Source organism: Rhododendron vialii, chromosome 12a (genome assembly GCF_030253575.1).
Source record: "Rhododendron vialii isolate Sample 1 chromosome 12a, ASM3025357v1".
In the NCBI taxonomy this organism is placed as follows: Eukaryota; Viridiplantae; Streptophyta; class Magnoliopsida; order Ericales; family Ericaceae; genus Rhododendron; species Rhododendron vialii.
The window spans coordinates 16480984-16553072 of NC_080568.1; the positions used below are offsets into that span (position 1 = coordinate 16480984).

Below are 72089 nucleotides of genomic sequence, written 5' to 3' on the forward strand. Positions count from 1 at the left end.
ACACTCCTCAAAGATTTCCTCAAGGTCGGCAGAAGAGGAGCTACTGGTACTGTCAGAGGAGACTTCAACAACCATTCGCCCCTACTTAGCAATAGAAAAGAAGTGCAAAAACCCGTTAGCTATATGCTCAGGGAGAAGCAACATGACCTAGCAAACAGGGACGAAATGGAAGCCGCTCCTCAGTATGTTTCTTGGGCCCTCTCCCCGAGAAGGGTCTCCGAAGCCAGTGGTTTTTGTCTATGGTCTCGGGTTGAAGATTGGCCCCGGGAAGAATATGGGCCTCGGTTTGAGTTTAGACCTCGGTAAGAGCGTGAGCAGCGCTGGAGAAGCCCAGCGCCGCCTTAAACCAGACGGCGGCGAGCGTTTGCTCAGCCAGAACAAACGCAGAAAACGGCGAAAAACTCAAAAACAATGGTCAAAACGTGAAGATTAAAGCAAGGAGATCGACATACCTCAAGTTCGTGCAAGATCTCCCGGCCAAAACGATCGAAATCTCGATTGAAAGCTGGAAGTAGACGGCGGCGGCGGTTCGACTTCGGAAGCGGAGGAAAAGGTGACAATCTCACCTCTGTCTCTCCTATTTATAATGGGAGAGATGGAAAGCTGCGCGGGAAACGAGGCGTCGTGCACCGAGCCGTTAGATCATCGACGCGTGTCATCATCGGACGGCTAGTATCAAGGACTCTGCACCGAGGACAGGCGCTGGATATTCAGACCTTAGGCGTGTTGACGCGTGTCACCGAAGCGACGTTTCGTACCAATCAGCTGACATGGCACGTGCCGAGACAGCCTTTCTATTCTGAAAACCTCGGCAACTGCTGACACGTGGCTCTCGTCTCTGACACATGCAGGATGGGATCTACCGAGGCAGGTTTACTCTCCGGTGGTTCTTAAAGAAAGGGTCCAAGGTCTGATATTTCGCATGGTGAGGTCAAGACCCTGAAGCAGGCGTATAAGACTCCAGGGCCTTGAGGGGCTATTGTGGGGGCTTCGGTGATGGCCTCGGTTTATTAAACCAGACTACCATTAACCGAAGTCTCATATCAGGTGTGACCATGTATACTCCTCTGTACTCGCTCGGTGTCAAGTCTCCTGTTGGCGCTTAGGGTATTACCGAAGAACAAGCATTCCGTTAAGATCTCTTGAATAGTAGCGCACCAAGAGGGGACCAAGAACGACATGTGTCGGAAAGAATCATCTAGGCCAAGTCTGGCCATGTGCTTCGTAACCGTCTTATCCGGTGCGTCATCTATGACGTCACCTGAGGCGGTTACCTAAGCGTGATCTCCACGCGTTAGCTTGGAGCCCAAGTTAACCTAAGTCTATAAATACAAAGGGATACTCATCTTTGAGAGGTATGCCATCTTTCCCTAACCCTAGACCTAAAAGCAACTCTCCTTACATCTAACTTGATCGTCGGAGGGTCACTAAGCTATTCCAAGCCTTAGTGACTTATTGTAGGTTCAGTGGTGGAGGAACAGAGCAGCGGAAGAGAAGTACTAGTTCAGGCCAAGGTCCCTCCTCCTAAATCGAACCCCTACACTCAGCTTAATTTGGACTCCAACGCTGCTTTTATGCCTCATCATATTGCTGAGCCTTGCTTTCCCCTATTGCTCTAGCCTTTCCGTCTATTTTCCCTCCTCCAACCTATAACCCCCTGTGGAATCAAAATGTCCGCCCTCTCCAGCTGCACCTTCTACTGAAGCTCCCCTTGCTCTTCCTGCTAGTGATGCTCCATCGGGTAGTTTGTTTGAATATCTTCACGCTCAATTTGGTGTTTTGAATGCCTGCTTGGATGCGTTTGACGCTCGTTTTGAGGAGATTGACACACGTTCTGAGGAGCTTGATGCCCCACATTGTCAGCTTGATAGTGCCATCTCTTCCTTATCTGGTTACTTGAGTGCGATGGAGCATTGGATTAAGATGAAGCTTCCTTCTGATGATGAGAACAGCATGGACGAAGATACTACGGATGATGATGCTTGATGGTTGGTGGCGGCTCTCCTACAATTTTTGTGGACTCTCTTTGTCTTTCCGGACCCAAAAAGGGGGAGACATGGTGTTGGTTGTTTGTGAGGAGAGTATTTTTCTTTCTTGTTGTTTTTAATGGTGAGATGCTAGAAACTTGGTGGTTTGTTCTTAACTTTATTCAACTCTTTTGACCGTTACTTTGGGGCTTTGCATGCTTGATACACTTTGATATACTACAACAAATATCACTTTTAATAGCATAATGTCATAGCGCTCTTTCAGGAATGCTATAAAAGGAAAGTAATAATAGCGTTTTCTAAGTTAACACAAAGGAAACACATGGAAGACTGAAAAAACAGCGTTTCATTAAATCCATCTAGAGGGTTCTGCCCAAATAAGAGGCACAAAAATGGCTTAATGCCCCAAATCACATACCTCTTCAAAATTTTCACACGATTTCACATTGGTGCCCGAATCCTGATCCCTCAATCGATCTCTACGAACTCGCGTGAGTGTTCTCCAGTCGTGCAAACTGCGAACTGGTGTTGGCTGCTATTCTAGGGTTTTGATAGTGAGTTGAAGGTTAATTCTTGTTCTTCAGTTCTCCTAGTTTCTGATGATTAACCTTGGATTCCATACTAATCACTCGACTTCATCGTATTTCTGCTCTTTCGTTCTATAGTTGGAGAAGAATCAAAGATCTATTCAGAACTTTTGCACCTATTGAAGCAAAGAGGTCATTGTTCGGAGAGTCTTCACCAGGTTTGATTTGATTTTTTTCTTAATTCTTGCCCAAATATGAAGGTAGGATTTTAATCTTCGATTATTAGCATTTGATAATCAGTCTAAGATTTCCACAGTTTTTGCACTTAGAGGGTTTGGATTTACTTTCATCGAGGTATTGATTTTCATTCGGATAACATATTGGGGCTTTTGGGTTGATTCATTCACGTTCAATAAGTGTGCTTGTGCCACTTCTATACCCTTGGTTTAGGAGAAGTCCAAATGTGGACCCCTTGGCTAGCAATTTTTTCTTTTGATCCTCTATGGCTAGCAATTCACTACTTTACATTCTTGTGTTTTTGAAAAGGACAACAACTATGGATACCAAAAATTGGATACACTGAGTAGAGTCGTAAGGGATATGCCCGGTTGAAACTGTAATATACTTGACTGATGCAAGGAAGCAAAACATAGAGATAGAAAATTCCAAGAACCAGAAAAGATGCTACAATTTTTAGAGTTGTTTTTTGACCTCAAATTTGCTTCTTCTTTTTTTCTTTTTTTGTGAGGAAACACAAATACATACCGATAAACTAAACAATTACAAAGGACATTTATCTTGACATACTTTTTTTTTGGTGTTAGAAATAGAAGTGCAGTGTGTTTTGCAAGGTTACATTGAAAAATTGGAATTATGCCAGTGACTGAGTTGTATAGGAAGGACAGACTTTGTTCTTTTATCCCTTGTTTATCTGATAAGCAGTTCATTGATTCCACAGTCTCTTCTTTAGTGTGGATTTCTTGTTCTCAAAAGCAAAGTATACATGTGTATTTTACTTGGGTCAGACTGTTGAATATGGAATAATTTGTGAAATCCTATGTAGACATCATTTTGGGACTCCTGTATCTCTCTTCATGGTTGCAGTTGCAGGCTTGCTGAGGTACTTGAGACTTTTGGTTTATTTACCTATTTCTCTTCAAAAGGTAATCAAGCGTATGTGATAAATCACTCTGTTGCATAAGAATATAAGAATATAAGAATATAGCGTTTTTCTGCCATCGTTATAATAAGTTGAGGAATCAGTAGCGTTTTTTTTTTACCTTTTCCATAGCGTGTAAATTAAAGAAGGAAAAAGAGCGCTGAAATTTTTTGCACTCCCACTCGATTGAAATTTTGTTCCCCGAAATATCTGCGATTTTGTTTCAAGATCCAACTTTTTTCATCCACGGGATTGGTGGTTCCTCAAAAGATTTTGCCGAAACAGCTCTTGTCATACGCTGCATTGCGCCGATGGAAAGGTTTCATCGGAAAGAGCTTGCTACTTTTGTCTTCTTTCTTTGAACTTGGAATTGTTGAGCATACTTGTTGGAGGTATTTGGAAACTGGTAGAATACAAGTCTGCATCTTACTGTTTTGGCACATTTTAGCCAAAATGTTGAACTTTAAAAGGCCTTGTTCAACTGTTTGCACTGGTAATTATGATGTGAATTGTGGAGCTTTTTTCCGGTATGGTTTGATAGTTTTAGCCTTAGGAGCATGGGTCCTTTGTCATCTTTTAAACTTTTTGTGTTTGATTTTGATACTACAAATTGTTTAAATGTGCAGCCCTAATATCTAAGTAGGACTGCACAGTCTTTATCTAATTTAACAGAATGTCTAGGAATCAGCCAACACTAGCTTTATGGTATTTGTGACTTGTATTGTGTTGACAATCAACAATGTTAGAGAAGAATGGGCCTGAAGTAGTAAGCATATTTATTGGTGAAACTTAGAAGAATGTTAGAGATTTATTTGCTGATGCTTAACAAGACCAGAGAACTCAAGGTAAAGGCTTATGCAAAAGTTACTCCAAGCATTCCCTCTGGTGTCTAGTGTAGGGATGGCAATTTGCCCCACCCCGCCCTGTCTTGATTAGGACTGATTTTTATCAAATTTTCGAGTTCTAAGGCATGTTCGAGTTGAAATTAGAAAAATTTGGCCAGAATCGGGTTGATATTACCCCACCTCATACCCCATCCCGATCCCGAACCCCCCCCCCCCCCCCCCACCCTCCAATTTTTTTTTATACTTTTTACCCTAATTTATTATCATTATATAGGAGTACTAAAAATAGTTACATATTCTTACCTTTATATTTTCACCATTATACTAAAATATCACTTTATTTATAACTATTTCCTTTTGTTTTGTTTTAAGGTTAACAAATTCTTTTTAATTTCTTACAGACTGAGTTGCTAGTCTTCTTTGCTCTCTACTAGTAGCTAGTGCTCTCTCTCTCTCTCTCTCTCTCTCTCTCTCAGTATATATTACTCTCTTGGAATCAAAACATGTCCTGAGCCGTCATTTTCCCTATTAAAACTTGGGTTTGGTTAAGTACAATAATCAACCGGGCTAAGTAGAGATCGTCATGAAGATGCTGTAAAGCCCCCTAGCTAACCCCGACTAACCTGCAAAGTGCATACCCAATCCAATACACTCACTCTCTCTCTCTCTCTCTCTCTCTCTCTCTCTCTCTCTCTCTCTCTCTCTCTCTCTCTCTCTCTCTCTCTCTCTCTCTCTCTCTCTCTGGTCACCCTAGAGTCATGAAAGTGAAATATACAGACAAAGAGTGACGTGAAGAACTCCTTCAATTTCTGATGCAAAAAAAAACTCCTGCAGTCTCATATGATGTTAAAAAAACACCGTCACAAGAAACACTGGTCAGCGATATTTATCTTACGATTCCCCTTCACCATTTGTAGTCAATACCCTTCTTATGATGTCATGACATTTGATTGAATAGTTTATACGAAACCAAACACTTAAGTAACATTTACCATATGCCGTCCTTCACCGGTCCAGCGTCCATTTGGCACTTGAATTGAGTCTTTCTGACCCACCCTTTTCAACTCTTGTCTCCAACATTTGCAAATCTCACCCAAGCGTGCCATGATATATTGACATCGAAGAATTTTCTAATGTGTACTTGTAGACCCGCAAAATATATGCGTGAGTGTGTGTAAATGTGTAAATTGTGTGTGGAAATAGAATTTTCCCGACCTCTAAACTACTCCGACGAGACTGATTAGATGGAAAGTGCTTGCTGATTGTGATCTCTAATTATCCCCTGTTTTTAGCTAAATATATTTTATGGGTTGTTATGAACATATGATTATCATCACTCTTTGTGGGGGCGTGATTTCTTCGTGCTCCTTCTGGTGTGGCCGGTCTTGATGTACCTGCAAAACCGGAGGGGGTTGTTCCTCCGGGAAGAAACTCCGATGATCAAGTCAGTAGATGGGAAGAAGAAGTTTAGTGAGAACAATATGTAGGAGAGAGAAGTGTTCTTTTTACTAGATTTTTTCTATATCTTTCTCAGTGGTCATGCTTCTCTATTTATAGGCAAAGAGGTGAAGTGCTGAGCAAGTTGGCCACACTTTCCACGTGTCACGTTCTGCTCGGTTGGCGCCTTTCTAGCAGGGCCAGTTAGTGAACACCACTTCCCTAGTCTTTCAGAGCCACATGGGCTGATGTCAGGAGGGTCACATCGTTCAGAGATGTCACTTCGAATGTAAGAAAGGACAGCCTAAATATCAGTAGATATTTATAGAAGGTTCCACAATCGTCTAGGTTCGGCGGGACCCACGTCCAGCATACGAATTATCCGAGCGTATGATATCCCGGCCGAGGCACACCCTGGCCGAACAAACGGAAGTTCGTATCCGTGCGCTTGATAAAGCCCCGAGCGAACTTATGTGTCGTACGTTCGGATGTTGCTTATAATTGTTCGGTGAAGTACTCGTGGTTCTGTCTATCTTTCGGCCCAGCCGACGTCCAGACTTATTTGAAGGCGAACCGTGATAGCTTGGATGATGGGTCAAACAACGTGTGAACCCTCATCGCCCCTTTTTGACCTGGTGAACCTTCGGATATTTCGGCCCCCTACACTCTTGTACGTACAGTAGTAGTTTAAGTAATTTACTAAACCCGGGTGGTGACCTTCCGCATGTTGGGTTGAGCTAGCTCCCCTTCATACACCCACTCTCCAAATCTCTGATCTCTCCCTTCTTATGGGCCCTTTTTCCCATTCCATAATTTTTTATCCGAAATATTCATCTCATAAATTTGCAGTCTAAAATATTCTTTCAAAAAATGAGCTTTGCTATATATGGGTATTGATAAGCACATGACCAAATCATAATTTGGTTACTAAAATAGGTAGCGTACGTAAGTTTATTTATTTATTTATTTATTTTTGCTGTCCATTCAATAAACAAATTACGATTTGTTCACGTATTTCAGATTTTCAACCAAATTACTTTTTTGCATAGGTGTTGTATCTTTGGTATCTATGAAATGAATAGTTCATATCATTGTTTTGAATTCTGGTTGGGATCTGAAATTTGGAGGTATTAAGGAGTACTGTTGAAAGATAGATACTGGTAATATGGTATGGACAGGAGCTGACTCGATGTTGGCCGCGTGTACGGCACATGCCATGGTAGGTCAATTAATTAACAACTGGTATTAAGAGTATCAAACACTAGATTAGTACTCCATATTCCTGGGGAATTACTTTAGGCAGAAGTTACAGAGTAGTTGAATTGTTGGAACGTAGTGGAAGAATCTCTATGTTGGGATGAGGATTCTGTGAAACCATATATAGACTTCTTCTGGGACAGTATGGGCTACCCAATAAGGTATTGGCCTAACTTGCAAGAAAAAATTATGGTAAAGAATATTATGGGACAGCTCGTTTTGAAAATGTTTTCATCCTTATTCAAGAAAGCATGTATTCTCAGTGTCTCTACTCCTACCAACTAGTCATGCAAATTCAAACTTTAGTTAACCATGTTCCCCTCTGAAGATGACTACTGTAAGTACATTTCCGAAAGAAAAAAAAAAAAAAGACAGACTATTGTGACAGATGTTGGTGAGACTATATATGTTTGGAATGTCTGTGAGCGGGTGCAATGGTCATTTCTTTCGGTTTCTACATTGTGAAGTCTAATGATATTGTCTTTTCTTATTTTGATATTCGGGAATTTTTAGACCAGCTTATGTGAACTTAAGAACTTAAGTAGTTTACAAAGGATCAGTGATCGCACTATATATTGAAGTTCAATTAAAGTGAGGACAAGTATGGATTGATTCTGTAAGAGTCGTAGTATTTAAGAAGTTTCAAACGTTAGGCCTAATAATATTGTTTACTAAGGCATATGTATATATGTAGGAACAGATCCAAGAATATAGTCTAGCAGGACACCTATTAATCATAATAGCGAAAGTTCATTTTTTTTAGTCAACCACAATTAGATCGTACAAAATTAAGGCATCCATTACCAACTACAAAAGTTTATAACACAAACTTTAAGTTAAATTAGGTAAAAATGAGCACAAAATCTCAAACAAAATTTTTTACGTATGTTTTAAAATGAACCTTAGACAAATTTTAGAATGATTGAGCTAATTTTCTTAATGACTTTATTTTAAAATATTTCTCACAGACAGTTAAAAATAAAGAGAATCAAGAAAGAATTATCTCTAAATGGACAAACAGCTTGTAAAGGAACAAGTATAAATACATCATATGCTGAAATTCAGGCATAAAACTAATTCTATATACATATATATATATATATATACACACACATGTATGTGTGTATTTTTGAGATATATGCAAATGTACACTTTATAATTAGCTCCACATGTGTATGTTTATATATTAACACATTTTCATAATTATGCTAATTTATACAAAAATATAAAAAATATATTTTAATTTCGAATGAGAACACGTGCCCCTATGTAAACCTGTCCTTGTATGTATGTATATATAAAATGTATGGATTTACAATGTTAACAAAGCGATAAGAGCAACTCTTACATATCTTCCCAATACTTCATCATAGCAGAAGAACTGCAGAGACCGTAGGTAGATATCACTCGTATTGTGTTACGCAAGTAAATTGTTCTTCTGGACTATGTGCATTCGATTTATTTATATTCAGCATTGGTTTTCCGTAAAGAATGCATCGGGGAATCCATTAATTCCTACAGCGGGTACAATCCAGTATTATGGAATTGGGTTCTGTTTGTGTAATTTCAACTTTTGCTTTGTTTTGACGAAGGGCCAAGAGAACCTCATGCGGAGGAGATCTTCTCAAGATTTTGTTCCTATTCCTCTACTGTTCGTCTAAAAAAGGACTCTCTCTCTCTCTCTCTCTCTCTCTCTCTCTCTCTCTCCCCTTTAAACAAAGTTTACAGTAGCAAAGAAATTGAGAATGTCAATATGCCTTCTCTTTCCCATCTTCATGACCCTTTTCCCCTTGTGTCCTTTCTCTGGTTTTATTCCCTCCAAAATCGATTGCCTTTTGATAAATCAAAAGCATTGCATGGTAAAGTACAACAACTTCCGAGAAAAACAAATTTAAATGCATAAAAGGAAGGAGAGAACTAAATTATGAATTTCGGGACTGCCTACACAGTAGTACTACCCACATGGATTGCCTTCTACTCTCCTAATTTCTGATAAGAAATTGATGCCGATTTTTGAGTTTCTTTTTCCTTCTTGATTTTCTTTTTTTTTTTTTTTAAATTTGCCCACCTCTTTCTGTAGAGCATATGAACAGATAAGAGATGTGAAACTAAGATGGAGTTATTCCGATGGGAATTTTGGAAGCTCAATTACTGATACAGCCATCCTGCGAAAAAAGTTCTAAGCCAAGGGTTTTCTTCTAATGGAGGAGAAGCTATAGCAACTACTGCTTTCCTCATGATCATGATCATGATCTGATGATTCATGAGAAGAGACTACTGTGACCCCACTCGAACCCGAAGAGGATGACACAGGGATCAGATTCAAATCAGTCCTCTCCTTACCCAAGAAATCATAGAAAACAGGCCCATTTTCCCCCACACTCCCAACTTTCTCACAGTTGTAGGATTTTGTCATCTCCTCCTCATGTTTAGTGCCCCTTTTCTTCAAAAATATGCGGCAAATTACCCAATCTTCCATTACAGTCTGCAAGGAATCGAAACACAATCATCATTAACCACTGAAAAACCTATAAACCGAGTTCGGACTCTGATTGATTAAAACCAGAACAAAAGGAACTCACCTGGGTTGAGTTCTTTTTCTGCCGGATTTCAGTAGCATCAACGAGGCGGTATTCGTGCATGATCCAATCAGTCCTAGAACCATGTGGAGGCTTCCCTCTGTAAAAAACCAGAGTTTTCTTCATCCCCACGACTTTGTTACCCCTAGATGTCAAGATTTGCTTGTCTATTCCGGTTGCCTTCCAGTAGCCGTTACCAGTTGCTCTATTGGACCGGTTCCCGTTCGGGTATTTCGCTTCCCTTGTGCTGAAAAAATACCTCTCTTGCCCAGAGTCCCCTGAACACACAAACATTACGGTTCCCGTTAGAACAAACACTTCCTCCGGTTACATCAAAATTGAGCTGAATGTCAGTCCCATCGACCCATTTCTAATGGAATTCAAATAAACGCAAAATACAGGTGATAAGGGGCACACCTAGAAGAATGGTTATGTCACGGATCAACTGTATTTTGATTTTTGTTCAATGAATTACCAGCTAAACCGAGACTTAAGTTCTATTTAGTTGGGTCGGCTACATTAGACAAATGAAAAGAGAAAAAAAAACAAAGGCAAGCTAACCTGGCAAGTCCCAGGGGTCGGATTTGCAAACATCCACCTCTGGAATAATGGAAGCCGGCAAAGGGCAAGAAAGTACTTTGCGCCTCAAGTATTGAACGACGAGCTCTTCATCAGTTGGGTGGAATCGGAAGCCAGGTGGCAATTTCATCACACCATCCCTAACGAAGTTGAGCTTCTCCATCTACCCTCAGACCCAAAAAGACTAAAACGTCAAATGGGAAGAAAGGAATTGGACTACGAAAAAAGGGTCCAACTTCAATTGAGCTTGGATTTACTTGACAAGCAAGAGACGAGAGAGAAAAAAACAGAACAGAAGAAGAAGAAGAAGAAGAAGAAGAAGAAAAAGAAGAAGAGAAGAAATCAAGAGAGCAGGAGGAGAAGGTGGGGATATGAGGAAGAAAGTGGGGCATCTTTATAGTAATTGGGGAAGTTGAGGAAGGGGTGAGGTGGGGTGTGGAGTGGAGGGCTTCAGAATAAGGACGAACCATTTTTTTGCGTAAAGTAGACTCAACCTCTTCGTACTCCTTCCTTTGATGCATTTTCTCAAACGTTTTAAGGGTATATCGTTTTGTTTCTCTGTGGGAGAGCTCAAAAGATTCTAATAACAAGTTGAGACGAAAACCCATTGACGCACAAAAATAAATACTTATTAGTTGTGCTGGATTTCGACCTTTCTCTGTAGGCTAACCGTAGCAGTTAAAATCACATCTCTTGAACGTTTCCTCACTTGCACATTGCACTTGTCCGATAGAGTAACCAAACGAACATAAGTATTATCTACTCTCTCTTTTTTCTTCTTAAATGATCAATCTATGAAACTTACCGTCAAGTTTCTTTCATGGACAGTTTCATAAATCCAGTTTGATGGATTGTTCCATGCCTTTTTTTTCATTTTTCTTTTTTAAGAGAAGTACTTTGCACTTTTAAATGAACAAGTTACATTTTTGGGAAGTTATAAATATTCCAAAAATTGTACAAACCACATTTTGGGACATTTATAACTGCCAAAAAAATGTGGTTCGTTCACTGAATTACAACGCGATATTCAATCAACTTGATTATTTGTAAGTTTGTTCTACGCGTCAAGCTCTAAATAGTGAACGGTTTTGGATCAGATTTTTGGGCTCGGAATGCTGCCCCGTATTTTGGGCACAAGTGACCCCAAGTCCATCCTGTCCAATCACATAATGAAACCGTGCAGTCCTGTTTATTCTTTGGTGGGTCGGAATCGTTCACCATTTAGAAATCGTCAACCAACCCTGTCAAAACCATCTTGATTGGATATTAGTTGATATGGTTCCAAGACATATGTATCTCATAAAAAGGTTACGCACTAGACCGGAAATATATCAAACAATATTTGATTAATAATGACTTTTGGCGCGACTAACATTCTCGACGAGTTTTGAGGAGTGAAAGATTCTAATCATCTAGATGGGCTCGAGAAGGACCCAGATAGGAACTTGAGCAAGATTGTTCTGTTTCTTTGAGGGATTTGGAGAGATCTCGTTTCTTGATAATATTACATGCCCATCAAATTAAGTGCACTACTCTTACCCTTTCTGCATTCCAAGGGCAACCAAGAAAATTAAGGGAAGGGGAAAAAGATTGAGGGAAGGGATTATTGGATGGTGAAGAGGGTATTTTTGTCTTTGTGTGAAGGAGTTGGTGTTGTGGACCATGAAATGCACACTTTTCTCACCGAATGGAATGCACAGATGGGCAGGGGAGTGGGGGACCTCGTGAGGGTGAAGTCACCTTATGTCATGCTTACAGCTGTAGGACACCAGAGAGTCCGTCCTTTAATGGGCAAAAAACTGAAAAGTACAAAGTACACCCCAATCCATGAAATACTGAAATACAGTTGGGGATGCTTGCAAGAGAGAGAGAGAGAGAGAGAGAGAGGGGCAGAAGATCGATCAGTAGTTGGCTTTTGGCACTGAGCGTCTGTTTCCCGGAAATGCTACCCATACATATATACCACCACAACCTCATACTCAAAACAAAACAAATGGGACGCGATTGAATGTGGAATCAAAATACCAAAAATGAGACAAAGCATGCTCTACTAAGATGCTTGTAGTCTCTAATGACCATTTAACTATGATGATGAAGTCACTATAAGTACTTAGAATGAAGCAACATCATTATTAAAGTCCTTGACTTCTGAGATTCTAATTAATTAATTTTACACCCGAATTTAAAATCAACTTTTAAAAATTAGAATCAACTTGAATAAATAAGCTATCCTACAAATAAATCACAAGGAGCTGGATGTTATAACTAGTAACTGACAAACAAGAATAAATCTTGAATGCAACGGTGCGCATTACCAAACGATTGAATACCCTATTTTTCACTAACAAAATTATGTAACTCACGCCTCCGTAAGTTTCAGGTGATGAAATTACTGTTATACTCGCTTATCGAAGAATTAAAGATGGAAAGGGAACGGAGTGGTCCTTTTAACTTTGACACATACATTAATTGAGTTGGAGATCCTTCAGAGCAAGGGAGCCGTTGGCATGGCATGCATTAATTAATAATCCTATCTACCCCTTATTAGTATTGGTTGGAGGCCAGAAAAAGTATTACTAGTGAACTTTTGTCTATTAGTATTGGTTGGAGGCAAGAAAAAGTGGAGTACTAGTGAACTTAATTTTGTGGGTATGCATGCTATACCGGAAAGGGGCAGTTTTGTCATAATGCTATATTATTTTTGTGGCCTTTGTGCCCTTGGGGAGAAGAGGGATGGGAGGCGGTGGCTGGGGGGTTAAGGGGAATAAAAATTTCCGGTCCTACTTGCTTCCGAAACGACGGGCAACCACGTCGGATTCGAGGGTAACTGACAAAAGAGCCACCTAGCCTTCTACTGTTGCCCCATTTCAAGATTTGCTGATATCTTCTTGGATCATGTCATGTATTGGAGATCGAATTAGTCCAAGTATAATGACGGTTCTACCCTTATTGTATGTACAACCGTCTAAATTTTGCTACAGCACTAGCATATGATTGTTCATCCATCCTTTTTACATACTTATTACATGTAGGTGCTATTGACACAGATTTTATGTGCACAGACTGTACACAAAATTCAATGTTGGGCCTATTATGGGTCTCATAAAAATAATTCGAGCTGTTTATTAAATTTAAAACATTTTTTCAAGGTTTCTTTAAAAAATCAACTCAATCCAGTACCTATAAGTGTTCGATCCAATTGTCTAATTTTTTCATTCAGGTTTTAGGATCCTATAAAAGTGAGGTAATTGGATCGAGCACTTATAAGTATCGGATTAAACTAATTTTTCGTGGAGTTTTCAAAAAACTGTTTTGAATTTAATGAACGGTTCAGATCATTGTTATGGAACCCGTAGTGGATCCCATGTCATGACTTGTGCACAATATGTCTATGGATTCCGTTTTACATAAGGAATGAGTGGTATCTCGTGCAATGCACAGAGGAGAGATATCCAATTTAGTTTTTTTTTAAACTTTTTAAATTTAGTTGATGGAGTAATAGAAAGTGAAGTTTTGATTTGCAAAGTCTTACAATTTTGTAATTTTTGGTAATTTTTCACGGCCATACGTACATAAACAAAAAGTCAATAGGAATGGTGATAGAGACTAACGAACACATAATACGAAATAAAACAATATAAAAGTAAGAAGTCCTACTATAATACTACCTTCGTGTTGCAAAGTAAGTCAACTACAAAAACATGTGCAATTTTTAAACAAAAATAAATTAACTATGTGCATATTTAAATTTTTTTTGAACCAAACTAAATATCTTAATAGTTTTTAAATTGGGGTAAAAACATTTTAAAAATCATGGACATGACTAATTTATTTTTGATAAAGGACTAACTTTGCGGGATGATGGTGTACAATAAGCGAGAGGAAGACTTTTAATTTGATATGCATGGTTAGAAATATTGAGAAGGGGTTTCTTTAGTTAAATCATAATAACTGATTGTTTTACGGGTAACGATAGTCTACCATTGGTTTGATTCTTTGTTTTGAAAATAAGATCTCAATATAAATTCTAGCTAGGGGTGCTATATAGAGCAGAGGTGCATTATACTAGTGTAGTGTAGCAAAATTAATGATGTCATTTTGATCATCTTATTTAAAGTTGTTTAGAGGTGGATTAGATTTTGATTTAATTTGTAAATAAAAAATTGTTTAGATACTAGAACTAAACGATTTTAAATATCATAAATAATTTTTAATCATCGATTTTGAATTCATAACATTTGTTTGTAATAAATTGTCTTAATGTGCATAGTATATGGCTAAAGAGGGCTTTGTGTAAGATGTATTTTTTTTTTCTTTATCGGCCCGTGTGTATCATTTCTCTGCTATCCTGCGCACCAACAGTTTTGCTCAAAACTTCCCACCTAACATTTAGGACATTAACAAACTACAAAATATGCTTTTCAAGAACACTATAAACCAACTTAATATGATATAGGCGCAGCAAGCACCCGCTTACACCGGCCAAAGAGATAGATGTAATTAGATGCATGTATGAAAATTCTCCCCAAGTCTTCTCAATAAAACAAAACAAATGGGAGTAAAACTGATCACATGGATTGGTCACTTCAATAAATATGACCGGATGCAAGGGTTATAAACGGGATAGCAAGATTTGAAGAGGGAGTAACGTGGGACGGTTGAGATTTTGGTTAAAACTGGAGCCTCAAACATTGACAATTGAAGTAAGCTTTGATTCCGTGGGGAGTAGGGAAACCCCTTTCTGATAATTTTATAAAAAAATCGGAGGGACTCACGGCAAATAATATACGTAACATTTGTATTATATATTAAGTTAATACATAGAAAAAGGACGTTTGAGATTCCCACAAGCAAATGTTCTCTCCCCGGCCACTTGTGTTATATATATAACTGGTGCTTACCCGTACCTATGGCACTATGCACTCCGGTAGTGCCGTAGACACGGACATTTTTGTAATATATTTTTGTTTTTTTTATGCCAACGCTAGAAGCCGAGCAGTTTGTAAAAAGAACCAATGAAATTTTTGTAATATATTTGTAAGAGTGTGCGTGTTTTCTTAAGAGAGTTGGAGAGCACACATCAACCCTTGGATCAAATGAATCTCAGTCATTCTTTCAACTTGTGTTTGTGTGGTCTTCATACCCTTGCGTTTTATTAGATAGATAATAATAATAATATATGAATATGATTATATATATGAAAAGAAAAGTTAAATCTTTCGTAAGCCTTATTCCGGCCATGATTTTTCTCCCTTTCTCTATTTATTTATTTTTTTAGAATTTTAGGTTGGGAGTCAAGGGGAGTTTGCGTGTAGGTGTTGAAGAGGGTTTTAAGGAGAAAAGAGAGATACGTCAAAGGCTGAAATTATTGTGTTTTTGAGTAAAATATGTTGTTCAGTGGAACATCTCTTTTGGCCCCTCCATAACATGTACACTCTCTCTCTCTCTCTCTCTCTCTCTCTCTCTCTCTCTCTCTCTCTCTCTCTCTCTCTCTCATGCGTCTAGAGTTTGGTTTTGGGGTTTTCTTTCTGTCTAACCATTTTTCTCATCTATGGGTTTTGTGCTTCGCTAAAATTGGATTAACCCCTTTTGAGGTTGCCCACCTTTGAAGCATTTCCACAGATTTGGATAACATATTAACCTTCTTGCATGTTGTCTACATGAGAAAGAGAAAGCTTTCCACGAGTGGGGTTTCATTAATTTGGAGTCCTGGACTTTCAAGAAACCCAATTTATTATTTAATTAATTTTGCACCAATGTAGAAAAAGCTGTCTTAATAATTAATACTAGTAGCTAGCTGAGTAGTAGAGGAAAAATAGGTATCCTCCACAGGGGAACCCAAAATTTATGAACATTAGGATCAAATACCTAAACCGCCCACATTATTGTTGCTCTCTTTGCCTAATGGAATTTTGGAACAATTCACTAGTATTTGTGATATCAAATACGTTAATGATATTCGTACCGACCGTTTGTAGGGAAACCGTACCGACCGGCCGTGCCGGGCCGTCTCCGGCTACCGGATGACCGATCCGAGCCATCCAAAAATTTTATAAAAAAAAACCTAGGGGCCTTCGCGAGAATTAACGGCATCCGATGTGTGTATGGTGCTTGATCTAAATACCTTTTTTTTATGTATATGTATTGTGCATACATATACATGAAAAAAGGGTATTTAGATCAAGCACCATACACATATCGGATGCCGTTGATTCTCGCAAAGGCCCCTCGGTTTTTTTTTTAAATTTTTTGGACGGATCGGATCAGCCGTCCGGTGGCCAAAGACGACCCGGCGCGGCTGGTCGGTACGGTTTCCCTACAAACCTGTCGGTACACATAGCATGACTCATATCAAATATGCTAAATACTAATAAAAACACACGTACTCCAAGCAAATTTTTAATTTAACGGAGTCGTGTGACTTCACATGCTATAACATCCCTGCTCATTGTATTCTCATCAACATTTCTTGAAGACCCTCAAACATGACTATTGGGACCCATTTTTCCAGGGTAAATCAAAATAGTTGCAATCAATCTAGGCTCGGCCCTAGGCATTGGCTTATAAAGCCGCTGCCTAAGGCCTCAATATTTGGCCTGCAGTAATAGGGCTCATATAGACATAGGAATATCATCTACTATTTATGTCAGTTTGTTTAAATCCAAGGATCGTTTAGTAAGCGTTTGTCCTTGTCTCGTCTCATTCCAAGTTTAAAACTTGCGAACTTTATTTTTGTCACTCCAAAATTTCTTGTGAAGCGTGATTCAAAGTTTTGTTATCGAATACTGAACTCAAATCTACAGAAAAATAAAGACGTATTCTAACAACTATACAACTATTTGTTATACTTCACAATTTTCATATAAGAGAAAAACACTTAAATAAAACTGATCCACACGTCTTAAAAACAAAATCTCGTATCTGTAGTTTTAGATTTTCTTAAGAGTTATACAAATGATTGGCTTAAGTTTTTTTTTTTTTTTTAAGGCAAAAGAAAGTTTAATTAATCTTTGAAATTGTTACAAAGGCTAAAGGGAAGAAGGACTTTAGACGGCATCATATCCCTAAACAAAGCTAACAATCCTGTGCTAATATTGAGACCCAATCCATCCGAGATTAGCAAAATACCAACCAAGAAAACACCAATAGGCCAAGCCCAAAACATTTATTGAGACAAGTCCAAACCTAGAAAAACCCTAAACCTATCAACAGCAACAGAACCACAGCTCCCACCTAGATCAGCCTCAGCCCAACCACCACGCCATAACCTCCTCCAACTGTAGCCACCATCGGACCAGCACTCCGCACCAGCATCTACACGAACGAGAAGCCTCAATGATTTGCTTAAGTTACTGTGTCTTATATGTTAATAATATAGATTTAGTCGTAATGGTTTTTTAAAAAAATGTGTTCAAAAAAGTTGAAAATAAATAGGTTACAATTTAGCTAGCCTAGGCCACCAAACCATGCATATAGGCAGTCCCTAAATCATTAATAACAAGCCACGTCATCAAGGCTTTGATTGTCAGCCCAAGTTAAACACGAAATCTTTGCATTTATTAATATATGGTTTGTTCCAGCGAAACCCTATAACGCATGGTTACCTTGTAGCTCATACACTGGTTTAATTGTAGAAAATTAAGGAGATGGTCTTTCTATTTCTACCTCTGTCCCAAAATGTTTGTCCGGTCCATAAAATGATGACTAAAAATAATGCATTTCTTTTAAGAAAAATCCAAACTTTTTTCATAAATTAAAAGAACTCATCAATATCTAGTGAATCGTTAAAAAAAAAATTAAATTGTTCTTGTAAAAATTGTATTATTTTGACGTTCTTATTTTGCGGACCGGACAAACGTTATGGGATGGAAGGAGTATTTAAATGGAAAAAGGTCTTAATCATTGTGATCAAACATTCTCCGTTTGTCTAAGACACCATAATAAATTGGATTAACTTAACCCCAATTCAAGTAAATATATTTCTTCCGGCAATAATTAACTAGAAAGAGTTGCACTAAGTGAAAGGTAAAATGATGAAGAAAGGGAAATGCAGCTCTTTTATATATGTGTGCCAATCATTCAACCATTATCTCTCTTTTTACCCTCTTCTTGACAAGGCATCATTTGATTTGGGAGAAGTTACAAATTTACCCTCCTCTTTTTTCGAAACAAAAATCCCTGGCGTGATTCAAGCTTCTCTTTTGTAGGGCCTCGATTGCCAAAAAAAAAAGAAAAGAGAGAGGTCTTTCAAGTATTAGCTAGTCTTCATTTGACCACCCCCACACCATCCCATGTGATGATTCGAGCTTCTCTTTTGTAGGGCCTCGATTGCCAAAAAAAAAAGGAGGCCTTTCAAGTATTAGTCTTCATTTGACCGGAACATATTAGTCACAAGAGAAATGAATGATCAAACTCTAACACTTTATTTCTCTATAGACACATATATACATGATTCGACCAACCTTTACATAGGGAAGTATCGAGTTGGGGGCCCGGGCCACTCCCAACCTTCCTATCACCTTATATATGGAGTAAAATACACAATAAATATTTATAATGAACTACATCGACAGTGGAGGCTCTAGAATTTTTATTAGGGTTGTCATTCGAAAACTTAACTTCAAAAGATTGATGAATGTGATGATACATGTATTTGTTTGAAGTTATCTCAATTCGAATTACTGATTAAATTTGATTTTTCTGCTAAATATATTGTCAACTGACATTTTCAGTCTTTATATGTTGAACATAAGCATATAAATTACGAGTGTGTGAGCTTGTCATGGGTGTTCACAAACTAAAATGCAAGTGCATGTGATGGTTGTTCAGCATATAATAATAGTAAAATGACTGATCAGGTTTGTACTTATTATGGGTACGTAGGATAGGATAACTATTAGACAATAAATGAATGATGGTGTTGATGTGCATACCCATGGGATAGGGTAGTAGAGCCGCTAGTGTATATATATCGACCCCTCCAAAACTTTAAAAAATAAAACAAAAGTGGCTATATATGTAGTGGAAAATATATATCAATCCCCCCAACCTTATGTGCATATGTATGTTTTGATTGAATAGACAACGATTGTGTTTTGCTTATAGAATATAGTATCGCTTCGATTTCAAAAAATGCTTGAAGATCAAATCATAACTCCATGTCAATATGTCGAATTGTGTAAATTCTAACTACATCCTTGACCATATGTGCCACAAGAGAAAGAAAGGCTAAACTATGATTGTTTGTTTTTCCAAAAATAAGTTTACTCAACCAAGCCATCGCCAGATTTTTTGCAAGATGATAAACATATGGTGATTTACAACATGAACGATTGAGAACTCAGATACAACCAGGGCCGGCTCTGAGATTTTGGAGGCCTAAGACGATCTTCGAAAGTGAGGCCCTTAATAATTGTAAACGAAAATCAAATAAAAAGTCAATCATACTAAATAATTTTGATTCGGATATAGTATTTGTTTGCAATGAGAAGTACCGAAGCAGTAGCGTTTAAGGGGGCAAAAAGATGAATCCATACACCCACCACACTGAATAATTTTGAAGGGCCCCAGAGATTTTTGGCGATCCCGTGACCTTTTACTCCTCCTTTTCGTTTGTTTTGCTTAAGTATAAAATGTCTTATTGGATTTAAAATTGGTCTCTAAAACAACACATTTATACTAGGTCTTAAAAATAAATGGGGACCCTATTTTTTTGACATTTTTGGGGGCTTAAGGCCCACGCCTCTTGGGCCTTAGCCCAAAGCCGGCAGTGGATACAACATGAACGGCTTAGAATACAGATCACCAAATACAAATGTGTGTGTGTGTGTGTGTGTGTGTATATATATATATAAGGGCTTCCCCTTTTCTTTCCTTTCTCGACCACATTTCGATGATCCGAGTTGTTCAATATGTTCAGAACGTGATTTTAAAGATACTTACAAGAAATCAGCAAAAAAAAAAAGACCGGAAAGGACTTAATTTGAGCAGTTTTTATTGAACCGTTCAAAAAAATACAAACAAAAACTGCTCTGATCAAGCCATTTTCAGTCTTTTTTTTTGCTGATTTCTAAAGGGTATCTTTAAAATCACGTTCTGAACACATTGAGCAGCTCGGATCATCGCAAATTGGTCGGGAAAGGGACATCCTTACCGTAATACGGTAACGGCGTCCTTATAAGAAGATTTGTGTGTATATATCACAAGTACATTTAAAATTACGTTCTGAACACATTGAGTGGCTCGGATCATCGCAAATTGGTCGGGAAAGGGGCGTCCTTACCGTAATACGATAAGTGCGCCCTTATAAGAAGATTTTTGTGTATATATAAGATTTTAAGGGTATCCGCGAGAAATCAGCAAAAAAAAAAAAGACCGAAAAAAGCTTAATCCAAGCAGTTTTTGTTTGGATTTTATCGAACGGTTCAAATAAAAACTGTTCAAATCAAGCCCTTCCCGGTCATTTTTTTTTTTTTGCTGATTTCTCGCAGTTACTTTGATTTCTCGCAGTTACTTTTAAAATCACGTCTTGAACACATTGAGTGGCTCTGATCGTCAAAATTTGATCGAAAAGAGGACGTCCGTATTTTATTTAAAATAAGGGCGCCCTTACCTAAAGGGGACTCTCTCTCTCTCTCTCTCTCTCTCTCTCTCTCTCTCTATATATATATATATATATATATATATATGTATATATATATATATGTATATATATATATATGTATATATATATATATGTATATATACAGAGCAGTTTCGGGGACCCCTAAAAAATTTTCTAAACCCCCCCAAATCTTAATCTCATAGTTCCCGATCAAATTTTGATGATCCAAGCCGCTTAATGTGGTTAGAGCGTGATTTTAAAGATGTCCGTGAGAAATTGGCAAAAAAAATAACTGGGAAGGGCTTGATTTGAGCAGTTTTTTATTGAACCGTTCAATAAAATTCAATAAAAAACTGTTCGGATGAAACCTTTCCTGGTCATTTTTTTTACTGATTTCTCGCGCGTACTCTTAAAATCACGTTCTGGTTATATTGAGTGGCCTCGGATCATCAAAATTCGATCAGGAACTTTGAGGGGTTTTTTTAGAGGTTTTTTTAGGGGTCCCTGGAACCGTCCCGATATAATCAGCAAAAAAAATGACCGGAAAATGTTTTATCTGAACAGTTTTTTATTGAACTTTTACTACCCTAATTTCTAGAACAATTAAGACAATGAAGAAACTGGAAATTAAGTATTACTCCCTCCGTCCCTTTTTAAGTGTCCTGTTTCGTAACTCCAACTTATTAAAAAGACATCATCATTATACCTTTCACATCAACTTTTTCCTCCATTTTTCCTATTTACCCATCATCATTACACTTTTACTCACTAACTTTTCAAAGTGGAATCTACTTTTAGGGGCAAAATGGAGAATTCACCAACTTTTACCCACTAACTTTACAAAACGGACACTTATTAAGGGACAGCCCAAAATGAAATACTGGACTATAAAATAGGGACGGAGGGAGTATAGTTTACAATGTTGACCATAGCATATCTAGCAAATTTTAATGATGGGAAATGATTTTAGGAGAATGTCAGCTGGTTCTTAATTAGGATATTTAAAGCTAGATCTTTTTCTTAAAGTTAAGGCAAGTTTTCTTGATTCCCCTGAAGCAAGAAAGTCACCAGTCTATTTATCTTATCTTTTGTAAAACAGTAAGTATATGTATAGTAATTAATTACGTGCATTATTTATGGTGCTCTCCTTTTTGGAAAAAAACAGTTTCAGAAAAATCTCTGTCAACAGCTTATATTCCTTTCACCTCTCTCAGACCTTTTTTCCCCACTTGGAGGAGAAATTAAAGAAATTAAACTTCAAATTAACTTTTCCTCAGATGCATTTTTCCACAAGAAAGTAACAGCAACTACAAGTGTACGTAGGTGGATAAATTAATACATGTACATAAAAGTAACAGCTAGAATGTCAGAATCTAAACATATTGTATGTGTAATCGGTTGGTACGTACGTTGCTTGTGTCCGCATAAACATACAATACAACTGCATGTACAGCAAATACATGTAAAGCAAATCAGCATAGCTACCTTTCTTCACTTATGGGTAACCTACGAATGGTAGACATTACCTCTGCATAAATTAATAAAATAATTACTTAAATAAAACGAAATGAGAACAATAAAAGTAGCATATTTATTATATATATAGATAGATAGATAGATAGATAGATAGTCGTATGGGTTAATTCTCTCTCGATCTCCAACATATCTATATATTACCCTAATTTTAAATTTGGTTGGAAGGTGATCGAGTTTTTGCTCCTTGGCGCAGGCTTTTTCAATGCCAATCCAATGCACTTTCTATCATAAACCACTCCAAAGTTTAACAATATCACTTTGTACATATATAGTCAGGTTAGAAATTAAGGAAAATCCAAGATTTCGAGAAAGTCCACTGTATATGGGTATATGCTTGCAAAATTTTACTATTATCCATTCAGGAAGTGCTATAATACACACCCCTTATTTTGTGGTGGGATTTCAAAGCGTAAATGAAAAGCAATTAAAAATATAATGGCAATTTATAAAGAGTTTATAGTAATATAGTAATTTTTTAGCGTGGAACCTCAAAGTTGAGAGGGTGAGTAATATGATGGCGAATTCCTCCGAGTAATGTACTCTAACTTATTGTTCCCATCGAATTAATAGTTCAAAGATTTATGCTTATACATATACGAAACGCCCGTGTTAACTCTGTACATGTACGTCACAAATTGTACCCTTTTTAGGAATCCGATGTCTCATTTGTCTAGTCGTAGCTGGTAATTAAGAGGAAAGGAAAGCGAAAAGCATGGTCAGCTCTGGGCTAAGGCCCAGGGCCGGCCCTAGGGTAAGCCCCGCAAGCCTTCGGGATTGGATAACCCCCAGGCTGGGGCAACCAAAAAAAAAAAATTGTAAGTTAGGTATAAATAAATATAAAAAAGTTTTCCATTACTAGCACAAAGAGTATGTTTGGTGCTTTGGCCGCTAGGATGTTGTCATTGTTTTGGACAACCCAAGTTCGGTTCCCACGAGCTGCAGCCGCCTCATCGTTTATTTGTTACCCCATTTTTGTTCTATTCTCACGCCTAAATTCAATTCCCACACCTCCCAACCTCATCTTCTCTATATTACTCCATTTTTTTTCTACCACTTTTTCTTTTCCTCCTAATCCACAATATTACAAAAATCAAATTACTAAATTATCTTGTTGAAAATTTGTGATTTAACAAACAAAATAGTGGAGTAATGTATAAGTGATATGTTGTTACATTTGATTAAAAGAAAAGTCATAGTTAAAATAAATCGAGCAAGCTAATTATATGGTTATTGTTTTTACCTCCGAACTACCATTTCACAAGTGAGATCAAATAGATTGACTATGAACTCAATTGAAAATGAGGCACCGTTCTACTAAGAGCATTTTTGGCCATTTAAGACTTTTTAAACTTTTTATGTTTTTCGAGGTAGATGTTTTCGTCACATATATCAACTAAAAAGCCCAAAAAAACAAATAATCAAAAGTTAGCAGCATGGACTCCAAACTCTTAGATAAGTGAAGTACAATGACTTAACTGACAAAAAAATGCAAGGAGAACTCATTTTCTTCGGATTTGATGGTGTTAATTATAAAGCACAATAACATTTTGATGTTGAAATTTTTTTTTTTAATGTTATTCAAGCTCAATGAACAATGTAACATTGATGGGTATTTTTTTTTTTGGTTACTCGTATTGTTTTTTTTTTAATTTTGCATCACATAATATTAAGTAGGCAACACAATATGAAGTTGGGTTTGGGCAACTCAAATGTTGGGGCCGGCACTGCTAAGGCCCATGAGGCGCAAGCCTTAAGCCTCCCCAAAATGTCCAAAAACTAGGGTCTCCACTTGTTGTTAGCACCTAGTATATAAGTGTTGCTATAGGCCCCATTTTTAACCCATGAATATGTTTCACATGAAGCCCAATGGCCCAGTAAAAATAGAACGAAGGAAAAAAAACAAAAAGCAAGAATAAAGTTGGATCACGGGACGTCGAGATCGAAGATCTGTGGAAAAATTATTCAATGTGGTGAGTGCATCATTAACATAAATGCATTTTTTTCTCTTAAACGATAATTTTCATTGCAAATAAACCCAACGAACTGATAAAGAAGGAATTATATGTTAAGTGATCGGATATTAAGAGCCTCATTTTCGAATATCGTCTTAGGCTTCGGAAATTTTAGAGCCAACCCTGGCGAAAAAGAAAGGGTTTTTTTTTTTTTTTTGTTGATTTTCAACGTCAGCCTCGTCACACACACACACGACACGAGTGAAGCTTCCTCTAAAGTAGGAGTCCAAAAGCAAGCCCTTCCCTAGAACGGAAAAGCAAAGATGATGATGATTCGGCCATGTGAAGAAGAAAAGAGCCCACCTCTCTCTTTTTTTTGTCTAAGGGAGGCTTTTGTGTTTTTGGTCTTGGAAGAAAAGCAATAGAGCCCTACTTACATATATATCCAGATCTTCAATACTGGGCCACTTTTTGGTATAAGTTGCTGGGCTTCAACTTTGCCCATCCGTAAGAGAGTCTGCCGTTTGTACTTTGCATATATAGGATAGGAGGATCATGCCCCAATACCACATTACATTGGGACATCATAGAAAAATTGCCAATTCGCCAGCTCAACTACAAAACCAGGTCTACTATAAAACCAGCTAACAACTGCCACGTCACCTGTGGTCAACCAACTCTAGGTCAGGTGCGTATCAAAACTAGAAACATATCCTAGATTCAACAACAAATATGGAGTATTCAAAAGATGAGAAGAAGAAAAAAGAACGGGATGACAGATACAATGAAAGCAGTCAGTCAGTAAGTCAAAACAATTGCTTGGATTTTACATAACTCAATGCCGTGACGTTGACATAAACAATTGCTCTCAAACCAATGGATGTTTTCTTTTTTATGACGGAAAATTTTTGTTTGGATTTTACACATCATCCATCAGATACCCAACAGAAGCACGCGCACCCATGCACTCAACCAAAAATTTTCCCTGGTTCGACTTGTCGCCAACATCCCCATACAAGTGAAATCAATATATAACCTAGAACATACTAAAATAAGACAATAAATAAATACAGAAACAAGCTCTAGTAAAAGAAATTAAAGTTCTGTTCAAAAACAGGGAAAAAAAAAACTAAACAAGAAGGGGTATTGAAGAATAGAAGTAAGCTACACTTAATAAAACAGAACATTAATTTGTCAATAACACGTCGCTAAAGAAGTTTACAGACAAACAGAAAGTCGTTTGTAGTCCAGAGTCCAGAGGCCAAACACACTACAGCATGAAAAATTACAACATCCGACTATTTTATTCTACAAAATTACTAACATGTCACAATCTTCTGCTAGCTTCTTCTAACTATAAATATACACACCATTTTGTTTTTCCTTTGTTTCAAAACCAAAAAATGGAAAAAGTAAAAATGTAGCAACTTCATTCCCCAAGTCCCTTTCTACGAGACTCAGCTCTCACTCAAGTTATGGGATGAAAAAAATATCACTCCCATTGTTCATATACACTGAGTCATGAACCGTGAGTGCCATCGAAACCCCCTTGACCATTTTGCCTTCTTTTTTCCCGCCAATTCTCTCCCCACATCTTGGCCTCTGCAACAGCTCTTTCCCTATCCAGGCCCCTGGTCGACATCTTTACAGCTTCTTTTGGGGAGTCATCTCTATCAGATCCTTCAAAGTCAAATTTGCGCCCAGACCCTCCTCTGTCTTCGTTCTTTGAAACCCTTCCTAGACCTCTCTCATCTTTATTTCTTTTCTCATCTTTATCCCCGGGCAACCTGGTGTTTGGGTCATAAGGCTGGTTCACCAAATAAGAGAGGGCAGTCACGACATCTCCGATTAGAGGGCGAGCAGGAGCCTGTTCTTGGATGCACATAGATGCAACAGCTAGAGCTTGGTAGAGCCCCCTCATTGGATACCGACCCTGCAGTCGTGGATCCGCCAATTTGGAAAATTTTCGGCGGTCATTGAACAATGGTCGAGCCTGCAATAATGGGAAACTCACCTCTGGTTAATTATTGCAAAAGTATTAACAGTGATATGCGTAGACACATGAGACATGATAAAAGAATCTCCAGGTACTTCAAAATTTATGATCATAAAGTGTTACTTTGCATTTTGAAGTAAGATTTTACAGTGCATTCCACTCTCCAGTGGACTATTTAAACTTCATTTTTATAATTGCATCTCGTGTTCTGCTACCTTGCTAGACTCTACAGATACCAAAATGATTTTTCGGAGTATGATTCTCGTGACTAAGAAGAATAGTTGATTAGGCAACTAAATTCTAGAATGATCGAGTAATTACCCATGCGATCAGGTTATGTTCTCCTTGGGGTCGGGAGCTGTCAATGGCTTTGCGTCCAGTAATAAGCTCTAAGAACACTACCCCAAAACTGTAAACATCAGATTTCACTGTCAGTTGTCCAGTCATGGCATACTCGGGAGCACAATAACCATAGGTGCCCATGACCCTGGTGGAAACATGTGACTTATCTCCTGTGGGACCAAGCTTTGCAAGTCCAAAGTCAGAAAGCTTTGGGTGATAACCTTCGTCCAATAATACATTTGATGACTTGAAGTCCCTATAAATTACTGGAGGGTTTGCTTTATCATGAAGATATTCCAAACCTTGGGCTGCACCGGCTGCTATCTTCATCCTCGTGTTCCAATCTAGTGGTTCTTTATCTGGTGGAAGATCTGCACAAAGGTCATTTTTAAGTATTAGCAATTTTTCTATGAGTACTACACCAACTTGCTTAAGAGAACATGTTCCAGATACTGGATAACAGAGAAAGCGTAAAAATGCCTAAAGTTAGTATAGTACTCTATGTCATAAGTCACAAGGTAATCAAAGTACCCAATCAAACTTTATCAAGTTCAGATACCTTGGGCACAGCTTGATCTTACAAATGCACCAAAAACATGCATTAGCCTATTTTTCAAAATGCTGCACTAGCCCATTTACCCCTTACAAGTTTTCATATTTCATGCAAGTGTTGGGAGATAAAAGGGTAATAAAGTAACCCCAAGCAGCTATTAACAGAATACACCAAGACAAGGATGATGATGATGATGATGATAATAATAATAATAATAATACAACCATCAGCTGAAATGGAGGACTTGATGCTCAACAAGCATCATTTCTAAGGCTCTTCCCAATAAATCTACATATATGGAGATCACGAAATACATAGAGACCAATTGATTAGAAACACATAACAAGGATTGCAAAGAAAAAGATGCATCAACTGGTCCATGTATCACGAAGTTCAGTATAAATGAAACCGTGCCGATGACACCAATTTGCTATCATAGAAAAGAAAAGGGAAAGCAGTCGTGCACTTCTGCACACATCCATAGCAATTTTGGTCTTATTAAAACCCATGTATGGAAGAACCCTTCTCTCAAAAAGTACGGTATTTTATCTGCAATATTTGGATAAAAATACTAAGCAACATACACTGGAAATTTGAGGAAATAGCCTTGCTTTAGAACAAGACTCTTAACTTTTTCTAGCAACTCTGTTTACACCTTTTTGCTCACCACAAGTGCAATAAACCACTCCTTCTCCAAAGACCATAGTGCCTGAACCATCTAAGCGGCTACCTAAGATTTTGTGATGGTTCACTCGTTTCTTGTTTCTAATTTCTTATTTTCAGTTATTTATTTATTTCTCATTTGAGACACTAATCAAACACTCTTCTTGCAGCTGTTCAAAAAAAAATTCCATTAAAAAAAACACTGCAGGGCTCTTAACCTAAAAGTATCCAAACCCCACCCCACCAAAATATCACATTAAGGCTCACTGGATTCTTGAAACTATTTCTTCAGATCTCATCTTTCCTGATCAGAATCACTTATCTATTGCCACTCAAGTTCCTCCTTTCCAGTTGTACAACATGGTCATCACTCCTAGCTAGTTTCATTACTTGACCATGTTGCTTTACAAATAGATATGTTCTTCAATTCTCGAAATCTAGCATTCAACTCTTGTTATATTGTTCCCAGCCAAAAAATGCTGACCTAGAGCATAAGTGACTTCAGAGGTTTCTATTATGATCATAACTTGCACTTGATGTAACAAATAACTGAAATGAAAAGAAAATCAGAATTTTATAAACCGACAGTGCACAGTGAACAGATACCATGAAGATGATCTTCTAACGATCCCAATGGCATGAATTCATAGACAAGAAGACGCTGGTCCCCATCAGCGCAGTACCCAATCAAATTCACAAGATTAGAATGGTGTAAAAGGCTAAGCATTAGAACCTCCACGAGAAATTCCCTGTTACCCTGAAGCCCGTTTCTGTCCAATTGTTTCACAGCAACAACCTGTAAAAGATAGGCACATTTATAAGGAAAAACACATCAGGAGCAACAGAAAAAGGCAAAGGAACGTTTACCTCTTAAAGACCAAGCAATCAAAACAAGTAGCTAGTAATACATTTCCAAGGGAAAGCTATAACGAAAAAATTATAGGCTATAAAGCGCAGAAGGGTGAATTTAGCGCTTTCATATATTCTCAAGAATTCACTTTTACAGTAGCCGACCCCAATTGATGGGGATGTACGGCTCAATTTGGTTTGATTTTGTTTGGTTTCACCCTTGCACAAAGCACGTGTGATATACTGCAGACAATGAAAACTTTTTAGCCTTATTTGATTGACTAGACTCTAAGTGAGAGTATACGTAGTCCCACAGGGTTAGTAATCTCCTAGGACTAATAGTGAAGGGCGACTACTATCGTATCCCAATGTTTTGGTCTATGTACATGAGTACATCTAATGCCTCTAATATCGAGAATGTGGTCCCCTCACATTTATGGTCCAATCCCACGTCTAGTCTGGTCAATCAACTGGGCCGTCCAAGAACTTGAACAGAATGCCTCACTCACAACACTTGCCTCACACATTTAAGGCTGCAGTTTGACTGTACTACTAGTGAAACAATATAATCCTACAGGATCTATATTCACGTTGGACTAATAGGGAGGGGACTACACACCATATCCCGACTGTTCTGTGGATTTCATACTTGACGGATGTAGATGTTCTAACCAAACATATTTGCTGTCTTCTTGGATTCATAATACTCCTTGTGCTCTAATTGAGGCAAACAAACAGGGCCTGACGATAACACCCCAGAGAGTCAGGCAACTCATACTCAGTGAGTCACCCCTCTTGGGGTCTTTCTTACCTTGACATGCACAAGGAATGCTCATACTGGTACACTAACAGCGGACACCAAGTCATTGTGCATCTAATATCTCCAATAGAGGAGTTGAAGAAATCTTATCAACCACAAATTCATTAAGCAATACCTACACAAAATCTAGAGAAATATCTAAGTGGGAAAATGTTCTAAGCAAACCCAAAGAGAGAAAGTCACCATTAATTTCACAACACAGAAGACATGATGCATTCGTAAGATCCTGACATTTTAATTTCCTTCAAATCGACAATTCAATACTCTGTTGAAGGAATCCAAAGATTCTCTGAAGATAAATGTTTATCATATTACAGTGGTGTAATTTCAGCTCAAGTACCAAGTGTTTGGATGATGCAATTTGCATAATTTGTAGCCACTTTATTTGAACCTTGAAGACCAAACCAAAACAAGCCTTCATTTCCAAAGTATTGGAGTCGATCAATCCCCCCGCCATACTTTTGGGGTTTGGGATATAACTTCACATGAAAAAATGGTGTACCTTTGCATGCCCATGCCAAGAATAAACCAAACCAAACCAAACCGAGCCTTATGTCCCAATCACTTGGGGTCGGCTACATGAATCATTTTCCTCCATTGCGCTTTGTCAAGGGCCACTTGTTCACACAAACCCATTATACCCATATCTTTGCACACCATCATATCTAATGTCAATTTAGGTTTACTCCTCCCCATAGCATTGCTACCCAAAACTATCTTATCCGCTCTCTTAACTACTGCATCTTTTGATCTACGGTAGACATGTCCAAACCACTATAGCCTATTTTCCCTCAACTTCTCCTCTATAGGTGTTACACCTACCATCTCACAAACCGTTTCATTTCTAATCATGTCTCATCTAGTCTTGCCACACATCCACCTCAACATACAGAGCGTTATCAAATAGAACAAAATGGAATCGAAAACTTCAAATTCTAACTATCAAGTTGGACAATATTTTATCTACTCCAGCTTAACAATGTACCAAATCTACCCTCCCACCCATTAATGAGTACTAACTGGATGTGGTTTATATAAAAGATGATGATGATTACTTGGCCTGTGCTTTCAAGGCGCCCTTTGTATACGCTTCCAAATCCTCCTTCCCCTATGAAACACTCTGGCCTAAAATTCTGTGTTGCTGTGGCAAGCTCACGGAATGTGAATGTTTGCGCAGCAATATTGACAGCAGGTGCATCCTTTAGAATTGGCAGCTCCTTCGCTGACCCCGTGTTGCTTCTTGATCTAAGTCTGTCCGCTCCTGCAATTCATCCAAGACAATCATGTGAGATCAAGTACTAGTAACAAGTAAGTCAAGCCACTTCCAATCAATAAACTCGAGATCAATACTTCAAAACTCAACATCTGGGTTACAAAGTAATCGTTTACTTTGTCTCATGGGTGCACAAGGAAGACCCATCAGACCTCTAGTTCGAATATGTTAAGGTCGCTCTTGGATCAAGGATTTAGGATGGGATATGCAAAGGAAAAAGGATATGCAAGGGATTTCTTTCCACAAATTCAAGGTGTGTTTCCCTAACCTTTCTTTTCCCGCAACAAATCCCTCCCCAAATCCTTGATCCAAACACAGCCTTACAAACAACTGACAAACAAAACAAATTGTTATTCCTCTTTGCTTGCAGGACCATATCTTTCGAAAGCCTAAAACCCCGGATTGAGTTTATAGTGTCACCAAGTGAAACAACTATGTACCATCCACATCATTGATTCCATCATTCTAACAAACACCTCCTTGATTCTCCAATTACGAATCAAAATAATGACCAACCAAAACCATGTTAAGGTATCCTATCATGCACGAGAAGAAAATGATAATTCTGATCAAATAAAACCAACCAAAATCATCCACAGATCCAAAACAAAAAAGCTGTTATTGGAACAGAGGTGTCCAGATCAGATCAAACACCTATATACATACGCAGATAAAGAGAAGGGACTAACCACAAGCCAATCTAGATATGTTGGAGGGGTGAATATCCCTGCGATGATCTTTTTGTTTATCGGGGATAAGCTTTCCCTCCTCCCTTGAATCAAAACAAGGAAAACAACCCATTCAATCTCCTCCCCCACCTTCCTAAAACCCAAATCCCTCTCTCAAATCCCTTTGCTTTGAAGATCTCAGATGTGCCCAAAAATGGATCAACTCTTCATATCCTCGATCTAGTCGAATCAAAGAGGCATCGAAGTCCGATGGGTCATTTCCTCTCTCTCTCTCTCTCTCTCTCTCTCTCTCTATATATATATATATATATATAGGTGGCTTTTATCTATGCGGATAATCTCAATCGATCAAGGCGACCCAAAATCAGGTGTGGAAAGTCGACTAACGCAAAGTCAATCAAAGATTGGCAAATGCTCTTGGAATTGGTTTCGCAGTTAAGAGAAAAACCTGGAACTAGATGATTGGCAGTAGCATTGTTGGGACAGAACTGTTGCCGGCTTCTTCTCTTTTTTTCTTATGAGATATGATATGAGACGAGGCCGTTTTGTTCTTACACACACACCCCTATATTTATGTACTGAATCTCTATTATAAATAATTATACCGTCTTTCTATTGTTTATTACTGGACTGACAATAAGTACATTAAAAAATAAGAAAAATACGTAGTTCTGTGTAGTTTTTGCATCCTTTAATATACATTCACATATTTATTATTGTCAACACATTGAGCTGATTTTAGAATTTTTTATAATTATATAAAACATTAAATACACTGGTATGGGGATAAATTGTTGAAATGGTTGAGATTGATTTGATCCTAGGGTTGAGAGGCATTCTATTCATTTGATTAAAGTGCCCACATCCCTCACATGTATTACAACATTACCATCAGATCCAACGATCTAACCCGCCTCATCCCTAGATTCCCTACCGTCCATTTAAAAATCAAACCTACTCTTTCTCTCTCCTCTAACCTATTGTCCGGCCAGAACGCAGAAGAAGAGTTGAAGAAGCAACGAAGACGGAGAGAGAGAGAGAGAGAGAGAGAGAGAGGAGGTTCAGTACAGCGATTGCAACGCTCATTAATTATGGCGGATCTTGTAGACACTCCAATCTGGGCTTCCAAATTAGTTTACTTATGGTATTTGATTCCCCAATGATAAAACGGATCAAGAACACCTCGGGAATATCGAGTGTTTGAGTTTTGAGTGTTTGCAAAACCCTTGAACCTAATATAGCCAGAGCCACTTCAAAAGCCAAAAACCGTACTGGCACGCATTGGTTGAGCGCTCGCGCGCGCGAATCAACTTGACAAGTGTTGGTCAATGGTCAAACCTTGACCGTTGACCAACGCGTGAGTAGGTGGTACACGTGCGCACTGCTCCCAAACCCGCGCGCGCAGGTCAACCGGACAGGTGGTGGTCAACAGTCAAAGTTTGACTGTTGAGCCACGCACGTAAGGGCGCAACCCGCATGCGCCAGACTGGCTCTTGCGCACGTCAGTCAAAACCTGTCCCCATCACCTTTATTGGTTGGTAAGCTTAACCACTAAACAACCTCAGCCAGACTCTTGGACTGGCTGAGCTCATCTCTTTGCATCTCCTTATCTCCCACCAATCTTTCCAAAGGAGGAAATTTGGCCACCAAGCCAAACCAACCCTTGTTTTGGTTGGTTGTATCTCCTTCATACACCATTTCTACCTCTCTCCCTATAAATACCCCCCCATTGTCTCTCTTTCAAAGGGTTCAAGAAAATCAATTTACAAAAGTTAGGGTTCAAAAAAAATAGAGAGATTCAAAAGGGTTCCAAGTCTTTTAACAAAAATGTTACAAATTTTCACACATCTAGGGTTAGAAAAATCTATACACCTTGGTTCCAAAGCCAAGCAACAAGCATCCAAGAACATAGCTTGTTCTTCCACCTCAACATTTTCCCAACACCTTAATCAAGCTTCAAACCTCAAAGCTCAACCTCTTTCAAACTCAATTTAGGTATAGCATACCTATTGTTTTCTGTTCTGATCCCTAAGGAGGGCTGGCAGGGTCAAGTCTGATAATCAATACCATGCCCTGACCCTAAGGCTAGCAAGATTTCAAAAATCGTAAAAGTAAGAACCAGCGCTCGTCGGTCCCATATTCGCGAGCGCCACTCTGTGGCTGCGCGTGTTGATCTGCGTGGAGATTGGTGTCTTGCTGTTTTGTGCATTTCTTTGTATATAGATCACTGTTAAGTGTGCTAAAATAAACTAGTTTGCTGCTTTCATTAGTTAAAACCGTTAGCTTTAGTTCAATATTCATACCTGCTGCTATGGAGTACCTCTGGGATCATTTTGGATATATTCCACAACCCAAAAACATGTAAACCAAACACTGATTAAATGGTTTAGACCAGCGCGCGCCGGAGCGCCATACGCGTAAGCCAGTCTGTTTCCGACCAGTGGTTGGCCTTACATGGGTAACTTGGCCTTAGGCCACTATTTTGTCCCCACTGTTTTATGGGGTGTTTTGTTAATTTGTAGGGCTTTTCAGCCATTTAAACTGTATATTATAACTACTTGAACTGCTTGGCTTGTCCTGGGTGTGTACTGGTCCTTCCAAAGCCTAGAAGAGGGTAAAAACAGAGACTGTGAGTAAAGCAAGTCACGCGCGCATGTTGTGAACTCGCACGCACAGGTGTGAACTTCGTGCAGTGGCTTTGGTCAGTACATGTGAAGTCTTTCTTGCACGCGTAAATTCCAGATGTGTATGCTGGGTTTGGTCCTATTCAACAGAACCTGGCCTTTACCGTATTTACTGTTTTTGCATCCATGCTATCGATCACATCTTGCAAATTGTTACAGTCTTAATCCCCATTAAACTGTTCCCCCGCCCTAAATGGCTAAAGAATTGATTAATCAAACAAAATCGCAAATATTTTCGCAAATGCCTAAGTAGTGACCGATCTCCGGATATGGAAAGAGGGGTGCCTTAAAACCATTCCCCTCTCGTAACCTGGCTCCCGAACCCAGATATGGTTATGACGGACTGGTGCCTTCACCTTTTTCAAAAAAAAATAGCGCAGCAAGCGTTACAAGTGCGGTTCCTTGGGTGTCGGACCTTCAAACCCAAGTGGCGACTCTGCATTGAGCGCTGCCAAAAGTGCGCTCATCGATCTGCCTTTTTCAGGGCATGTTGCCCACAGTGGCGACTTTGCTGAGGATATCGAATCAATATTGGTCTATACTTAGAACTTAATACACTTGAGAACAATCCCACAAAAGTCTGTCAAAATAGTGAGTTTCGCGCTGCTAAAGAAAAGATTGGTGATTTAACAGGACCTTGTGTCCGGCCATCCCGACTGGGGCTTTTCCGATTGTTCTCTCGTGTAGTTTCTTCTAAGTATTGATAAATAAAGAGAGCCAAATTTGAAACGGCATTTGCGAATTTGAGATTCAATTTCATTAATCAATTTTCTTTAGCATCTTCATGAGCATCGATGTTGGATAGCCGCGTTGGAGTGTTTTGGTAAGCTGGCATGGTTTACCGAAGCCCAGGGACCCCGAATACCCAACAACCTTCGACGATGATAAGTCATTCTACCATTTGACTGTTGCTCTGCGGTTATACGGGCAGCGGGAGGTATATCTTGGCTTTAGTCCGAGAACCCCCTCAAACCAAAACCGGCATTTGCGTATACAAAGCATTAGAACTCTTCAAACTAGGACAGGTACCTGCAGGATAAGATCTACTTGTATCTAACCCCCATATATTGTCTATGTGTTACTGTTTTCCCTATCGCATGTATTGTACATACATATCGTTTTGTGTAGGAGCATGTTTAGAGTGGCTTCTAGGTTTTCTCTATTTTGAGTCTGTCTTATGCTTATTAGGACGCTGTCATGACCCAATGAAGAGTCATGCATCTCGATGGTGCATGTTATCAATTTTCAAAGTCCTTAGATCAACGAGACTCTGGGAAATCAAGACTTTCTAAATCCTTGTCTAATACCCAATCGTGGTTTCAAACAGAAAATAAGGAACAACGGAGAGAATGTCGTGATGCTCATACCACCTTGGTTATCGTGCGCAGCACGTACATCATTTAGGCTATGGCGCTGTGTCACCTACGCCGCTCCTATTCTGGTATCATGTCATCAATACCGAGTTATTTCAAGTTCAAAGTTGAAACTTCGAGAACGGAGTAGTCAAAGCTTAGACTATTTTGACATCTCTTAGTATTAGTTGGTTCTAAATAAAGGATACACTCTTGAAAAGAATTTCGAGAATTCTAGCAGTGTCCAGATGTCATGAGACAAACTCGTCTTTAGTTATAGAGTCTAGGAGGACACCAACGATGACAACGTGTACATTGCATTATTCTTGTACATAGCTTGCTGCAGGAACGTCACTGAGCTTTCAATTGCTTTACTGTCTAGTTTGGAACCATTGCACCGAACAAGAAGGTACCGAAAGGAAGAACCAAACCTACTTGGGAACGTCTTCAGAATCTGTTTCAATGACTCGTCAGGCTAGAAACCCAGTTAGTTGCAACAGAGGCTTCTCCAGGTTCATTGTTGGTTGCTCTACAGTCGGGTTCGCCATTGATATTGCAAAAAGCCACGCCGTCGGCTTCCCCATCAGCAACTTCTTTTTCAGGCTCATCAGAAAAACCTGTCATGGCAGATCAGGCGCAACCGCTCACTCTGGAAACCATGCTCATGAACCTCCAGAATAGTATCACTGCTATGCAGCAGAGGACCACTCAAACTGATGCTAACATCACTCGCTTGAATGACCTTATCAACACTCATCTTCCACCAGCGCCAGTGCTTAAAGAGGAAGGCGAGGACGATGAGGATGTTTATGTAGAACCTGTCTTTATCGAAGATCCAAATCATGCAGGGCGTCTCATTGTTTAGGCTATTCCTAGAGAGGCTCGTGCGCCTATTCCAAACCTGAACCTTTCTGCTATTAGGCCTGTTCAAAATCCTGACATGGCCGTTCTTATGGCCAAGATGGCTAAGCTGGAAGAAGCTATCTCAAAATCTGAGAAGATCAGCGTATGAGGATTTGACCTGAATCGTCTCTGCCTATACCCTAATGCTAGGCTTCCCAACAAATTCTGCCTGACTTGGTTAAGTTCGATGGGAGCTTTGATCCCAAGACTCATCTCTTTGGCTATCATGCTGCAATGAAGCTGCTGGGTGTGGAAAGTTAGGCTATGTCTCAACTGTTTCCACAGACTCTCTCTGGGCCTGCCTTTCAATGGTTTCTGTCTCTTGACATCTCCAAAAGAAGAACTTTGGAGGACATTGGGGCTGCCTTTATTGCACAGTATAATTACAACTCTCAACTCAAGATGACTACTCGTGAGTTGGAGTCCACCAAAATGGAAGCAAATGAGTCCTTTGTGGATTTCGTTAAGAGGTGGAGAGCCAAAGCTGCTCTAATGACTGAGCACCCGAGCGAGAGAGATCAGCTCCGCATCATCTCTCATAATCTTCAGCCCGACTATGCTAAGAACCTTGTGTTGGTTCAAGCATCTGCAAACTTTGAGACTTTCTTTGAGTCTAGTTTGGTCATTGAGGATGCACTGCATAGTGGAATTCTGCCTAGGGGAGAGTCCTCCTCACAAAAAGCTAAACCGAGGGCCTACTCTGGAAATAGTAGTGCGCTGTTCGGTAACAGCAACTGCTCCAATATAGCTACAAGTGGGTGCGATGCTCCAACTTTCGACTCTAATCGCGCTGCCGATGTCAATCAAGTTCAAAACGCCCAAAGCTACCGGGTCTGAACCCAACCTCGGTGTTTCTCTATCTTCGAGGCACCTCTGTCCGCAGTGATGGAGAAACTTGTCAAATCTGGGCATCTCAAACCTTTGACCCCAACTTCCCCGCCAAAAGTCTTACCTTCCGGTTACAAGCCTCACCTCTTCTGTGCCTTCCACCAAATGCCTAGCCATCCCACTGACGCGTGTTATCATCTTCAACATGAGATTCAAGATCTCATTGACAATGGCACTGTTCAAGTTCCACCAATTCCCAATGTCATCTCTAACTCCTTGCCTCAACACAATTCTAACCCTCTAGTTGGTCAAATATCTATCACCTCTACTCAAATTAACTCTAACTCTACCATATTCAACCCTAGCCACTATATCGTCTCAGAAAGCCAACCCAAACCAATCGTATCCATCTCGTTCGAACCGGAGACTAACATGATGGCTGTAGGTTGGGCAATTGAGGTTTTCATTGCCGACACCTGGATTGATAGTAATGAGAAGTTTACAAAGAGCGGACTAACGGGCTAAGGTCCATTATTCAAGAGAGCACCGAGTAGGTTTGGTCGAAGAAGCTGAGGAAGCCGAAGTGCTATTGCTTGGGCCTAATGTCCTCTCGATCCCACCTCTCTGTGAGGAAGCAAAGGGTAACTATAAAAGTTGCATTTTCAAATTGCGTCTATTTTGCATTGACACTTTTGAGTCTGAGTCTGACACGGTGTCTGTCAAGTTGTCTAAGTTTAGCTCTGAGTCGGAGGTTGTACCTCTTGGCTCTCCATGTCGTAGCTTCTATTCGAGTCTTTTGCTGTACTTGGCAACCCCAAGGAGCTTTCTTATGATATGCATTATCTTGCTTCTAAGTACTTCGCTGGCTTTTGAATAAACTGTGTCGACTTTGACGACAAAGGGATAGTTTTCGATGGGTTATCCCCAAGAAAATGCGTTCCCTCGCCGAAAGCGAAGACGAAAGGCATGCTCAGCCTATTAATTGAAATTGTAGTTTTTAATAAACTTGAAAGATGAGGTAGACCTCCGAATGGTTCAATTTGGTTCAACGCTGTCCCCAGAGGAGCATTGCGCCAGGCTAGACAGGCTCAAAGAGTTCATCGACGTCTTGGCATGGTTTCACAAAGACACGCCTGACGTTGATCCCGAGATAAAGGAACATCAAATCCCCCTGCTACCGGATGCCAAACCATGTAAAGCAAAGCTCAGAAGGCTTCAAGCCTTATACTACGTCAAAGCAACAATAGCGGCGTTCAGCAAAGTACAAATTAGAAGGCATAAGAATGGCCCAAAGCGAGACATGTCAACCGAAGCACTCTGGACCTTGCATATCAAAGCCATTTTATCTAGGGCTGTGGCCAAAAATCTTCGACCTCGACGGCAACAAATCAATACCTCGGTCAACGTAGATCAACACAAGTGTTGTTTTTCCCTGAGAGAAGCTCGTTAGGCTGAAAACCCTAAGGGTGGGCATTTCCAAGCAAAAATTAGAGCAAGCCTGCTAGACCAAGAACCTATGAAGGCGGTCTAGGCAAAAGTAAATAGGCAATATTCTAAAGCTCGCTAGACCAAAGACCCGAATGGGCGGTTCTAGGCAAAAGTTAGAGTGTATAAGTTGAGGTAAAATACACGAGTGAACCTTAGCCTGAACTAAGTTTTGACATGATTCCCCAGAATGGGATACGTAGGCAGTCTCTCTTTGAGACTCGGCCATCTTCTATCAATTAGATCCATGGTTGACGTTTTGGTACCCATCAAAGGTCAAGAAAGGATGAGGAGAAGACAAGCTTCATCTGTGCAGAAGGTGGGAAAACCCCTCGTCTTTCAATTTTATTTCAAACTACTACTTCAATTTCAAAGCTGAGCAAAAGCCTTAAAAGATTTTAAGCATACAAAACAGAACGAAATGCTGGCAAGGCCTAACGGCTCACAGTTTATTCTAAGTTCAGCAAAGTCTGGTGTAAGCAGCCGCAGCAGACTTGTATTCACGTGCGCTAGTTTGAGGTTTACGTGCTTTTGTTCATAGTTATGCGCGTTGGTCTCAACCCTGTGCGCGCTGCTTCAATTCCAGCAGCAAACAATAGCAGTCAACTACTGCCTTCGAATGTCATTCAAGGGGCTTTTGCCAAATTTTGTCATGCCGTACAGGTCATATAGACTCAATGCGACTACACGGGGGTGTTGGTTTCAGTCCGGGCTTATACGAGTCATTCTTTGTGTCTTATGTCCGTCTTTGTGACATTCTTCTAATTTTTCAATCATTTGTCGTATCGAGATGCTTTTCTCAGTTCTTGTTTGTTCGTACAGGTCATTGTACAGCTGTTTGACCTTACGCAAGCGTCAGTTTCACCTGTCAAGAGGATATTTGAGTTTTGGCACGTTAATGCCCAAAATTTCATTATTTTCTATGTGTCTTAAGAGTCTGTGTCGCATCCTAGGGCTCTTTCTCCCTTTTTGTTTGAGCTAGGTGAGTTTGTGCATGTGCACATATCTGTGTATTGACTCAGTTCACTTGTCAATGCAAATTAGATATTAGCGGCTGGTTTACATGTCAATAAACTGGAAAATGCAATTTTTACATTGCTACCTTAGTATTTGTAACCCACAAGCTGTGGAATCTCGTGGACGATGAGGGCACGTCAGCCCAAGGCTAAGCAAAACATATCTATGGGGCACATCCGCCCAAGCATCGAAGAAAAGACACGCAGGCCCAATGCTGTTACTAAATGTCAACTGGGGCACGTCGGCCCGCTCAATGTCTATTTATCTGGGTGCGCATCTCAGAAGTAACAGACATTAAAGTAATGAGGCTCAGTGGTAGTCCTTAGGTGTCATTGTCCTCTTAGGAGCCGCCCTTAGCTAGGGTCTACATTTTTCAATTTGTGAGTATTCATATAGCATACATCTTTGCATATTGTGTATATTCAACTGTTGAAAACAGGAAGGTGGCCGTTTGTAGGAGTTTATGCCCGAATGGTCTCCATCTAGGATTTGTTTACCGATGGATGTGATTGAAAAATCTCCTATGGTATCGTTATTATTGTTTAGCGGAGGCAATGGAAATCTCCCTAATCCTCGATTTGTTTGCCGACGGATGCGATTGAAAATCTTCGACGGCATTGTTCTCATAGCAGAATGCGATAAAATCTTCTGAGGAACTGTAACGCCCCGAAATTTGGGTACGTTAAATAAAACATTTTATTGAAATAAAAACTGAGTCTGGCTCTTTTATTACAACAAAAACATGAAAAGGAGTACTTTTATTACAAACGGAAGGAAACTAAGGCTCCTAATCTACAGCTCCGCTTGTTCTTCCATCACAGCTAGCTCCTCGGCTCCGAAGGCTTCCAAGGTGTAAAGCTCGCCCTGCTCATCTATGAGATCTGACATATTATACCCGCGTCGCCACCGGTATAATATGCCAGGGTCACCAAAAAGGCAACACCGTGAGCCAAAAAGCTCAATAGAACTATCCAAACCCTCTAACCCTTAACTTATGAACGAAGAACATAATAACAACAATTCCACTTAAATCATGCATATAGTCCATACAAATATTCGATTCTACAATCCTTACTTGACTAACGTTGTGTTCATTACTTGGACTTGTCGTAGACTGTGTTTCTCTTCACTTTCCTTTTTACCCAAAAACTCCTTTTTAACTCACCCAACCTCGGTTCCGCCGCGCCGGTTTCCCGAGTATCCTCACAATGGTTCCGCCGCGCCGGGTTCCCATTGGCACACAACCGCATTGGCTCCGTACCGCGGATAACCAAGCACACACCCAACCTCGGTTCCGCCGCGCCGGGTTCCCGAGTATCCTCACAATGGTTCCGCCGCGCCGGGTTCCCATTGGCATACACACACACAACTCACATAATGCACCCAAAACCGGTCATTATGTAGTTTCAAAATATTTCCTCCCTCGGATACACATTTTTATCTTCGTTAACACACCCTAGGTGCCATGTCTCTATTCTCTTGGTTTTCGTGTCACGTTACATACATAGACTCCGTGGTGTAAGACTTTCCACATAACGAGCATTGATAAAATTAAGATGAATACAACAATATTATCCAACTCTTGACCACATAACATGTTTGAATCACAACAACAACATCATTCATCCCACTCATTTTTAAACAAAGATAACCTTATCTACATAAGCTTTAATGAACAAAGTTACTTTCAAATGAACTTATTTTTGAGTTATGATACAAAACTACTTATACTTAGGGATAGAGATAAGAAGTTACTACCGGGATGGAAGTTAAGGAAATCCTACCTTGCTTCTTGGCGGTAGTAGTTGGCTAAGAAGATTCGGTCGTCGGTTTTGGATTTCGGCGGCGTAACGGCGTCGGTTTGCTTCGAAAGGAAGAGAGTTGATCTTTTCTCTTCCTAGAAACAACTTTCTAACTAACTAAGCTACTTTAAAAGATCTAACGGTGGTCTTGGGAGGTGGTTTGGTGGTTTCTTTCAAGAACACTCAAGAACTCAAGAAAAGAAGAACTTTGGAAGCAAGAACACTAAGAAATTCTAGAGAGAAGTTGGAGCAAAGTGAGAAGGTGTGAGTTTAAGCTTGGAGTGAGCTTCTATTTATAGGCAAGGCTCTCCCTCTCTCCCTCTTTGGCCGGCCCCTCTCTCTCTCTCTCTCTATGTCACACTTTATTTCACATGTCATGCTTTGATTGAAAGGTTGGAAGCTAAATTGGTAGGCTTGCATGGCTATGTTAGTCCTTGGATGGGATTCTTGGAAGATTTGTTGCCATGGAGGAGACATGGGTACAAGATTCTTGGTTTAAACAAATGAAATTGGTACAAAGGAGGACAATGGAGGAAGATATGGAAGATATACATCTTCAATTTTTGAAAAGATGAAGAATCACCAAGTACAAGTCACATCTTTCTTCTTCTTCCTTCCTTCTTCCTCTCTCTCTCTCTCTCTCTCTCTCTCTCTCTCTCTCTCGGCCTCTCTCTCCTCTCCTCTCTCTCGGCTTTCTCTCTCTCCTCTCTCCTCTCTCTCCCATGTACTAGCTATATATGTATATATATGTATGTACTAACATGTAAGGATACATTTAAACAATAGATACTTTTGGTACTAAGGGCAATTTAGTCTTAAAGGGTCAAGATTTTCCCCAATAAACAATTATAAAGTACGAGTACTTTAATTAATAAAATAATGTACTTTTGTACTCCTGGGAATCTTAACAAAATATTAGTTTAATGGGTTAAGTACTTTGGTTGAAAGATGAGCCTATTACCCAATGGTTAATAGAATCCCTAATGGTTATTATCCAATGGATAATAAGGTACGGGTACTTTAAATATTAAACTATGTTTTGGAAATGACTACATGTCCTTTTGTAAAATCCCATGGTTATATATATATATATATGTACTTACCAAATAAAATAAAGAGAATGCTTTTGTCCAATGGGTAAAGATTACCCTAATGGTTATTATCCAATGGTCCAAGGTTACTTGGGTACTTTTATTAGTAAAGTAATTTGAAAAGTACTTTTCAAAATAATTATAAATGTCAATCATAGTACTTTGCTAAAATCCTTCAAAATCCTTTTAATATAAAGAAATGGGTTTCTTTTATCCAATGGATAATAATTCCCCTAACATCTATCGTCCAATGGATAAAGAATAAAACCAAAATAATAAAAGAAAATAATTAAACAATTACTAGTCTAGGGTTCAAAAGGTTCAAAAGGTTCAAGATGGGCAAAATGGTCCATCTTCGGTTAGGGAAACGTAACTAGGTGACTTTCTAGTTTGGTTACTCCATCGAGCCGGTTAGAAGCTAACTAGGCTTGCTAGGTCGGACTAAGTAGTCGAGAAACGATTCTCGAGGGTCCAAAGTGCGATTAGGGTTTCTAGTCGAGAATTACGATGATAAGGCGATCGATTGCTTAAATACAAACCACAAGAAAATCAAATAAGAACATCAACGAGAAATTAAGAAATTTCAATAACAACGAGATTTTTATTGCACGAAAAATCGGAGTTGTTACAGGAACAAATCAACTGTAGCCGGTCCTATCCAACTCAACAACGATTAGCCATATCGTTTGTTTCCATTCAGCGATGATCAGCCATATCATCAACGATGGTTAGCCATATCGTCCATCTCAGTCAGTTAACGATGATCAGCTATATCATCAACGACGATCAGCCATATCGTCTGTTTCCATTCAGCGATGATCAGCCATATCATCAACGATGGTCAGCCATATCGTCCATCTCAATCATTCAGCGATGATCAGCCATATCATCTACGACGATCAACCATATCATCCATCTCAATCATTCAACGATGATCAGCCATATCATCAACGACAGTCAGCCATATTGTCCATTTCTATCCATCAGCGATGATCAGCCATATCATCAACGACGATCAGCCATATCGTCCTTTCAATCTGTCAACTATGATCAGAATATCGTTCGTGTTCACAACTTCAACGGCGATCAGAATATCGTCCTTGCAGGCCCCAACGACGACCAGAATATCGTCCGATGGTCCACGAGTCCCAACTAGTTGTTCCCCAGGAGAGTCCGCCTCAGCCTGCCCTGAACAACTACCTCTACCTCAGTCTAGCTTCACGCGCATCTTCCAACAACCTTATTGCTTAGACTTGGATGCTCTTTGATAAGGAGATTGGCTCTGATTCCCAACAGATGGAATTCAAACTACCTGACACAACCTACCCGTGTTTGTTGGAATGCTTTGTGCCGAGGATAGTTTGATCCCCAGTAACGACGGCCTGCCCCGTCCAAATCTGCAACGATAGCCTGTCCTGTCCAAATTCGATCAACAAGCGGCGATTCACTCGTCTCTACTTCCATCCCTGGCAATGGACCTCTTGTCCATTCCACCAATTAGGTTCCTTAAGTTTACAAGTCTACTTTGCTAGTATGCTTTGTTCTGGATTTCCTTGAGTGGTGTCTAGAATTCTTTGACGTTACTTGTACCAAGTCGATGGTGCTTCAAGTGCCGTCAAAGAGGGGCTACTGTAGACACCCCAATCTGGGCTTCCAGATTAGTTTACTTACGGTATTTGATTCCCCAATGATGAAACGGATCAAGAACACCCCAGAAATGTCGAGTGTTTGAGCTTTGAGTGTTTGCAAAACCCTTGAACCTAATCTAGCCAAAGCCACTTCAAAAGCCAAAAACCCTACTGGCACGCGTTGGTTGAGTGCCCGCTGGCGCGGATCAACTTGACAGGTGTTGGTCAAAGGTCAAGATTAAATCTTGACCGTTGACCAATGCGTGAGTAGGGGGTACACGCGCGCGTTGCTCCCAAACCCGCGCGCGTAGGTCAACCGGACAGGTGGTGGTCAACAGTCAAAGTTTGACTGTTGAGCCACGCGCGCAAGGGCGCAACCCGCACGCGCCAGACTTGCTCCAGCGCACGTCGGTCAAAACCTGTCCCTATCACCTTTATTGGTTGGTAAGCTAAACCACTAAATAACCTCAGCCAGACTAAAACATTTTAGTCGCCAAATGTCCACTTTTTGGTTGGCAAAGGGTTTTCCTGACTAAATAATTTGGTCGGCAATTTAGTCGGGGAATGAGAGTCGGCAAATGTAATTGCCGACTAAATATGGTTTAGTCGGCAAATGTAACGTTTTAGCGACTAACAATTTGGTCACCAAATGTCTTTTTTTCCGACTAAAAAACTTTGTCGCCAATTCTATTAGCCGCTGAATATACATTATTAGCGACCAAATCCTTTAGTCGCCAATAATAATTTCCATGTGACATCATCACTGGAAAAAGGATGTGCCACATTGGCACAATGTAGCTCTTTGACCAGCCACGTGTAATTTAGAATTGCCCCTTTTTATCATCAAAGTGCCAGTCCCAGGAGTCGAAACCCCAACCTTGTGTGTTCACATGTCCAAGCTACTCGACCATTTAGCTGGCAACGCACATGTGTTCAAGAATGAAATTTTAATTTATATATTCTATACTACTTCACTGAACGCATCAACACCATTTCTGATTGCGCGCTTTATACAAAAAATTAACTTTAAATGCTTTTCATTTTTGATTTGAATATTCTAATAATGTTTTATTCAAATTAATTTTTGTCTCCAGACTCTCAAGTATATGGTCGACTAAATAAGTCAACTGGTTTATTTTTTTATCCTTATTCAAATTTTTTCGTATTTGTTAGTTTTTAGTCAATCTTTTGGGGATTATTATATCGTCATGACGAGAAGAATCTAAAAAGTAAAAAATTATGATCGAAATCAAATTTTTTTGAATAAAGACAAAAAAATTTACTTTTGATCGGGAAAAAAGTTGAACGATTTCAATCGGGAAAGTTTCATCGTGTGATCAATGTCGTTGCAACAAATATTTCCTTTATTGAAATTTTGTTTAAAAGATAGGAAAAATTAATCTTCGCCGACCAAATGTAAATTTAGTCAGCAAATATAACTATTCCCTACTAAATTATTTTGTCGGAAATATTTTTCATTTATTAATTTTTTAAATTTTGGAAAAAATTGATATTTGCCGACTAAATATAATTTTAGTCGAAAAATATTGATATTCTCTACTAAATTATTTAATCGGGAAATGTTTTTCATTTATTAATTTTTTTAAATTTCAGAAAAAATTGATATTTACCGACTAAATCTAGTTTTTGTCGGAAAATATAACTATTCCCTACTAAATTATTTAGTCGGGAAATGTTTTTCATTTATTGGGTTTTTAAAATTTCGGAAAAAATTGATATTCGCCGACTAAATCTAATTTTAGTCGAAAAATATAACTATTCCCTACTAAATTATTTAGTCTGAAAATGTTTTTCATTTATTGGGTTTTAAATTAGTGGGAAAATTGATATTCGCCGACCAAATTTATTTACTAGTCGGCAAATATTATTATTTCCCGACTAAAATATTTAGTCGGCAAACATAATTATTTCCCGATGAAATAATTTTAGTCGGCAATTGTTCAATAATTGGCAACTAAAATAATTTTAGTTGGGAATTTTAGTCGGCAATTGTGTAATTTCTTGTAGTATTCGTGGACTGGCTGAGCTCCTCTCTTTGCATCTCCCTATCTCCCACCAATCTTTCCAAAGGAGGAAATTTGGCCACCAAGCCAAACCAACCCTTGTTTGGTTGGTTGTATCTCCTTCATACACCATTTCTACCTCTCTCCCTATAAATACCCCCCCATTGTCTCTCTTTCAAAGGGTTCAAGAAAATCAATTTACAAAAGTTAGGGTTCAAAAAAAATAGAGAGATTCAAAAGGGTTCCAAGTCTTTTAAAAAAAAGGTTAGGAATTTTCACACATCTAGGGTTAGAAAAATCCATACACCTTGGTTCCAAAGCCAAGCAACAACCATCCAGGAACATAGCTTGTTCTTCCACCTCAACCTTTTCCCAACACCTCAATGAAGCTTCAAACCTCAAAGCTCAACCTCTTTCAAACTCAATCTAGGTATAACATACCTACTGTTTTCTGTTCTAATCCCTAAGAGGGGTTGGCAGGGCCAAGTTTGGTAATCAATACCATGCCCTGACCCTAAGGCTAGCAAGGTTTCAAAAATCGTAGAAGCAAAAACCAGCGCGTGTCGGTCCCATATTCGCGCGTGCCACTTTGTGGCTGCGCGCGCTGATCTGCGTGGGGATTGGTGTCTTGCTGTTTCGTGCATTTCTTTGTATATAGATCACTGTTAAGTATGCTAAAATAAACTAGTTTACTGCTTTCCTTAGTTAAAACCGCTAGCTTTAGTTCAATATTCATACCTGCTGCTATGGAGTATCCCTGGGATCATTTTGGATATATTCCAGAACCCAGAAACATGTAAACCAAACACTGGTTAAATAGTTTAGACCAGCGCGCGCCGGAGCGCCATACACGCGCACCAGATTGCCAAACGCGTGCGCCAATCTGTCTTCGACCAGTGGCTGGCCTTACATGGGTAACTTGGCCTTAGGCCACTATTTTGTCCCCACTGTTTATGGGGTGTTTTGTTAATTTGTAGGGCTTTTCAGCCATTTAAACTATATATTATAACTGCTTGAACTGCTTGGTTTGTCTTGGGTGTGCATTGGTCCTTCCAAAGCCTAGAAGAGGGTAAAAACAGAGACTGTGAGTACAGCAAAGTCACGCACGCATGTTGTGAACTCACGTGCGCAGGTGTGAACTTCGTGCAGTGGCTTTGGTCAGTGCATGCGAGGTCTTTCTTGCACGCGTAAATTATAGATGTGTATGCTGGGTTTGGTCCTATTCAACAGAACCTAGCCTTTATCCTATTTACTGCTTTTGCATCCATGCTATCGATCATATCTTGTAAATTGTTACAGTCTTAATCCCTATTAAACTGTTCCCCCGCCCTAAATGGCTAAAAAATTGATTAATCAAAGAGAATCGCAAATATTTTCGCAAATGCCTAAGTAGAGTCCGATCTCCAGATTGGGCGAGAGGAGTGCCTTAAAACCTTCCCCTCTCGTAACCTGGCTCCCAAACCCAGATATGGTTATGACGGACTGGTGCTTTCACCTTTTCAAATCAAACAGCGCAGTGAGCGTTACAAGTGCGGTTCCTTGGGTGTCGGACCTTCAAACCCAAGTGGCGACTCTGCATTGAGCGCTCGTCTGCCAAAAGCGCGCTCATCAATCTGCCTTTTTCAGGGCATGCTGCCCACAGATCTTTTGGGAGGTGGAATTACGGCGGGGGCAAAGGCGGCGATGGAGGTGGTTATGAGGCATCTGGCGGAGATCGTTGCGACAAATTAAGGAGTACTTCAAGAAAGCAGCGGTCGCCGGCGAGCAAGTATTCGTGATGCTGGAGACTGGGCGTGCTCATTTTCAAATGAGCGGTGGCAGGCGACGATTATTGTCTCTGTTTTTTTTTTTCAAACACAATCATGGCCGGTGAGTCACTGACACACTCTCTTCTAATTTTCTTTCAATTTTCTTTTGCAAAGTTAATTGTTTCCTCTCCTTTCAATTTTGGGTGTAGGTCTAAGACTTGGATTGACTGACCAAACTCGGCAACGGGAATCCACTGTCCTCTTCTCTATTTTCCTTTGTCTGGCTGCACATTGGGCGAACCATATTGATGGTGCGAATGAGCAACTGATTTCATGGTGTTTTCAGAAAAGAAAAAAAAGGGATTATTTTTTGGTACTTTGGAAAGCCATACATCTAAATGATGTATGGTTTTTGATGTGTTTATTTATCAAAAAACTTGTTTCAATTCAATTGATGTATCGTTTTTGACTTTTTGGTACTCAACCTAATTGTTTCATAGATTTTTTGGTTAACATGTTTTGTGCTGAAAAATACTTCATCAGAATGTCCCAAATCTAATACGATTAATGCTATAAGATCACTCCTTTTTGTCTGTTATGTTTTGTGTCAAATTAATTAATTTGTTTGAGTTGTTAAACTGTGGCATCATAGATGTGACTCTGCTTGAAATCTTATTTTCTAGAACCACCATATTGGAGTATTTCATTTTCATGATTTGGCTTCTTTGGTTTCAAAACTTATTCATTTTATGTTGTTACAGCTAGGCTTAGATAGAGTTGTCTAATTTGGTGGTGATCAAATGCTATGAAAGACTTTTTTTGGATAAATCAGCTTGAAATTAAAAAGAGGATAACCAAATATATAGCCTACAAGGGGCATATCCCAAGGAGAAAAAGAAAGAAAATAAAGAAAATAAAACATAAAAACAGTGAAAGCCTATGCCAATCGGCTACATTGGACTAGAGAAAATAAGGAACATCTGTTTCCTATCCATCTAATAGAGGAAAACGAAACATATGGCAAAATAGCCAACATGGCATGATGAGTATGCAATTAACATACTACTGAAAATACAACAAAGTAGACATCTAATTTTGAAATTCTCCAACTGAACATCTGAATTCCTATGGGCAAACAGCTTGAACTCTAACTCTTCATGAGAGTGGAGGAATGGGCTTGAGAGTACAGCCCTTTAGATACCTGGAACTGCACCTCACAGATCAAAAATCAAGACCATACAACAGAACAGGACAACAGAGGTAAACAACAGCAGTTTGCTAGACAACAGCAATTAGTTGGACAGCAGCAGATTGCATACAGTAGAACAACAGAATTAGACAATAGATTACAGTAGCAGCCATACGAAATAGACCATCTAAGTTTGAACATCAACCAAAACAGAAAATATTACAAGAATAGCTGTTGCCTAAGGAAAATATAGCAGAATCAGTAACAGCATCAGTAACAGTAGCAAAGTAGCAGCCATGCTAGGAAAGACTTGCTATTATTACCGTGCTTTGTTCGGTTTGGTTGATCAGTGTGGTAATATTATAGAAAATACCACGACTTGATTGCTTTGAATAGGTGTGTGCAAAAGTCAAACTCTAGGTCTGCGAGTGAACTCTCAAAATAATTTAGATGTATGGTTTTGATCAACCGAATGAACTCTCAAAAATATGGGGAATGCTGTAGGCACGAGTAATTCGCTAGATATGAAGATAGATAGATACAATAACACGAAGTTGTGGGCTCCCCGACTGGCACGAGCTCAAAGAGTCGCCACCCAGATTTTTGAGATGGATGATCCGAGACACCAAGAATTAGTTTGAAAAAGGCTTTTGGCCTAACGAAAACGCCGAGACTTTGGGTTCGGGAGCCACGTTATGAACAGGAAAGGTTTTGTTGAAAAGCACCCCGTTTACCCGGTAAAAAACCTGTCTCTACTAAACATTTTAGAAAGGGAAAATTTTCATAAATCTTTTTGGAAAATGGAACTCTTTAATAAACAAGTAAAAGGGGAAGAGACATGGGAAAATATATCACGTTCGCGTGCATGTGGTGCTATCTGTACATGAATGATAAAAGTATGATATCGTGAAATAAAGTAATTAAACAGCGGACTGCCCAAATCAGAACCATTATCGCACGGCGTATCACAATACCGCGCACGGTCTTGTGATACACCGTACGGCCCACCTATTCTGTTATCAGACTATTCATTAGTACCCATAACAATGCTTGGTGTTCTAGATATCTCATGTGTAACTTTTAAATATATCTAGAAATACCCAGCTACCGTCTTACTTTAGAATGACACCCCTTTCTTGAAGCCATGAATGAGAAACAAGTTTTGATGTATTTGATCATTTGAGAAAGCAAAAAGGCCTTGTTTAAAAAATAAAACATGGCTTGTAGATAGGGTCTTGTTCTGAAGATACTGATGACAATATTTCAGCAATGCAAGCAAGCCTGATGAAGAATAGCCATGATCCAAACAGTCTAAACAAATAAACAAAGATTAATAAAAGATCGTGCGTTTGAACATGCTACACCGTGCGACGCATCAGAACGCCGCACGGCGTGGTATATCCTGCCAGTGACTGCTTTTGTTTTCGAAAATATTTTTTTAGTCAGTATTTAACCAAAATGGTGTAAGCCTGACTGCAGAAAAGTTCCCTCAGGGTCAGGACTGAGCCTAACATAAGGAAACTTGGTTTTTTACCTTTGATATTGAGCTTGACTGAGGGCGGATGATGGTGGATGAATATGGACAAGATTGGATGAGAGAAAATTAGTGTGGGTGTGAGGGATTGTTGGGTGTTTTGGTAGATGAGATCATAAAGTGAGTAAAAGACTAACTTTGATGGTGAGGAGAAAAATGGAACATTTAGTGAGAGAATGTACCTAGAGAATGTCTTTAGAGCAACATTCTCAAGGCTTGGGAATGGAAAGAATGAGTGGGTGAGTAATGAGAGAGAAAGAAAATTCAGGGAGAGGGGGAAAGACCTTTCTCTCTTGAGTGGAGAGGTGTATTTATAGGCAAAAGGCCATGAATTTTTAATTCAAATGAGGGAGGTATTTTCTGGGCGGACTAAAAGTGCTTTTTCAGCTAAGCCATTTTGCAGCTGTGGCTCAATACAGGCGTGGCCGACAGCTCACTGAGCCAGTCAGAACTTTTCAACAAAATGCCGTGCGGTTAACCTCATGACTGTGTGCGGCATAATGAGTTTTATTACGCTGCGCGGTGTAGAAGTGTTCCGTGCGGTATTCTAGGTTCAGTCCAGGGCTTCTTGGGCTTATCTGGGTTTTTGGATGTTTTTGGGCTTTTGGTTTAAGGAAGTCCTTTATTCAAGCTCTTAAATGTATTGTTTCCTTTATTTCATCATCGAGATGTTTAAAGAACCTCCGAGGTCTGGATTGGGATTTCTATAGTAGTCCCTCTTTAACGGAACTCGAAAACCATTGGTTAGTGCGAGTGACGCTTAAAGAATAGGCATCCCAACCCATTGCTCTAAGGTCTTTAAACGGAGACAAAAACGCTTGAAAACCAAAATGTAAGCAAATGACAATCGTGGAGCTGCCTATATACCCTATGTGCAGGGATCAGACCAACGTAATTCAACTGGGACAATGCTAGTGAAACGAGTCCCGAAGGACAAATTGCGAAATCATGCAATAAACTTCAGAAGATTAAGTGCCTGTAGTGCTGTATGTTGCAAAAAAAAAAGTTCGTGAAACGAGTCCTCAGTGGACTAAAATTTGAAGCGAGATTTGAGACGAGCCCTCGAAAGGGGAAATGCGAAACGAGTCATCAGGGGATTAAGACGAGTCCTCGGGGGACTAAAATTGAGACGAGTCCTTAGGGGACTAAAACGAGTCATCGGGGGACTAAAATGAGACTTGTCCTCAGGGGACTAAAACAAGTCCTTGGGGGACTAAAATTGAGACGAGTCCTCAGGGGACTAAAACGAGTCCTCAGAGAACTAAAATTGAGACGAGTCCTCAGGGGACTAAAACGAGTCCTTGGGGGACTAAAATTGAGACGAGTCCACAGGGGATTAAATTCGAAGTGAAATTTGAGACGAGCCCTCGAAAGGCGAAATTCGACGAGTCCCGGAGGACGAAAAATTTGTCGAGTCCCAAAGGACGAAAATTAATTCTTTGACCGAGGCACAATATTCTAAGAGATTCTTTTACAAGACGGCTGGAATATTTGATTCCCGAGGGGGATATTAGTGACTGGGTTGATCATTTTCCAAGAAAAACAATTTAATCCTGTGGCGCCATAACGCCGCGCGGTTTAGCAGCGTACCACACGGTGTTTCAACTTCCCATGCAACTCTTCAATTTTCAAGAACAGTCGGCTGGTTTAAGGAGGTCCATTAATACAGGCTTGCCCTTTCGACGACCGGGGCCTCTTTATAAGGATGGTGGTGCCTCATCCCATGCACCACCATCAAAATTCTCTAGTCTCTTCATATCTCTTCTACTTTTTTTTTCAAGAACAGGTTTTACTCAGTTTAGGAATGACAAACGACGACTTAGTATCACGTACTTGTGAATAAACCCTAATTATCAGTAGGAGAATATGAGAATGCAACATATTGCGTACCTTTATTTCTATGTTTACCTCATATTTATAGATTCATAGATGCTTGCCACCCAAGTATCTGTGTTGCAATAGGTTTCCTACCTCGTATAGGAAACCTGAATATCTTGGATTCTCGTTCCCTTATCAGTTCATTACCTTAGTCCTTTTTAGGACTCTTTTCCTTTAGTTGGCCGAACATCTCATTCTCGTTGGGTATCTTTCCCAGATCCTATATTCTCTAGATCTCATCCTTTAAAGGATAGGACCGTTCTGGAATCTTCTAGAGCGTTCCCACCGCCTTAGCATTCAAGACCGCTTACTTAATAACTCTTTCCATGTTCGGCCATTTCATTGCCGAACAGTGAATCTGGACTAATGACCCCACGTGTCACTGGTCCACATTCTTATGCTTTTGGTAAATGACTTCACGTGTCTTTTATCTACACTTGCTGAACAGACTATATGGGCCAGTGACCCCTCATGCCAATGATCCAAATCGCCGTTCACCGCCTTTCCCGGCTAAGTCCTACCATATTTACCATGTGCTCTCATAAACCATGTGTTCGGCAACTAAATGTATCTGTTCGGGAATACCTCCCTACAATTGCTCCCTAGCTTTACTTATTTGCCACTGTTCGGGGGCAATAGGTGAAGCTTACAAACAAACGTTAGACCGAACTCCTCTGATCCCGGGCAGTCATTGTATTAATACTCATTAATGTTTTTGGCGCCTTTGTCATTACATCATTTCAGGGTAATGACTCCACGTGGCATGTTTCGTATGCTTGTTATTAATTTCGAACTGACATTTTACCCAACGGCGTCAGAACGGCACCAACTTTCTGTTACTTTAACTCGTAACGGCGTGAGACCCGTCGTTTCGTCTCCGTCCCTTTTCCTTTATTATCTTCCAAGGGACGCTTTGTTAGGGCTTTTATTCTTTTCACAACCCAGACGAAGAAACTCATACTCCTCCGCCATCGCCGCCGTCTGTAACTCGTTCGCGTCTCAGGAAACTGCTCTTTTAATTCCGTAAGCATTTCACTTCTCATTCTAATCCATTTCAGTTTCTGGGATTTCAACCTTAGCTTTTCCTCTGGGAGTTTTATATGTTTTTCTTTCTAGAAACCCCCTTTCATTTCTGAGTCCCAACAGTCATCCATGGCGGATGAAAACGAAAATACTCTCAAACCCAGTAAGTTTAGAAAACTCTGTGAGAGCCCTATAGCCATGGCGGCCTTTAGGGCTGAATACAATATCCCTGACAATGTGGGGCTCGAACTCGCCCCCTTGGGGGCGGACAGGGATGGCGGCTCGTGGGATAGAATGTGCATTCCCATCGTAGCGATTGTCGAGGGTGGAGTCCGTTTTCCCCTTCACCCACTACTCCGCCAGGTTCTGAATTGGTACCACCTCACCCCCATGCAAGTTTCAACAAATGTTTTTAGGCTGGTGATGGGGATTATATAGCCCTAAATGGGATTCTGGGGACCCATTTAGGAATTTGGGATATCCAATGGTGGTATAGTATAGTACTAAACCCCGAGTACAATACGTACTACTTTAAGGTTAGGAGGGCAGACAAACGTCTCATGCTAAATCTGCCAGATTCTGCTCGTGACCACGAGATCGATTTCCTCTATGTAACGGGAGCATTCGAGCCAATAGGGGAAGATGGCCAAGTGGTGGGGCTCCATTGCCCCCACATATGGGGCTATCCACGTATGCTCTCGCTTTTGACTTGCAATTCTTTGTTTACCGCTTTCTCGTAGCTCTTCTATGTTTTTAATTTTCACTTTGAATTTCGATCTTGCAGCTGACAACGCTAACAGGCGTCCTAGACGAGAACCGAGTTACGTCCGAACAGAGGACATCAACAGGATTTTAAAGTATACAGGCGAACCTGGTACCCGAACAGCTGGTTGGGGTCGTAACGCTGACGTATTGGTGGGATATGACCCTTCATACAGAGGTGTTATCGACAGAAGGCTTGCCCATCCAAGTACCAGTACTGCTTCTACCTCCACTGCTCCCCAACCACGGAGTTTGAGATTGCAGGCTGGTGTTACCCTTGCCGGACAGCCAGGTGAAGTTACTATCCCTGAAGGCGTTACTCAGACACGCGTGGTGCTCAGAAGGTCTGAGCGAAGGCAAGTCATCTCCGAACAACAACCTGTTTCCCTCTGTGTTACCAGCCAATCGTCTTCCTCCGGCTACTCTCGATCTCCTCCAACCCCAGGTACGATGACTTGCCAACCTGTTGACCTTAGCACCCTTTTCATTGTCTCCACGCGGGGACGTGGTGGTGCCAGGAGGGTGGCATCAACTGGGGCCCCCCCCCCCCCCCCCCCCCCCCCCCACGATCTCGTCGTAATAGGGGGGATCAATACGATCATCTTCTTCTCCTCAGGAACACAATAGTTCCCTTGAGGCTGTTGATGCTCATCGGGACAAATGTCCCAGGAGCGAAGAAGCCGGAGATACTGAAGCTCCTGCTACTTCAGTTCCATTGGAAACTCCTCCGCCGAACATCTCAGTCATGCCTGATGTCTAGGCCCTTCAACTTATGAGGGGGGAATGACTTGTAAACATAAGAGATAGTGCCAACTCCTTGGAAACTGCACTAGCCTTGGCACAGGGCCTATCGCTTCCTATCGACATGCAGAAAGAATCCTCATCGTCTGCAGATAGACTTGCCTGCACTGGTCTCGTCAGTGGAATCAAGGTAACTAAAACCTTTTTTTAGCTTTTACCTTAATTGTAACAGTTTAAAGAATTGTTTAACCTATTTGTGGTTTTTGTATAGTTTATCCAAAAAATGATGACACTGGGCCAAACGTTTCAAGAGGCTGATGCCGAGAGAATTAGACTCTTGAATGACAACACGAAGCTGCTTCGAACAGTCTCAAGGCTGGAGAGAGAAAGAGACAAGGCCAAGGCAGAGGTTGTTGAAACAAAGAGCAAGCTTGAGACTGCCGAGGATAGTTTAGGTCAAGCTCTGGCAGAGATTGACAGCACCAAAAAGGCTGCGTATGAAGAAGGTTATCAAAAGGGTTTTGACGCAACAACGGCCAGCTATGTGGAACAGATGCCGGCTATTCAGGACCAGATCTGGATTGCTTGCTGGGAGGCGTGTTTGATGAAGGCTGGAGTTGCAGATGACTCTCCTCTGTGGGTTGAAAATGATTTGCCGAGCAAACGCGTATCAACCAATACAGAAGATCCGGAGGAAGATGTGGACCAGCAGATTGAAGATTTTGGTAATGCTGAAGAAGAGACCCCAACAGACACTCATGATACTTCCATTGAACGTTCACATGTCTATGATACAACCAATGAACCTATTATCCTGGAAGAGAATGCAGCTGGAGATGGTGCTGTTGCTGAAATCAGTACAAAAGTTCCAGATGAAACTCCTCCAGAGGTCCAAAATTTGGACTGATAGGCAAGTATTTACCATGAACAATTTTTTGGAAAAGTTGGCTGGTCCTGCGTGACCATAAGCTCTGGCCCTGCGAGGCACCAGTACTTTTTATATTTTGATAACACAGGTATTCGGCCCCTTGCGGCATAACAATATATTTTGCTCGGCTCTTCATGTGTTTTGTGCATGTGTTCGGATGCAAATAGGGTATTTAAGTATTTCATACTTTAGTTAAAATTTGTCATTCTTATGCATATTCTCGTGTGCTTCCCAAATTCCTCATATTTGGACACCGCTTTGAAGTAAAACCCAAATGATCACATTCGGATTTATAACCTTGTATGTTCGTACTTAGATTATTTGATCCTTTAATCACATGCTCGTTGTGTTTTTAGCCAAGTGTTTCATACCTAGCAATCCTGTAACTCTTTGTTTCTCGTACTCAAAAGTAACTTGTAAGTGTTCACGTACTTATACAATCCTCAGTTTCTCGTGCTGCAAGTATTCAAGCGTGTTTTCGTATGCAAACCAAGTTATTTTATTAAGTTTCACGTACTTATAAACTTTCTAAATTTCTCGTACTTAGCAAACCATGCAAGTTTTCTCGTACTTGTACTCGCTAAGTTTTCTCGTACTTGTACTTGCTAAGTTTTCTCGTTCTTAGCAAACCATACAAGTATTTTGTACTTGTACTCGCTACTCGTACTTAGCAAACCATACAAGTATTTCGTACTTGTACTCGCTAAGTTTTCTCGTACTTATTGTATAGGTGCCTGTTCCCTGCTCCCCAATACGAATGAGGGAAACCAAGCCTGTAGTTCGTATTTTTCGGACAAATACCAAGAACGCAATATTTACACCGCAAAAAGTGATTTTATTCATAATCTGTGAATCTCAAGAGGGCGTTATTCGTACCCCTTACAACTAAAATAATAAAATCAAAAAATAGAACAAGGGAATTATATTCGTAATTCCCACACAATCACGTGGTGCAATCTAAAATAGAACTCAATGCTTCTAAATAAAGAATTTTCGCAGATTATGGACATTCCAAGGCCTCGGAATTGGATTACCATCCAGATCAGCCAATCTATAGGCCCCTATGCCTACAATCTCGGTTACTTGATACGGGCCTTCCCAGTTGGCCCCCAGCTTGCCTTCGTTGGCCACCTTGGTGTTGCTGAGCACCTTCCGTAGTACGAGGTCCCCAACACCAAATTCTCGAGGATGAACGTGCTTATTATAGCTCTTCATCAACTATTCTTGGTAAGAAGCCAGATGGACTAGGGCCCTTTCCCTCCTTTCCTCGGCGAGATCAAGCTCAATTTCAAGGGCCCTATCATTGCCCCCACTTTCAACCAGTGCGGTCTTATTGGTTGGAAGACCAACTTCCAAAGGTATGACAGCCTCTGTTCCATATGCCAATGAATAGGGGGTCTCTCCCGTAGACCTCCTAGGCGTTGTTCGGTGAGCCCATAGTACTAGTGGTAACTCGTCAGGCCACTTCCCTTTGGCTTTGTCCAGCCTCTTCTTGATCCCGTCAAGGATAGTTTTATTAGACGCTTCTGCCTGCCCATTACTCTGAGGGTAAGCTGGGGTTGAATAATAATTTCGTATTCCGTACTGGACACAAAAAGCCTTGAATTTCTTCTGAAATTGGGATCCATTGTCTGTAATCAATAAATAAGGGACCCCAAAGTGAGTGATGATGCTCTTCCACACGAACCTTTCTATCATAGGTTCAGTGATTTTGGCCAGTGGTTCTGCCTCAATCCACTTAGTAAAATAGTCTGTTGCAACTAGCAGGAATTTTCGATTCCCAGTTACTTTGTGTAGTGGACCCACGATGTCCATTCCCCATTGAGCAAATGACCAAGGACTTGTCAAAGGCACTAGATCCTCGGCTGGTGTTCGAATCATTGGTGAGAATTTTTGACATTTCTCAGAAATTTTCACATACACCTTTGCATCTTCCTGCATGTGTGGCCACCAGTAGCCTTGGGTAATTGCTTGGTGGGCGATGGATCTTGCTCCAGCATGGTTTCCACAGGTTCCCTCATGAATTTCGTGTAGAAATTTTTGCACCATCTTAGGATGCACACAAAGCAAATAGGGACCTGTAAAGGACTTCCTATATAATTTTCTTTTTGGGGACAGCCAAAACCTAGCAGATTTTGTCCTTATCTTATGAGCCTCCTTTTTGTCAGAAGGGAGTATTTCGTCTCGTAAAAACTCTACGATTGGGTCCATCCAACTTGGTCCTTGGTTCACGTCCAAGACCAATTCCACACTTTGCCCAATGCTCGGCTCACTCAGATATTCTACTGCCACCTTTCTTTTAAACTCAGCTGATACTGCTGCAGCCAACCAAGCTAATGAATCTGCATGGGCATTCTGTCCAGAACTTATCTGTTCAATATATACCCTCTCGAAGGTATCAAGGTCTTTGGCTGCTTCCACATATGCTACCATCTTCTCGTTCCGGGCTTGGTATTCCCCGGACATTTTATTAACTACGAGCTGTGAATCACAATACACTCTAACCCATTTTGCTTTCAAAGTCTTTGCACTCCTTAATCCAGCTAAGAGTGCCTCATACTCTGCCACATTATTCGATGCACTAAAACCAAGCCAAACAGATAGTTCGATCATTACTCCTTTAGGAGGAAAAAGGACAACCCCAATTCCTGAACCAGTATTACTTGCTGATCCATCAACGAATAACTTCTATTCCATGGGGTCCTGTTCAGCTAAGAGTTGATTCTTCATGGGTGATGTCTTAGTCGCCTGTTCCTTTCTCGTAGGAGGTAGGGGAGCTACCGTAGGAGAAAACTCCGCCACAAAATCAGCCAACACTTGGCCTTTGATTGCCGTGCGTGGCTGATAATCGATATCGTACTGGCTTAACTCGACAGACCATGTCGAGATCCTTCCCGAAAAGTCTGCTTTTCGTAGCAGTGATTTCAATGGAAACTCAGTATAAACCACAACCTTGTGGCTTTGGAAGTAGTGTGGCAATTTCCTTGTGGCTGTCCTAAGTGCCAGGACAAGTTTCTCTAAGGGCAAATATCTCATCTCTGGCCGTGGAGTTGACAAAAGTGGGGGCTCGGCCAGATATTTCTTCAGGTTCTGGAAGGCCTGTTCGCATTCTGCTCCCCATTCAAATCCCTCCCTCATTTTCAATAATTGAAAAAAGGGTCTGCACTTGTCACTTGACCTGCTGATAAATCTATTAAGTGCTGCAGCCATTCCAGTCAACCTCTGGACTTCCTTAGTGGTTTTGGGACTTTGTAGCCTTTGTAGGGCTGCAATTTGATCAGGGTTAGCCTCAATCCCTCTCATGGTCACCAAGTGGCCCAGGAACTTTCCTGAAACAACTCCAAACGCACATTTCGAGGCGTTGAATTTCAGTTTGTACTCCCTCAGGATCTCGAAAGCTTCTTTTAAATCCGCTATGTGTCCTTGTTTATCTTGACTTTTCACCACCATATCATCTATGTAAACCTCCATAGTCTCGCGGTGTAAGAATAGAAGTCTTCTCTTGATCAGGCCCAAACATAGCAATCTGATGATATCCTCCATATGCGTCGAGGAAACTCATTCGTTCGTAACCAGCAGTTGCGTCAACCAACTAGTCTGTCCTTGGAAGCCAGTCTTGAAGGTTGCTATCGCATACTCTTCATCGCAGCTCTCAATCTCGTTGAAAGTCTCCCAATACTTTTTAGCGTAATCCCTGATCGGTTCGGTTTCCGTTTGTTTCATTGTGGAAAGACTTTCGAATGTCTTCGCGGCTCTTCTGCTTGTCAAGAACCGGGCAGTGAATTCCTCGGCCAACTGCCTCCATCCTCGTATGGATCATGGGGCCAATTTATGGAGCCAAGATAGGGCCACCTTTCCGAGACTCGAAGGGAATATTTTGCACAAGATGGCATCATCCCCGTCGTGCATGAACATAGCTTGCTGATAGTGTTGTATGTGAGCCACGGGGTCCGTATTTGTCTTGTAAAGTACGAACGTACCGTGCTTCACTCTGCTCGGCAACCTAGCCTCTTGTAGCCTCCTTGCAAAGGGGGAGGCTGCAATATTACTTAGGGTCTTCCGTGCTGCTTCTCGTGCAGTTACTGTCCCATCCTCGAGCTCCTTCGACTTATGAGCCATAGCCTTGACCCAATCAGCATCAGGCCTCTCGTACCTGTCCCGGTGATGCTTCCTTGTTTCCTCCTCTTCTGGGGTAGAACTTCGGTCTCCGCTCCTCCTTTTTCGTGAAGAAGCCCTTCGTCTTTTCGGTGTTCGGCTTTTACTTCTGCTTCTCTTTTTTCGTGGAGAAGCTTCGTATCGCCCTATGATAGGACTCTTGCTCTTTCTCCCTCGTGAATGAGCCTGCTTATGGACTACCAGGGTCCGTCTGTCTTTCTGGGAATTCCTTCGAGAATGTCCGAAATCTTCTGGGTGCTCTCGTACCCGTTGTAATTCTTGTATCTCGTATTCTTGTTTTCTAATCAAACGAGCGTACTCCTCGATTTCCCTTCTCTTTTTATCGAGGACATCGTTATCATTGTGTATACTTCTTGAATGGGTGACTGATTCCTCTCTTCGATGAGACTTATTCCTTCTCGTGGAGCCAGTGGCAGTTTTGTCTCCTTTTACTTTGGAGTTATCTCTTTCATGTTTACCAGTGGGCTTTCTCGGAGCACCTGGTGGGGATTTATCTCTTCCCCCACCCAACTGGCCCTTTGGACTAAACGGCGTAACTGGATCTTCTTCCATCATGATTATTTTTCAGAAAAATTTGGTTCGTTTCCCACAGACGGCGCCAATTGTAGGGGGATGAAAACAATTGATGCTTCGGATCAATTGGATTGCAATGGCTTATTCGTGCCTTTTCACCGGAACCCTAATTCGTCGTTGGAACCCTAATCTGGAAAACAGACAAGGGGTGAGCACACCTCTGCCTCTCGTGGCAAAGGCCCTTCGATGCTAAAGTTAGTATCACGTACTTGTGAATAAACCCTAATTATCAGTAGGAGAATATGAGAATGCAACATATTGCGTACCTTTATCTCTATGTTTACCTCATATTTATAGATTCATGGATGCTTGCCACCCAAGTATCCGTGTTGCAATAGGTTTCCTACCTCGTATAGGAAACCTGAATATCTTGGATTCTCGTTCCCTTATCAGTTCATTACCTTAGTCCTTCTTAGGACTCTTTTCCTTTAGCTGGCCGAACATCTCATTCTCGTTGGGTATCTTTCCCAGATCCTATATTCTCAAGATCTCATCCTTTAAAGGATAGGACCGTTCTGGAATCTTCTAGAGCGTTCCCACCGCCTTAGCATTCAAGACCGCTTACTTAATAACTCTTTCCCTGTTCGGCCATATCATTGCCGAACAGTGAATCTGGACTAATGACCCCACGTGTCACTGGTCCACATTCTTATGCTTTTGGTAAATAACTTCACGTGTCTTTTATCTACACTTGCTGAACAGACTATATGGGCTAATGACTCCTCATGCCAATGATCCAAATCGCCGTTCACCGCCTTTCCCGGCTAAGTCCTACCATATTTACCACGTGCTCTCATAAACCATGTGTTCGGCAACTAAATGTATCTGTTCGGGAATACCTCCCCACAGTTAGGTTGATATGCCGCGTGTTTTTCCTGGAATGCTGCGCGGCGGTATGGGTTTTAAACCCGGTCTAAATTCAGTTCCAAATGAACCAGTTCGGGGGTATATACGGGTGAGGCGTATACCATACGCCCCACCGTTCGAAATTCTCTCTCTCTCTCTCTCTCTCTCTCTCTCTCTCGGCACTCTCTCTGACTCTCGGTACTCTCTCTTTCTCTCTCGATCATCTCTTTCTCTCCCGATCATCTCTCTCTCTCTCCCGATCATCTCTCTTTCTTAGTACTCTTTCTCTCTCTCTCTCTCTCTCTCTCTCTCTCTCTCTCTCTCTCTCTCTCTCTTTCTCCCATAGCGATCATGGACGATATAGGCATACCCAGTGGTGGTTAACCACTAAAGGTCGGGTTACGTCGCCCTGGTCCCTCTGGAGAGTGACGCAGTGATCGGGGATGTTCCAGAGATCACAGGGGTTTCAGTCCGGTAGCCATGGCCGTGGAGGCCACGGCCTCGACTGTCAGGTGGGCAATGACGGTGGCGGCAGTGGAAAGGCGGTCGGTGATGGCCAAGGCGCAGAGGGCTTGGGTGCAATGGAGCCGAGGGGTGAGAACGAGGCCACTGGCCGAATGGAGGGTGCGGGTGGTTCAGAGGAGAGGGTCACGGAGGCCCGTGGTGGTGGTAGTTCGGAGAGCACATCAGAGGAGACCGAGGCCTCTCCCGTGAGACAGCCTCAGGCCAACCTAGGGAAGGACCCCATTGTCGAAGAGGAGCCAGTTGAGGAGCAGGAGATACCGGTCATGTTTGTAGGTAGTGGTGTGGGTGCGGGGTCATCGCGGCACATTGGTGTGGGACTTGGAGACGGCGTCCTTAGAGGACTTAGTAAAGACCTTATGGGGGGTGCCAGGACTGGTAGCGGACTGGCAGCGGACTGGCTTGAGGCTCAGGAGAGGGAACTTCGAGCCGAGTTCGGGGATGGGGCTACTAAGGAGCCGCAGGTTGAGGAGGAGACACGGTCGGTTGAGGAGGGGCTGTTGGTTCCACGGAGGATCGTGGTGGATGAGGCGACGGTGGCTCTCGAAAGCCGAAAGGCTCATGCTAAGGAGGTGATGGCTCTTAGGAGCCTGAGTGCTTACGATGAGGCGACCTATGGGCCTTTCCGACACGTATTGGTGCCTTCACTTTTGGATGCCTGCCAGCCTGAGAGGACTGCTTACGACGAGTCCTTGGTTCTACGAGATCCTCAGCGGCACTTGTCTTTGTGACGAGCTGAGGTATATCTTTATACTTGCATTTCAATACAACGCACAATGCTTTTCCATTCCTTGCTTTGAACATTATGCCTGTTTATTGAATCTTGACATTTATTGCAACAAGTGGTAGGAATCTTGTGCTACTGCGGTGCGGCCAACGTGCCGAAGTTTTGGGAAAGACTCCCGGAGGCCTCGAGGGAGTTGGTGAGGGAGGCAGGCTTTGGGGAGTTTGTGAAGATACTGACGAGGGCGAGCAACGATCGCCAGGTGGTGAGGGCCCTTGCCGAGAAGTGATGGGACACGACAAACTTGTTCCACTTCTCTTTCGGTGAGATGACGATGACGCCTTTGGACTTTGCGGTGATCTCCAGGCTGAGGGTCGGAGGTGACCCCATTCCCTACGATGCTGTGACAGGGAGGGACATGGAGTTCTAGCGGCTTCTTTTGGGGTACGTGCTGAGGACGGAGAATGAGGATGCTCAGTATTCTCAGCTCTTGGAGTTTTGGACGGAGCCTCCGGAAGGGAGAGTCCAGGAGGAGTTAATGGCACGGTGCTTTCTTTTGTACATGCTTGGTGCATCCTTGTTTTCCCAACAGGCGCAACCTAGTTCACTTGTCTTTTCTGTCGGCCTTGCGACACATCGGGGAGATAGCCCGCTTTGATTGGGGCAGCATGGCCTTGGGGACATGTTATGCGTTCATGGGGTTTCTTTCTCGAGGAGCGGAGAAGAGCCTCAGTGGCTATTGGCGTGTCTGGGAGGTATGCTTCAAAACTCTGCTTTTAATATTAGTTAGCTTTCCATTCATGCATTGTATTATCTCATGCTAACTCTTGATGCCTTGATTTGCAACTTTGGATGTACAAGGTACTAGACATGTACCCTCCCACGACGTCGTGCCCTGATGACGTGATACTTGAACGCCTACCGGTTGTACTTGGACGAGCTGCATCCTGATCAGGTATCCATGCTTCTTTGATTTCTTGATTCGTGTTCCCAACACATTTCCATCGAATGATTTCCTGACGCATGTACACTGGCACATCTGGGATCGCTTTGAGGTTCCATATGTGGCTCAGAGTAGGGAGGTGGCAAGGGAGAGAGTGCTGCTTGAGTGGTACTTGGGTGATCGGGTATCACATCAGTCGTTAGGATTGGACACGTTCCGAGTCCCTAGGCCACTTCCTCCCTTTATGCAGAGGACGAGCCACTACACGCTGGTGGAGGTCGAGCAATTCACGTGGCCGGATCCTCAGCTGGAGCCACTGTTCTAGACAGGTGCTGACTACGTAGAGTACCAGGCTCGGTACTTGATGTAGAGCTTTGGGATTTGTGCTGCCTGGGAGGCGCAACAGCAGGCGCAAGGTGATAGAGGTGGTAGAAGAGAAAGGGGAGGAAGAAAAGGAGATGGAGGGAGAGGAAGTGGAGGCCGTGGTAACAATGTAGGCTAGAGCGGAGCAAAATTGCCCACGCTTTCCTGGACAGTGGACATGGTGACTGCCCAGGGAGTCCCTGGCGTGGTAGAGATTCCACGCCCTGCAGTTGAGCCTCCGGAGTTCCCTGCTTAGGTATGACATGCTTTTATTCCCTTCGCGTGTATATGCTATTGTCACTGCTTGTCCTAATCAATCTTTGCATTGCACAAGTGACCCCGGAGTATGCTAGGGAGATGGTGGCGGCCATGATGGGCCTGGAGCAGCTTGTGCGGCAATATGCCATGGGCCATTCCCCACCGGTACTAAGTCACGTTGGAGGGACAATGGTAAACCCTTAAATCTTAGCCACTTATCCCACTTTCATTACCCTTATCCATGATTATGATGCAAATGCCATATGAATGTTATGTTATTGTAGGCTGGAAGAGGAGCTTCACGAGGGCTACACCGGAAGTCGTTCGGATGCTTGTACAACAGGCTTTTTCTGATGGCTCTCGGGAGGAAAGGCTGTCGAAGAGACAGCGACACTCTGATGGTACCGAGGAGGAGCCTATCGCCATTTCCGACGAGACCGAGGAGCCTACGGACATTGACCTAAAGGATACTTCTGGGAGTACTGTGCCTAGGGTCACTCGTACCCAAGAGGTTGCTAGCTCCGAGGCAGAGGAGGAGGTCTCTGAGGAGGACGAGGATGGAGATGAGGATTGAGTTTTTCCTCTTTTAGCTTTTTGCCTTTTGGTGGAGCCTGTGTGCTTCCTTTTGTGGGTGTTTGTTTGCCCCTGGTAGGTAGGATTTCGAGCATCGAACCTGCATGCTTCGTTTTGTTATGTACTTCGACTCATGGATGTCTTTGGGACTATATGTACGCACAGAAAATGTTCTTCATTTGTCTTTTGTCATTCAATTTCCTTTATTGCTACTGCCCAACGAGAATTGAATAACTAAGACGCTCACCGGAATGTACAACTAGCCATAAATCAAAAAACTGAGTCCAATACGTGGTTTACAATGGGAAATATATTGACAAAGGAATAGAAATCAAAGGAGTAATTGAATGAACTTTAAAATTGACGCTACATATGAGAATTTACATAAATGTCCTCGCTGCAGTCTCAAACACGACTACATATGACAATAGCAACCCTCAAAGCTTGATATGCGACTTGAAAATTTGACCTTATGCTTGGGACACACTCGAAAACTAAGAAAACGACTTTAAAAGACGTTAACTTCAAATTTTGACTCGGGACTCGAGCTGGAACTTGGACTAAGTCACTTTCGACCAATATGACATGTGTGACTCAAAGGAATGATTTGAAATGGCTTGAAACGTGATTTGACACTTCGACGCGGCTTAAAAACGGGATTTTGTTGACCTTTCGTACTATGTCTTCGAATTTTGAGAGTTGACCCGAAGCGAAACATCCCTGAAGTCCCATGTACTTGTCGGAGTGTGTTATGGTGGTTGATGATGCCCCAAAATGCTTCGAATCCATTTCATGCCTTTGCTGTCAAAAATTGCAGAAATGCAGACATAGTATGCCGCAGGTTTCTTCAAAACGCCGTGCGTCATGACCCAAGGTTCCACGGGGTATTAATGCTACACTGTGCTAATTTCCTGGTTTTAGTATACCGCGTGTTGCTCCATTATGCCGCGCGTGGTTATTTTCTTGACAGTCTCCATTTTGCTGTTTCCCAAGGCAGATTGCACAATGGTTGAAGTTTGACCTGTGCAAAGGTGTTTCAAGCCAATGCATGTCTGCATTGTACTTCCATGCTATGACCAAGCCTTTTCCTATGTAAGACTCATAGGCTCTTTGAAGGTTGAAGTTGTTTCCTCCTCCCTTCCTATAAATTCAGGCCCTTAACTTCAAATTCTTCCCATCTCATTCAACTCTCATTCTTCTACAGCTTTGTCTTCCTTCCAATGGCCCTTTCGTTCACCGATTCGCTCCGCCCATGGTTGGCTTCAATGGAGGGTGTCGATTGGCTCAACTTCCGGGCTCATGGTCTCTATTCCATGAGGTACCTTCGCAACATCCGTCTTCACCCTGAGCTCTTGAGGGCAGCCGTGAGTTTTTGGGATCCCGAGGTCCACGTGTTCCGTTTTGGCAAGCAAGAGCTTTGTCCTATCGTGGAGGAGTTTCGTGCCTACCTTGGCGGCTTCGGCTCGGGAGAAGTCATCATCCCTCCTGTACGTGAGAGCGTCTACAAGGTCTTAGCTGCGGTCCTTGGATTGAGTGGCGATGTTGCCCGCTACTTAGTCAGCGATGGTCATCTCAACGTGATGTGGCTCATTGAGATGTTCTCTCCTCCTGGTGATCTTACAAACATAACCTATCAAACTCAGCGCACACTACAAGAAAAATTGCATTGGGTGACGAATGAAAATCGTCACAAATTGCATGTTTTTTGTCACAAATAGTATAGGTGACGAAAAAAAAATTGTCGACTAAAGGTTGTCGAGGATTCCTCCTTGGTGACGAAATCCGTTTTTCGTCACCCATAGTATCTTTTGACGACGAAAAATTTCGTCACGGAAAAATCACTTGGTAACGAAATTTTTTCATCACCAGTTGTGCTTTTTGATGACAAAATAGTTCGTCACCATTGCCATAATTATTTGTCACCCATTTTCAATTTTGTCACCGATTGTAGTAGGTAATTGATCAAGTTAAGCACATAGGTGACAAAAAAAATTCATCACCGAAGGATTTAATTAAAAAATAATGAAAAATAATAAAGGTGACAAAATATTTTGTCGCCTAAAATTATAAATGAAAGCAAATCAGTGACGAAACATTATCGATCACCTACACTCTTCTTACAATACAATGTCATCATGTTCATTTTAATACTCAGAGAAACAAATAATCATATCCATAAACCAATATAATCATGTTCAAATTAGACATCCATTAACCATGAGAAATATGTACTCTACACCAAAATGTCCATCCACCCATAGGGTCTAAAGCATCAATGTCCCCATGACAAAAACAGGAAAGGTAGACCATACCATATATGTTCATCATAGTTCAGTAGCATCATTAAAATTAAAAAAGAAGACTCGAAACTTCAGCCAAAAACGAGTCTTCATAAAACTTATATCCAGAAAAGAAGACTCGGAACTTCATTCAAAAAAAGTCTTCATAGAAGCATATATCCAAACAAAAAGTTTTCATAGTGGAGCGTATATATACCATCTTCCCCACTACCAAACTTATGCATATTCAATCTGCACACATGAAAAGTAGGATAAAGTATTTTGGTTATGATGTTAATAGAATACAAAACATTATGTAAACTTAACAATATACAAATGAAACAAGTGAGGACCTAACTCAAATTACAACGCCAGTACCACGACCATAAGCAAGGAAAAGTTCACCTCATGGGATGATTAATGCACAAACCAAACTTTTAAAGAGAGAAAAAGCCTCATACTCTTGTATAACTTGGTCGCCTATTTATCTGTAAAGTGAATGTCTAGTAGCCATGTTTAATTGATCCAATGGTATAGTTGGATTCTAAGCATAGTTGTGCTATTATTGGCAATATTTGTTGGAGCTTTACCCATGCCCGTTTGAAAAATTAAGGCCCATACTTATAGTCCTGCTGTATTTAAATGCAGAATGTAGAATAATAAAAAGATTGTTAGGTTAAGCTGCAAGATTTTATACACCTAAGGAGTTGTGTCCCCATATATGTCGTGTCCCCGCATGTCCATGCCATGTCCCCGTCGTAAAGAGGTGGAAACCCCTCTGTTTTGGGACACGGCGGATCAGCAGACCCTAAACCACATATCGACATCAGATGGAAAAGTCTCATGATTAACATCAACCACTACATCAGATCTCTATAGATGAAGATATACTACTGCAGTAATAGCATAGCAAAACCAGAGCAGTAAGAGTCCAAAACCAGAGCAATAATAGCCCAAAAACTCCATGATTATTAGCTACAACAAAAACCAAGCTGGACAGTGTCAAACACTAGGTCTCTTGAAGAAAAACCACAGCAGCAAAGAACATAGCAATACCAAAGCAAGAGGAATACAACATAAACTATTTGTTTCTTGATTGACTATTTTTGTTTATCTATTTTGGACAGACTTATAGGATGTAGAGAGATAACATCAAACCAAAGAAAAAAAAAACTTTCATAATCTCTATAAATAAAAACATATGCTCAAAAAGGGCACAAAAAAAAAGGCAGAAAACCAAACCTTCATGCGCATTATATTCAGCATCTGTTTGTACCATCTTATCCTGTCATTTTAAAGTAAATGCAAAATTTAAGTTCCAAAAATTTAGTAGAGACAAGTTCTAACAATTTAGCATACACCAGTATACCACAAAAGTACTTGATACACATATATGGAGAGCTTCTGATTCTAGAGAGATCCATTTTTGCGTGTCCTTATTGAAGTGGGTGGATTTGTATATCTCTATTACAGCAGGCACAACGCCTCCATTTTCCTGCATCTAATGTGTTAATTTCTCATCAAATGAATTAATTAAGCATGTTCATATTGTAAAACTAGGTGAGGCGCGACAGTGCAAGGCACGTCTGTCATGCCCATTGAGAAGAACGATGTTGAATGCTTGTGGAATTGTAAGATGCCTACGTTTGATTAATTGCATGAGTTTGTAAAATTTGTTTACAGGTTTATATATATGATTGCAAAAGGGCTAAGCTGCACAAAAGTATTTGGACTAGAAGTTGTACTAAGCTGGTAAATACTCACGCAGTTCTAGAGCATCCAAATCTTTACTTCTTTGCACCACAATTTTCACGTGTAATTATCTACTAATTAACGTTTGATCTCCTAACTTAGCCACTTAACAACATGGTCAATTTACATCCCACATGCATATATTCCAAGGGCAGCACTGAATCGGCTAAGAAAAAACATTAAGCAACAAAGATAAAACTTAAAAACAGATTTTCATTGCTACAAGTTTTGTGGAAGGTGTTGGTCCGTCGGAGTGCTTGATGAACATCTTATGACAGTGGGCCAAGTGAACTATCAACTCAAATAGATTGCAAAATCTACTGATAGCACTTTTATCAATCAGAAAATGCTAGAATCTAAAGAAAGTATCAACCCACAGAAATTTGTCAATTTAAAAACGTAATGCTGCGAGCATTCATGCCATACCTTTCTGGCTGCAACACAAAATACAATAAAACAGCCAAATGAATAGAGAAACTTCCTTATAGAGCGGTCGATCTCGACTTCGTTCTTCAATACACGGAAACATTCCAACAAACGAATTGCTTTCTGTAAGTTCGAATGTGCATACTAATAACTGCATAACTATAAGAAGGGGCAAAACTAAATAAAGAGAGGAAGGAACATATCATGATAGCAGGTCGAATTGAAATCTTGAGCAACCAAGCAGATAGTAAATGAAGTAAAAAATTAAATGGACTTAGTTTCCTAAGTTCAGACACTCCAAATAAGTTTCTTACTCATAGATTTGATAATTTTTTAATAGAACATAATTAAGTACGTGTAACCAAGAACGACAAAAAATGACATTCAAAAACATTAGTTTTATGGTTGAAGCAAACTTAAATGAGCGTAACTTAGAAATAGTCAAAGTAAAACTTAGACAACCTACAAGTCAGCTAATTACCTGCACCATTAGATTGTGTCAAAGGAAAGCCCAAAGGGTCCGGTTGTGGAACATCTTGGGATTGAGATTGTGCAGTAGTCTCAATTGGGCTCAACTATGACAGTGAAAGAGTAGAGGATCTCCTAATGGATGATGTCACCTTTCGCCCTGGAGCCATGGCTCGCTATGTGAAACGGTAAACAAGATACAAATAGTTTGTTATTGAAGGTACAAGAGCAAAAGCAATATCACTAAATCATAAGCAGCAATGCCAGCAACAAAGCTAAGAACAATGAATTGTAGATACGGACAAAGAACATCATGGTTGGGATATTCCCAACCAAACTGCTTTAGAAACTCAAATCCACACAAACCCCTCTAGCCCACAAAAAAAAATATGTGCAGTACATCATGTGAAAAGTAATAGCTACTTTATTAACCTCTTTATTAAAATATATGGCAAGGATGGTCATTAAATATGTGCAATACATTCATGATGTGGACCTGGTAATTAAGAAAGGGCCATTATTATTCTATATTGGGAACGGCAACATAAGGATAAGACTACTAATCAAACCTAGTGTTGACACTCTCCAAAGAAGGCCAACATCTTTTGTCAAATATAGTAGCTAAGCACCACAAACATTGTTTGTTGTATTAGTATTAGCTAATCAAACTTTGTGCATAAATAGTAATCAAATCAAGGAAAGAAGCCCAAAAGATCAGGACTACTGGAGTATAAATGGGGATTGATGTATACAACACATACAAACAGTTCTTTAAGTTCCCAAAGCTCAAAAATGGTAGAAAACATATATTAAAGATTCGGAGTCACAATCAGTTGAGAGATCCGTGAACCAATACTTATCCATGCATAGCTTTAAAACATAAACATGCATCCGTATTTGATGATGGATCCCTAAAGATGCAAGAACATTTAATTTGCAAAGAATATGAAAAACCCTAAAAAAATCGAAAACAACCCATATAGAATAATGATTAGACTAGAGTCAACACATACAAGCGAAATCGAAAGCTAAAAGATAGTCTAGGCTGCTATTTCCAATAACCCTTAAAAGTACCACCGTAACTACCGTGTCCACTAGTAATTTAGTTCATTGTGAAACAACCGCAACAAGATAAAGCTAGAACTTTGTTTCACAAAGAGAGACCGGATTAAGAAGCTGACCGATTAAGAAAACTAGGGCTAAACCTCTGCTCAAATGAGATACATGTATCCGCGTTTATAGATGTGTGTGTGTGTGCGAGAGAGAGAGAGAGAGAGAGAGAGAGAGAGAGAGAGAGAGAGGCAGAGTACCAGCAGTGGACGGAAAAGAGGAGAGTGAGGAGTGTCGACTTTACAGATCGTCTATGGCTTTTTCTCTCTTTTGGACACCAATTGGAAATAAGAGGGGAGCGAAAACTATTCACTCCAGTGGAAATTGAAAAAAGGGAAAGGGAACATTAATTGGGCATTACACAAGAAACGGTGTCGTTTCTATAACTTTTCAATTTCTTTTTCAATCCCGCCCTTTAGTAAATGCCTGCCATATTATTTGCAGGAGAACTCATGTCCAAAAAAAAAAAAACACAAAAAAGAACACATCGTCGTGCTGTGCACAATCCGAGCCGTGAGGTGGTTATGGTCGATCTAAAGCAGTAGGATTTTTCGTCTCATTGATTGCATCATTATAAAATAAATAAAAGATCATCGGATATCAGCGACCGCCTGATCGGACCACATTTGTTGCATCTCGAGGCATTAAAGTATTAAATTGTAGTATTTAACCCCCACCTGAGTCTTTCTTTCTCGATCAGAACCATCCATCTTTTACATATTTTGGAGTAAATCATTTGTACTAGAGTTAATCGGGTATCACTCTACACACTTTATCAGACAAAAAATTTATTTTGTTAATGAAATTGTGTC

General features: G+C 40.7%; 2 protein-coding genes and 1 long non-coding RNA gene across 4 annotated transcripts; all 3 read right to left on the reverse strand.

The window, feature by feature from the left end:
• Positions 1-9090: 9090 nt before the first annotated feature.
• Positions 9091-11080, reverse strand: LOC131310720 (NAC domain-containing protein 83-like). The gene is made up of 3 exons (XM_058337895.1): positions 10354-11080; positions 9796-10070; positions 9091-9698 (listed from the first exon to the last, which is right to left on the reverse strand). The coding sequence occupies exons 1-3, from the start codon at positions 10532-10534 to the stop codon at positions 9393-9395; spliced, it is 762 nt and encodes a 253-aa protein (XP_058193878.1). The 5' UTR covers positions 10535-11080; the 3' UTR covers positions 9091-9392.
• Positions 11081-25632: 14552 nt separating this feature from the next.
• Positions 25633-32197, reverse strand: LOC131310848 (serine/threonine-protein kinase PBS1-like). Of its 2 annotated transcripts, none has more exons than XM_058338087.1 (5): positions 32096-32197; positions 30741-30946; positions 28623-28812; positions 26780-27171; positions 25633-26455 (listed from the first exon to the last, which is right to left on the reverse strand). In XM_058338087.1, the coding sequence occupies exons 3-5, from the start codon at positions 28741-28743 to the stop codon at positions 25982-25984; spliced, it is 987 nt and encodes a 328-aa protein (XP_058194070.1). In that variant the 5' UTR covers positions 28744-28812; positions 30741-30946; positions 32096-32197; the 3' UTR covers positions 25633-25981. The 2 variants fall into 2 exon arrangements, with proteins under 2 accessions (XP_058194070.1, XP_058194068.1); XM_058338085.1 differs by having other exon boundaries at positions 31648-32191.
• A 35219-nt stretch (positions 32198-67416) lies between these two features.
• LOC131310861 (uncharacterized) lies at positions 67417-71586 on the reverse strand. Its single transcript, XR_009195324.1, has 3 exons — positions 71478-71586; positions 70181-70343; positions 67417-67773 (listed from the first exon to the last, which is right to left on the reverse strand). It is a non-coding gene; the product is annotated as an uncharacterized LOC131310861 (long non-coding RNA).
• Positions 71587-72089: the final 503 nt, after the last annotated feature.

Coding starts and splice junctions, on each gene's coding strand:
- LOC131310720 (XM_058337895.1), bottom strand. CDS start 10,534: ATGGAGAAGCTCAACTTCGTTAGGGATGGTGTGATGAAATTGCCACCT. Junction 10,071..10,353: donor CGACCCCTGGGACTTGCCAG/GTTAGCTTGCCT, acceptor TTGTGTGTTCAG/GGGACTCTGGGCAAGAGAGG. Junction 9,699..9,795: donor AGAAAAAGAACTCAACCCAG/GTGAGTTCCTTT, acceptor GATTCCTTGCAG/ACTGTAATGGAAGATTGGGT.
- LOC131310848 (XM_058338085.1), bottom strand. CDS start 31,759: ATGGGTTGTTTTCCTTGTTTTGATTCAAGGGAGGAGGGAAAGCTTATC. Junction 30,947..31,647: donor CATATCTAGATTGGCTTGTG/GTTAGTCCCTTC, acceptor GATGAATTGCAG/GAGCGGACAGACTTAGATCA. Junction 26,456..26,779: donor AACATAACCTGATCGCATGG/GTAATTACTCGA, acceptor CCATTATTGCAG/GCTCGACCATTGTTCAATGA.